Consider the following 72,089-nt stretch of genomic DNA (forward strand, 5'->3'; position numbering starts at 1 on the left):
GAAATTCAATATCTTGCCGCCACACAATTCATTCAACCACATGCTGTCATTCCTCTCAGATGTTCCACTTTTTTATATTTTTAGCTTAGACATTGTCACTTTAAAAATGAGCTTTAAGAAGCACTCTTTGTCCTGCCAATAATAATAACATATGCAACACATAATTTTATTTATGTCCTGTGCAGGTAATAGTTAATACAAAAATGAACTACCGTATTTTTCGCTCCATAAGACGCACTTTTTCCCCCCAAAAAAGTGGGGGAAAAAGTGTGTGCATCTTATGGAGCGAATACTACATTGCACACCACCTGAGTATTCTTCGTTTACCGGATCAGTGTGCAGCTGCGTGTCTTAGCCGTCTAAACCGGAAGTTCGGCTGTTGACACGCATGCCTGCGTTCCAAAATAGAGGAAGTGATAGAGTAGTGATAGAGGAGTCCATCATTTCCACACTTTGTACAATAAAGTTTATTGAAACTAATTACATCATTCAACTTCCTTTTCGGTTTCCCTGACGGCCGGAGGAAGTCTGTGGAGACTAACGTAGCACACAGTGTTACCTATTGGTAACATTACCACAAGGATCATTACAGTTCTTTTGGGGCCATATCCATCGTCTCAACTACCATTTGTACAATCTACATTTCCCAGATGCATCAGAAGTTAGGACGAAGGTGACGATAGCGGACATCGTGCATCGACCATCATCGGAAGTCACATCACGGTACTTTCTGTATCTTCCATCAGAGATCGGCAATTTAATATATTGAAGAGTAACATTGTTCTTTTACCCACTGACAGTTCATTTGGAGCGTCAATGATTTAAGCTCTCACACACGTAAACACTGTATTATACACTGCAATGATCAGCGTGTTTAGAGAGGTTGTAAGATTGCAGCTTATATATATTGGCTCCTATATGTTTTTATGAGAGTAATACTGCAATAGCATGTGGAGTACACGTTCGCTTGTTTGATTGTTCGTTTGGATTCTGGTTTAACCTGGTCTCTTAGCGCTGTGGGATTGTATATAACATTGTTTTTTTTATTTGGACTATATCCTTTTATATTAATCAACATCTCACTTTTCCTCTATTGTGTGGCCTATCTGTACATATCCGTTTTTACTTACATTACTAGACAGCACTGTATGAGATTTGGTTCAGAATATTTTTTTCCTGTTTTACTCCTCTAAAAACTAGGTGCGTCTTATGGTCAGGTGCGTCTTATGGAGCGAAAAATACGGTATGTTGTATGCAAGTTAAGACATTAAACTGTTAAGAGTGAATAAGGAATTCTATATAAATGATATATAAATATATATTTTGTTGCCCTACTTTAATATAAATAGACCACCATAGGAAAAAGACATAATCATTCCTACTATTATAGTTTCTGTAGTTTCATAACCTTGTACCTACATGTCTTTAAATAGGTGCCAAAATTTAACTAGAAGAAACAAATACCCATAAAATTAATAACTTACCATCCTTGAAATGACTGCTCGGAATTAATGTATTGCTTGCGTTGAAGTGAATATGTGTATCATTGTATTGTCCCTTGTTAGATATTGAAATAATAATGCAACAATCTGGATATTTGTTTTGCAGTTGCAGTTGGCAAGAGTAATATAGTTTGCTGCAAAACTAATTATTCATAAATTAAACTAATGAATGTCAAGTTGCATCGGAAATCATTTTAAAGTTAGATTATTAATTAATTGTGTAATTAAGCTCTTGACAGTGATAAATCATTTTCCTGACAGGGGTAGATGGCCTATGCAAGTTAGTGCCAGGCAGAAACTCTGATAATAGATAGCATCAATTTAATAAAGGCTTTAAATTATGATCCCACCTGTGTGGAAGTGCCACTAATGGCCATATTCAAACAGTATTTTCCATGTATATTTTGCACTGAGAGATCTTTGCACTTACATGCTTTAAATTATACCATTAGCTCCAATTGGATATTAAGACAGCATGTCAATTTGTGTTCTTATTTTTACACCTAGTTTTACATATTAAACCAAATAAAAAATAAAATTGACAATTATAGCAGCATATCTTTTGTTTAATTGCAAACTATTTGAGTTATGCTTCACTAAAATATTAATATGTTTCACAATATGTAGTTGCCCCAATCCATTTTAAGGGATTGTAATTTAATTTATTTGGCACCAAATAGTACTAGCAAGCATGTGCTGTCATTTTTTCCTAGCTTTTTTCATAAGCTGTGTTATTTTATTTTTATCCTTATTTTTATCCTTTGTTGGGAAGAATATAATTAAATATAATCAAGAGTAGAATTCAAAGTGTGAGCATAATTCTATCAATGATGGACCGCAGTATGTCAGCTGTAGAAAATAATGTTTTTGTTATAAACCTTTTAATAAAGATATTAGTAAATGAGGGTAGGTGGGAAGTGAGAATATGCTGTTAAAATATATATTAATTTTACTTACTTTTCATTTTTGTTTAATGGACAATGGTCTTTTTTTTTTTATCAGAGAACCCAGAATTACAGTATAGAGGTATACTATAATATAGAATAATGTAGTTAGAACTCCCATGTATTCTGATTTTCCCAGGATGGTTCCCTCTTTTCCACACAAAATATTTACTCCACAATGCTTATTTTCTTATCACTTAGAATTATTAATTGTGCATCCAATTTACTGTGATAATTGTTATTAGGTTCTTATAACTGTTTTACCTTATTTGAACTCTAAAAGGAAGTAGAGGATGATTCTATGACTTGAGCAATATTCCGGCATTTCATGACCGTCTTTTTTAAAAAAAAAAAAATATGGGAATACTAGCTATAATACAGGGTGTTCGGAAAGTCACTGGGTAGTTATGTATATTTATTAACACACATGTTTCAATATACAATGTATAATACATGATGTAAACACAAATGATAATTATAAGCATTGTTGAGAATGACCATCGTTAGCATCAAGAAAGGCTTGGATCCTTTTTATTTTGTTTCTAAACACCTCTATCAGTTGCTCGCTTGAAATAGACTTAATGAATGCTGTTATCGCTGCTTTCAAGTCATCCAGTGTGCGCGGATGATCTTGATACACTGCAGATTTTGCTACTCCCCATAGATAAAAGTCTGGTGGATCTAGATCTGGTGAGCGTGGTGGCAACCTGTCTTTTAAAATAACGTGATCTCCAAAAAATTCCTTTAATAACTGCATAGATCTGTAAGATGTGTGGGCAGTAGCCCCATCCTGTTGAAACCATGAGTAATTGATTTCATCACTTGTCATCTGACCGATGAAGGGGTAAAGAATCTCTAAACAATAGCGCTCACTATTTATTGTGTTCATAAAGAAAATAGGGCCCACAATTCGACTGGAAATCGCAACCCACACACCAACCGTGAGATCATGAATGAGCGTTTTGTGCAAAACGTGAGGATTATTGGATCACCACAATCTTGAATTTTGTGAATTAACATTACCTGAGAGATGGAACCACGCTTCGTCTGTGAAAAAGGTCACATCCAACACATTGTCTGTATTCTCTGTGATAAATTGGTTAAACCATCTGCAATAGTGTATTCTTTTCTCATGGTCAGTTGCTTTCAGTTCTTGTACTTGCATTATTTTGTATAGGAAGAGCCGTAAATTCTTTCTCACGGCCTTATGAGCAGTTCCAAGACCAATATCATGCTGCTGAGCTAACTTTCGTAATGATTTTGATGGACTCTGCAGCATACTGTCAGAAATATCAAACAGTTTCTTCTCCAATAGCTTTGCTGGCCTTCCACAGCGTTTGGCATAAACCACAGATCCTGTTTCATGAAACTTATCGATAATGTTACGTACTGCATTGCGATGTGGAGCAGGTGTGTCTGGGAATTTTTCAGCAAATAACTGTCACACCACATCTGTGTATTTATCCCCTTTTCAGAATATATGTTCGATTAGCCATACACGTTCTTCAGTTGTTAAAACCATATTGGGATCAAAATCTGAAAACAAAATATGGGTTTTTTTCATAAAGCAGTGAAAACAATGGAGAAGTGAAGCAGTGGAGAAGTTGCCCATGGCAACCAATCAGCTGCTCCGTATAATTTTATAATATGTAAAATAGAAATGTTACCTCAATGCTGATTGGTTGCCATTGGCAACTTCTCCACTGCTTCAATTCTCCACTCTTTTCACTGCTTTATAAAAAGTGCACAGTGACTTTCCGAACACCCTGTATAATATTATATTGTCAAGTTGGGGTTCCATAAGCTGTCAAATCCCCATTGTTCTAGAAGCTATATACAGTTAAGAAAAATCACATTTGAGCTTAGAGTATTTTGAGCAAACCATTTTAGATATCAACAATTGAATTATATTTGACAGGTCCAGCTTCTTCATATGGCACATAAAATTCAGTTGCCTGACTGGGTAGGTAGTGGGTCACATTAATAATATGTTCAACCTTAACAGTTCATTATGCTGCCTTTTAGCTTAACAAATTTCTGTGCTTTGAATTTTTTGTCTTACTGTAAGGTTCCTCAGGTTCAGATAAGCAAATCCTGAGACTACCTCTTGGAACCACAGTTGGAAACCTAACAGCCTATGAGCACTCATTGCTTAGCTGGCCCATTCTAAGTAGCATAACAAAAGTTAATATTTATACACAAACATTTTGGGGACACTATATAACATTAGAAGGGAATCAAACATAAGAGAATATGTTAAATATCTTCCTTTAAAAGCTGATTCTGAAAGCTTTGTTTATATAATCAAAGACACATGCAAGACAAAAGACTAATGATGGATATTTGCCTAAGTTTGGAGCAAATGTATATGGACGATACAGAAAATAGAAAAAAAAACAATATAAAAGAACTAAGCTGTCTGAGTAAAGTTATCTTGGGGTGTACAAATGTTATGTGGAGTACATTAATGTTTATGTGGGAGCTGGGGTGGGGTAATGAAGTAATGTTATGTAGAGGGCATATTAATGTGGCACTAGTGTGGAGATAGGTGAAGAAATATAATGTGGGGGCTGGTTTTGGAGGATTAGTAATGTTATTTGAGGATGATCTGTGAAGAAATGTATGTAGTAATAATTCCATGTGGGGGTTGATGTGGGAGGTGCATTAATGTTAAATTGGGGCTGATGTGTGGGGTGTATTAAAACCATGTGTAGACTGATGGGGCCAGTGTGTGGTGAAATAATGCCATACTTGCACCACAAGACATGGAGGAGGATAAGCTGTATAGGCATAAGCAGTAAGAGTCCTGAAAGGTGGGATTTGTCCTAGGAATGGCTTCCACAGGGACTGGATTATTGCCAAGATCCTACCTACTTATTTCACTCATTGATCAGCCAGGCTCTTACGGGTTGGGTTGGAGAGGATCCTTGTTCAACAGCATTAAACAGCAGTTCAAGTTAAGCGGGAGATTTTAAGCATCGCTGTTGAGTTTTTACATTGGAGCTTGAATAATTGGCAAGTACCCATATTAACACCTATTTATTAGAATTTATCTTTATAACACCGATCATATTACGCAGAGCCGAGCAGAGAATATTTAATCATTCACATGACACACACACACGCTCACACACTAGAGAACAATTTGTCAGAAGTCAATTTTTGGAATGTGGGAAGAAACTAGAGCACTCTGGGGAAATCCACACAAATACGAGGCCAATATCCAAACACCACACAGATAGAGTGAAGCAAACTCATGACCCCAGTGCTGTGAGGCGGCAATCAAAGTTTAATACCTCCATGAGGACTCAAACTCAGAGAACAAACTGTGCAGGAGGAGATTACTGGTTTGGAGGAGAGGAAAGCAGTGGTAAGCAGTTGAAGTAGTTGTAACAAATATATTCATTTTGCAGACTTTCATGTCTGTGTCTGCTAAAACATCGCCCTTCTAAAATGACAACTTACTGCAGATGCATTACTTATCTATATTAACAGTGGTCAAAGTGGACATTTAGAAGTGGTAGTATGAAAAATGTTAGTGAATTGAATTTGGTAGCTTTGCAATGAAAGCAGTAGGAGAAGTGACGGTATGGCATACCACCATATACCAGCTCACTTCAACCACTATACATAGGTGTTCTAACAGCAAGGGCATGTTTGTGCAATTGTGAGCCGATGCAGACTGGGGTAAAGATGCATATTCGCCCAAGGAAGCCTTATTATTTGTGGGTGGTCAAGGGTAGGTGCAAATAATGTATGATGATGATGATCACCACCGAACTGCTTGTAATTGGTTGTATTGAATACTTCACTTATGCTAATTGGTGATTTGTTTTTTATTCGGGCATATATTATGCTTTTGTGTGCATATTTGATCAAGACTTTTTTATTTTTTCCTACACAAGGTGGGGAATTGTTTCTGCTAAAAGCAAATTAATTTTCACCCAAAAAATAAATGGTTAAAATCAAGTGTATGTGACATATGCTACTGTTGCCCACCCAGCAACATGTATCTTAAGAATGTTGCTGCTTTACATATAGTCACAATGGCACCTCTTTTAATAAATGTAAATTGCGCTTGTGATTTGGGGCACAATTGCTGCCCACTCTGCATCAGCCCCATTGTTTTGCAATGAAATAGGGGTACACATTATATGTGACTTCTTTTATGCTTAGCATGTAAGTACATTTGAAACTATTCTTATGATTTTTGACAGAAAGAAAATATAGTCAACGTTACCAAAGCATAAATAATATTTGCTCTGTCAGAAAAATAAGAACAACACATTTTACTGGCTATACTTGCATAACATCAGAAGTTCAACAAAGTTAACAAATGGTTTTTTTTTATTCAGAATTACAGGCAGTGATTGTTAAAGCTTGTATTGTATTTTATGCAGTTTTCTTCAGAATAATATCTTGAAGGTCTTTTTGTATGGTCTACAAATATCAATTCAGTTTTAAAAGAACTCAGATCCTCAATATTCATATCATTTATTTTAATTTGCTAAGATGGACAAAAGCATGCAATTATAGTTACTTTTAACAGTAAGAAAAAAGTTTAAAAATTACTGGAATCCTTAAAAAAAAATCACAAAACTAAAGAAAAAAATCAAAAAAGATAAAATTGAAGCTATGCAAAATGTATATATAACTTGATTTCATATACAGTCATCATCAAGTAATATGTCCTCAATATAAAACACTGAAGTATGTCATCATTGGAAGACAACATCCAATCAGTGGTCGAAATGGAAATTTGGAACGGGTGGTATGGAAATTTAGAAGTAGCATAAAAAATGTAAGTGAATGGAATGTGATGGTTTTACAATTAAAGCAGTAGGAAAAGTGGGCAGCACGGTGGATAAGTGGTTAGCACTTCTGCCTTACAGCACTGGGGTCATGAGTTCAATTTCCAACCATGGCCTTATCTGTGAGGAGTTTGTATGTTCTCCCCGTGTTTGCGTGGGTTTCCTCTGGGTGCTCTGGTTTCCTCCCACACCCCAAAAACATACAGGAAGGTTACATAGTAACATAGTTGATGAGGTTGAAAAAAGACACCAGTCCATCAAGTTCTACCTATTTTGGATCTCCTGCGATCCTGCACTTATATTTGAAATTGATCCAGAGTAAGCAGCCGCCAATCTGTTTCAATTGTGAAAATCCCCCCAGACTCAATATTGCAGTCCTATTTTTACCCAATATCCACTACTATCCTTCATTTTAATTAACGGTCGTATCCCTGGATAAACCTTTCCGCTAAAAATTTGTATAACCCTTTCTTAAACATATCTATTGAATCTGCCATCACAACCTTCCCTGGCAATGAATTCCATATCTTGACTGCTCTTACTGTGAAGACCCCCTTCCTTTGCTGGTTGTGAAATTTCCTCTCCTCTAACCTTAGGGAGTGACCACGTGTCCTGTGTATGGTCCTTGGGTTAAAAAGTTCCCATGAAAGTTCTCTGTATTGACCCCTAATGTATTTGTACATAGTAATCATATCTCCCCTTAGACGCCTCTTTTCTAAAGTAAACATGCCTAAACTGGCTAACCTTTCCTCATAACTTAATGACTCCATACCCTTTATCAATTTTGTCGCCATTCTCTGAACCCTTTCTAGTTCCAAATTATCTTTTTTTTTTTTAAATCTCTTTATTTTTGCAAAAACATGAGATCCACACAGTAGGTTACATAAAAAAAATAAGTTGAGGTAGATGAATCAAGACATAAAAAATAAAAGTATAGAAAGTTATTACAAAACATGAAACAGATTATTACAGAAAATTTGTTTTAGTATTTTAACAATGAATTAATCTATATAAATAAAAGAGATGAGGAAATGTAAATTAGACTAGAAGGTTGATCCAGTCTACCTATGAATTATAAAGAACTCAACTACCACGGAACTCCATCAAGTTATTACTTAATTTTTAACCCTTTTTTTTTTTTTTTTTTATATAAAATAAGGGGGAAAAAAAGAAAAAGGGGGGGGAAAGAAGATAGAAAAAGTGTGTAAAGAAGGGAAGGACGAGGGTAAAGGGGAGAAGGGGTATATCTTAATAATATATCGGAGGAGAACATTTGCAGGTGGCGGGCATTGTTGCTTGATGGTAGGAGTACCAGAAGTCCCAGACCTTGTGGAAATTTAGAATTTTGTCATGGAGAAGACTGGTTATATATTCCATAGTGGCCAAGTACCACACACGGGAAACTACACTTTGAAGGCTAGGTGGGTGAGGGGATTTCCACTCTTTCGCTATCTGCAGGCGAGTAGCAGCACAGATGTGTTGGACAAGTCTGTCTCCCTGTTTATTTAGAGCCTTAACTCGGGAACATAGCAGCATGACCATTGGGTCAGGCACCACCTCGATATCTAAAATTCTTGTTATTAGATCAGCAACCAACGACCAAAGATTACAGATACTAGGACATGTCCACCAAATGTGGAAAAATGAGCCCACCTCTCCACAACCTCTCCAACATAGATCTGAGGTACCAGGATAAATTGTATGTAGTCTTGCAGGCACCAAATACCATCTAGTGTATACTTTAAATGGGTTCTCTTGTATTGAGGTATTGATGGAGATTTTAGAGATTCTCACTCTGAGCCGAGACCATCCCTCCTGATCCAGAACCTTGCCAGTGTCCTGAAGCCAAGCCTCCTCGAAGGATTCAGTTGAATCAGATTTTGGACTCAGGAAAATGTGATACACCAGTGATATCAATCCTTGAGAAACTGAGCTGTGCATACATCTCCTCTCGAAAGGTGTGAGTTTACGTAGTTTGGAGGACCTGCAGAGTGATTGTATGAAGCCTCTGATTTGTATGTAAGCAAAGTGTAAGGATGAGTGGAGACCATTTTTCTCTCTGATATCTGGAAAGGTCTGGGGAGCATATTCTCCCAGAATGTGGGTAAACTGAGTGATGCCTGCCTCTTGCCATGGGCATGAGAATGACTGATTGTTTCCCATCAGGAAATCTGGATGGTGCCACAGCGGGGTGAGTGGAGAAGGGAATGAAGTGAGTTCCCACTTTTTGTGAAGCTTATCCCACAGGTTAAGTGTAAACTGTATGGAGGGGTGCGAGTACACTGAGGCCGGCCTTTGATTCCTGGGGAGCCAGGGTAGTGAGTTCAAGTTGTGGTTTGGAGTATGGGCATTCTCCAGGTCGACCCATCTTTTAATCCCCGGAGCAGACTGCCAGGAAATTATATGGCTAAGGTTAACAGCATGATAATACCGCTCAAATAGCGGCAATCCGTATCCTCCTGACTGAGAGGATTTAGCTAAACAGGACCTTTTAAGTTTTGATTTTTTTCCCTTGCCAAATAAAATTGCCGCAGATAGTTTGTAAATTCGCTAGATAAGTGCCTAGGACTGGTATGGGTAATGTCTGAAAGAGGTAGAGGACTCTTGGCAAAACGTTCATCTTTATTGCATTAATTCTACCGAACCAGGATACAAAAAGCGAATCCCATTTTGACAGGTCCCTTTTTATTGAGTCTAAAAGGGGAGTATAATTAGCATGGAACAGTTGTTTATATTCTTTTGTGATCTGGATCCCCAAGTAACGCACCGCCTTGGGGCGCCATTGAAAATCGAACGAGGATTCGAGTATAGCTTTAGTAACATTGGAGACTTGAAGCGAAAGGACTTCCAATTTAGTGCTATTAATTTTATAGTCTGATAGGAGACCGTATTCCTTAAGTTCCTCGAGAAGATTTGGGAGTGAAATAAGGGGATTTGAGAGTGTCAATAAGACGTCATCTGCGAATAACGAGATTTTAAAATGACTGGGACCAATTCATATCCCTGAAATGTCCGGGTTTCGTCTGATAGCCGCAGCCAAAGGTTCTATGCTTAGGGCGTACAGCAAGAGAGATAAGGGGCACCCTTGTCTGGTACCATTGCCTAAAGAGAAGGCCTGGGACTGAAGTCCATTAGTCAAAACCGAAGAGGAGGGGCGATGGTATAGTGCCTGGATAGCCGTTAGGAAGGCCACGTTTAAGCCGAAGTGACTTAGCGTGCTAAACATGAAAGGCCAAGAGAGTCTGTCAAAAGCCTTTTCGGCATCTAATGCTAGGACAACGGATGGAATCTTGTTCTGATTAACATGGGCGATGTCTATTGTGCACCTAGTGTTATCTAGAGCCTGCCTAGTGGGAACAAAGCCCACTTGGTCTAGGAAAACCAAAGTTGGCATATAGACATTTAAACGATTCGCCAGTATTTTGGCAAAAAGCTTAATGTCTGCGTTGATTAATGATATTGGGTGGTAACTAGGGCAGCATGTAGGGTCTTTATTAGGCTTAGGTATCACCACTATATTGGAGCGGGTGGATTCAGCATGAAATTTACCCCCCGTGAGAATGTAGTTAAACAGCTGGGTCAGGTGGAGCACCAATTCTTTGGAGAAAGTTTTGTAATATAACATCATGAAGCCATCAGGACCAGGGGCCTTAGAGTTCTTTTGAGATTTTAATGCCAATACTATTTCTTCACTGGAAATAGCTTTGTTAAGGGAAGAGGCCTGAAGGGAGGTTAGCGAGGGTAATGAACATCTGTCCAAGTAGGTGTTGATAGTTTGAAGAGAAGCTCTAGGGGAGGTCTGGTCCTTGTGGAGGTTGTACAAGTTTTCATAGTAGCTATGGAAAGTTTTATTTATGATCCTAGGGTCGTAGGATAGATCCCCCTTTTTATTTCTTATTGAGTTGATCATTTGAGAGCCCCGCTTGGCTCTTAATCTCCTGGCCAGGAGCGAATCAGCCTTATTCCCTTTCTCGAAAAAAGTTTGATTAAGCCATCTTAATTGGCGTTCTGTTCTCTCTGCGAGAATAGACTGAATTTCACCTCTAGTTTTTTGTATTTCTTGCATAACTAAGTGGGTACTAGACTCCTTGTGCAATGCTTCCAGACGTTTAAGCTGGAGTGTAAGTTTATTGAGAGTCTCATTACGTTCTTTTTTTCTGCGAGAGGCAAATTGGATGACATCCCCCCGTATGACCGCTTTGTGAGCTTCCCAAATAGTGGGGATCTGAACTTCTGGATTTGAGTTGGTTTCAAAATATTTTGTGATGGAGTCAGATATTAGGTCTTTATACCCAGGGAGTTTAAGAAGAGTCTCGTTTAATTTCCAAGGAGTTCTGCCCCGAGTACTCCGAAACAGGTCAACCGTTAAAGATAAGATAAAATGATCTGACCACGTATTAGAAACTATATCGGCCTTTTTTATATTTTGGAAAATATTTGTACAACCCATAAACATATCAATCCATGAGTAAGTTTGATGGGGAAAAGAGTAAAACATATAATCCCTAGATGTAGGGTATAACGCTCTCCAGACATCAAATAGGCCAGCCTCAGTAACCTGTTTTTGTAAGTGTTTTGTATGTGAGGATGGGGGGGAGGAATGTCTAGGGGCAGATCTGTCTAAAAGGGGGGACATAACCGTATTAAAGTCCCCTCCAAGTGGAAGCAGACCCTTACGAAATTGATGTAATTCCGAGAAAAACTGTGTGAAGAAGGTTGTCTGACCTGTATTTGGAGCATAGATGTTAGCAAAGGTTATGTCGAGATGACCAATATTGCCAGATAAGAAGAGGAACCGGCCCTCAGGGTCATCCTTAACTGCTGACATGACAAACAGCACTGAATTGCGAAGGAGAATGGCAACTCCATTTTTCTTTGAAGAGTGAGAGGAATAATAGGCACTGGAGTATCTTCTTGAGGTCAAGGAGGGATGGCCGCCGGCCCTGAAATGAGTCTCCTGCAAAAAAATTATATCACCATTAAGTTTGTGTAGAGTATGGAATAGCATGGAACGCTTTTGGGGTGTGTTAATCCCTTTAACATTAAGGGAGAGTGACGTAAAAGCCATGATCAGTATTCTAGGGGGGGAATACCAAGAAATAGAGAAATAGTCTCCAAAGCTGCAATACAAGGGGGTTAGGGAGGAGGGAGGGAGGGGATGACTAGGGAGGGAAAAATAGAGTAAAGGAAAGAAAACAATGTATGAGGAAATAGAGAAGAAAGGTAAGGGAGTAGGTTCGAGCCTCAGAGGCCAAGGAGAAACCTACTAGGATAGTGCCTAATAGACCTATGTAAGCCAAAAAACTAGGCAGATTATGCCTATTCTAATATCTAAACTAAGGCACAGAGTTTGGGAATGCGTAAAGTATTTAAACTACAAAATGAACGTTTAAGGAAATCCCAGTATACACGGGTGCGCGGCCAAGAGGACAGAGAGTGTCCCCCGCCCAACTGTGAATAAAACATTAGAATGAAACATCAGCTAAACATGTAATCGGTTACAACTAAATGTAAAGCGTTCAAAGAACCAACATGAATATGTGAACATTTGTTGAGAAATTAAGACAAAATATAAACATTTGAAGGTCAAGAGAGGACGAAAAGAAAGGATAAATAAAAACAGTGTTACTTCAAGTATTCACAATCAAAGAAACAACTTTACAAATCACGGAGGTTGTTGCGAAGAGCTCTGGGAATTTCCTCCAACGGTCCTGTCTAGACGAAAGAGATGGAGCCTGTGAAGTAAGTCCTTTCCTTCGTTAGGGGTACGAATCGATTCCGGACGTCCCTCCACTTCGATTATCAGGCGAAAAGGGAACCCCCAGCGATATTTGTAGCCATTCTCTCTGAGGATGCGTGTTACCTCCCTGAGATCACGTCTCTTGGCTATCGTTGAGGAAGCAAGGTCTTGGAATATTTGGATACGAGTTCCTTCGAAGAGAGTGTAGGAGGAATTCCTGACTGCATTAGATATGAGCTCTTTGGTCTTGAAGGATAGTAATCGCAAAATTACGTCCCGAGGGGGATCAGCATCCTTCGGCCTGGGTCTCAGAGCCCTATGTATTCGCTCGATTTCCAATGGGTGATTGGATAATGTGGAGTTCAGAGAGAAGAAGAATCTGATCACGTATTCCTCCAGATCTTTAGGTTCGACTGATTCAGGGATATTGCGAAGTCTGAGATTATTGCGGTGCTCCCTGTTCTCAACATCCTCCAATTTATCTCTCAAGAAGTCGTTTTCCTTGAGTAGAAAATCCAGATCCTTTAAGGCCTCATTTTGAAAGGTGAGTGACGCCTCCATTTTGTTTTCCAAAACCGATGTTCTCTTGGAAATTACAACCATTTCTGCTTTAAGATCCCCTATAGCTTTCTGAAGATCCACAGAGAAAGCGTTGGTACGCTCAACAATTAGGTTCCGTAATTCAGCAAAGTCTGCCTTGGTTGAGGGGATGATTGTGGATGGAGGGTCCTGGTCGCCGGGGTTCCCCGAAGGTGAATGAGGAGGAGATGAAGAAGGAGCTTTGTCTTGGCGGGAGAAATGTTGGGTGATCTCTCCTGTCGTACCCTTGCGCCCTCTTCCTGCGGATTTATTCATGTTGGATGCAAACTCGCTGAGGAGCTGAACACTGACATTTGAGTATGAAGCAGACGGATGGGGGACAGATCCACGTGGTCTAGGTGGACATAACTCCGGTCTCTGCTATAGCAAAGTTACCCAGAACAATTGTGTCAGAACTGGATACTTGGGGAGACAATGATATATCAGGAAGACAATAGATGTAAATAGTTGCTACAGCTGTGTATAGTAGTTGTAATGAATTTCAGTGGCCACTAGGAGGCAATATGGCTCCACTGAGAAACAAAGTAGAACAGATTATGTAGTGCTGTATATTAGATGACCAGGCAGATGAGGCCAGTGACCAGGCAGATGAGGCCAGTGGCCATTTAGTGAGCGACTCCAGATGAGGGTAAGTGGGGCCACAGACACTACAGGGGTAGTGAGAGGGCAGTGGACACCTATGACCGACCCTCACAGCACAGCTGGATAGAGGAGATATAGTAGGTGGAACTACTCACTGCGCTGCGGAACAGGGAGCCGCCGGATTAGGCTGCAGATGTCCTGGCAGCGAGATCGCGCTGCCGCTAAGCTCCGCCCACCACCGTTAGTTAGGAGGCACCTGGTACTTTAGTCCGGGGATGTCGCCGGAAGTAGACCCCGCTATCGCTGGTCAGAGCGGGTCCCGGTGAAGAAGCCTCTGGAGTGGAGTGGTGACCCAGGGAGTATGCTGCACGGAGACAGCCAGCCAGGTAAAGGGGGAGGCGGCGGGATAAGTCAGCGCTGCCCCGGCCACGAGTAGGCGTACACGTAGGTCCGCAAGGACGACTCTCCCGGACCACCAACCTCTCCTCTAATTAATAAATTGACTTTAATCAGAGGGCACAGATGGTAGGGGATCTTTTTCCAGCAATTTAGGGGTTTGGAAGACGGAGCTCCGGAGAAACGTGACCATTCAGTATGGCCTCCAAACCACGCCCCCCCAAATTATCTTTTTTATAGAGTGGTGCCCAGAACTGTATTGCATATTCACGATGAGGTCTTACCAATGATTTATACAGTGGCAAAATTACACTGTCTTCCCTTGCATCTATGCCCCTTTTTATGCATGCCAATACTTTATTTGCCCTAGCAGTTGCTGCTTGACATTGAGCGCTATTGCTAAGTCTACTATCTACGAGCACTCACAAATCCTTTTCCATAATAAATTCTCCTAAATTAATTCCATTTAATTTATAGATTGCGTTCTTGTTCTTGATCCCTGAATGCATAACCTTACATTTATCTGTGTTAAACCTCAATTAACCTCAGGTTAATTGACTGCTAACAAATTGACCCTAGTCTCTGTGTGTGTGTGTGTGTGTGTGTGTGTGTGTGTGTGTTAGGGAATTTAGACTGTAAGCCACAATGGGGCATAGATGTAAATGAGTTCTCTGTTCAGCACTGCGGAATTAGTGGCGCTATATAAATAAATGGTGATAAATGGTGATGATGGTATACCAACAATTTCCAGTTCACTTTGCCCACTTATTTGCATGCTTAATGACTTGACCAGCACACTTTTACCACTGCATGTGTCTACAGTTAATTTTAGCATGCATTGGTTACATTGAACATATTTTGATATAGATTTTATTGTAATTAAGAACATTAATTAATCTAAACAATGACAAACACATTATCAAATTAACACACGAACAAAGCTACTGCAACTAAGCACATGAGAATAGCAGACTATATTGTTGTTTTAGAGCTGCCCAACATAGACACCTTATTTTTTGCAAGAATACTGCATAAATATAACCATCTAGCGGCCACATTCCACACTGTTTCAATGTTTGTTTTACTACGTAGACTTTAAAAAAAATGTAAATGTTCGTTTAACCTAACGCTTGAATTGTGTTTTTCTCTCAGGTTACTTTGGCATTTTCTGGTAAAGTAAATCCTGGATATCCTGTTCAAGGGTTTATGTGCATTCTGTTAACACAAATATCTAGCTTGCAACTCAAAATGTTATGCTACATGCTGACTATTTCAATAATTACAATTTGTCTAGTATCTCACACTGCCCCAAATATTCATACCTTTACAAAAGTGTCGAGATTGAATGCTTCTTTTGCTGTTGATCTATAGGTCATAGGAAAAAAAAATAGGTCTATATCAATTCTTATAACGTAACAAAACCAAGCTCTGCCAGATATTATTTCGTTTTAGCTTAGTTGCTCAATATAAATTGATTATTCCTTTGATGAACAATTCTGCTTTTTTGGATGCCGATATATGGATAGGAGAGGGTATAAAATAGGTTATCTTAATTATTTATCAACAAACTTGGTGCAATGTAGCACACCTCACTTCATAGGAACTATGGAGTCAGTTCAGTTTAAAACATGAGAAATAAAGAAGGTGAACATTTTACTGTACCTTGGGATGGTGTGATATTTGCTGGTTGATTAAGTAAGGTATGTGAACTGCCTCAATAATTGATTCATCTGTAATAAGAGATGATTATTATTATTATTTTTATTGATATTCTTATTCTTCTTCTTCTTATTATTATTATTATTATTATTGTATAATATTATTATTATTATTATTATTAATATATAATAATTATTATTATATAATGATGCACTGTTTGTTGGTGACTTCTATTGGTACTTCTAATTACTCCTGTATTTCCAAGAGTATAGGAGTAATAGGAGGCACAGATATGAACATTTTTCCTACACGATACAAATTATCCCCACATCTTCATCAAGGACATTTTGTCTTGGAGAAATGTTTTCTTATTATATCCATGAAAAGAGATAACAAGGATTTTGAAAGAACCGCTAGTGGTCATGGACAGGGCCACCTTAACTACTTTATGGGCCCCCCGGGCAATGCAGTGCACCGGGCCCCTAAAAAAAATAAATCATATATATATATATATATATATAAATGGTGTGTGTGTGTGTAAAAAAAATATATATGTATGTAAAAATTATTTATATATATATATAATCACTTTTTTTAAAGTATATATATATATATATATATATATATATATAGGGGCCCCCTTAACTTACCTTCAGTCCGATCACCTTCTCTTATTTTTTCCGCGCCGCTGAGTCTCTTCTGCGCTGTTCCGTGCTGTGCTCACAGTGAATGCTGGGCGTGACATGTCATGCCCAGCATTCACTGCGAGCACAGCACAGAATTGTGGACCAGGAGGGAGCCGGATTGCCGCTGACGTGACCGTAAGGTAAGTATTTTCGTTTTTGTTTTTTTTTTCAGGATTTTTTTTTTACAGCGCTGCCTGGGACGGGCCCCCTTGCCCGCAGGGCCCCCAGGCACCTGCCCATTGTGCCCAATGGAAGAGATGGCCCTGGTCACAGAAGCCCAATACTAATATTTAAATTCTACTAAGCATAGGTTTTGCAAGACTGAAATGTTTTTTTCATTCTCCTTACATAATGCCTGATGGGTACAATTGACACCATCCACAATGACATCATCCCTTGCATAAGTTAATAGTTGTGTCTCAAGTTACATTCCCCTTGTTAGAACCCACCGAAGTATAAATATATATTTTCCTAAATATCTCATTGCCTGAAGACTGTTAAATACAGAGACTGGGCATCCAACAAGTATCTTTTAAACCCCCAACATAGGTGCACAATTGCAAAAAGCCCAATTTGTTGCTATGGTTTACTGCACTTGTGACCTTTTAGCATCAATGTAAGTAAATAGCATCCATTGTGTATTAGTCTTATGTAATTAAGATGAATGCTTCACTTTAAAGTATTTGCAAAAGTAAATATTTCCACTTGAATCAATGACATGCATCTCAGAGTGTCTGCATTAGTTTTAAACACTTGTTATACTAAAAATGAAAGTGTATGGTTTTGGCAATTACCAATACACAGAAAGCAGTAATGAAAAAACAGGAGTCAGAGCACAAGGATTGTTTTTTTGGTATGAAATCAAGTCTGTCAAGAGTTGTAACAGTAAAAGCAGATTGCCATGCGGTAATAACATGTTTGTAAAGAAATGAGGTCAAGACCCCAGTTGAGTATTTAGACTGGAAAATATTGAAGTGCAGCACTTCAACTCTAGAAGGAAAGAGCTAGTTAACGGGAGAAGGAATTTTTAAATCAAGTTGGTATGTCTCACAAAAATGAGAAAAGCCATTCAAGGAAGTTGTCAATCATGGAATAAAGGCTCAAAGTAAACACAGGGATCTCTGTTTTAACATTAAATCCAAATAGATTGTCATTGATAATGGAACAAAACACATATAAATTAAAAGAAACAGTGTATATCAAAAAATAATAAATGTTTATGTTTTCTATATTGTTTTGTAAATGTTTTCCTAAGAATAGTATTAATAAATGAAATAATGATTGTTAAGGCAGCTCCTGCAGCATATTAATGCCGTTATACAAGACACCAACATACTAACATTTCAAACATACTTACTAAGGGCGAGCTAAGCTAAACTTTGTGCCTTCCAAAATGAAATATTGTTAACATGGAGACAGCCAATACTATACACACAGAATAATAATTAGAATAACAATTTATTTAAATGGTTTAACGAGTTTAGCTGGCTCTAGATTATGCTCCAAACCTGCTGTTGATATTTGGAAATGTTGAACGCTTAGAAGAAGATAAGCACTGATAACCTCCAATCATATTACACATCCACCAATCATATTACACCTATGAGATTAGAGTAGATGTTTCCAAACTGTATTTAGCTGTAGTTCTCCACCTCTGTCCGTGTTTAAGTACACTTTTTGTATCTGATTTTAAACTTGTAAAAACAAGAAATACAACATTTGACCTTACATTCATGCTTACACTTGTTACCCTGAACCATCCCTTTTTAGCACATATGCATTTACATGTCATTTCTGTACACATTTTTATTTGTATTTCATATACATCAATTCCTTTTGACACTGCATCGCCTCCTTTAATGTTACAAGTTCTCTTATTTGTTGTCTACTTTTCTAGACAGGACTATTTACAGAGGGCACCTTCTTTCCATTGTGATCAACATTTTATTTAATGCTTAAGCACTAGGGTTCTCTGTCTAGATCTATTTAATCTGAAGAGTTCTCATTCATTTATATTTAAAAGTTTTATATACGATGGTTCACACAAATATATGTATATATAGAAAGATATATAGATAGATAGATAGATAGATAGATAGATAGATAGATAGATTGGGGCAGCACGGTGGCTAAGTGGTTAGCACTTCTGCCTCACAGCGCTGGGGTCATGAGTTCAATTCCCAATCATGACCTTATCTGTGTGGAGTTTGTATGTTCTCCCCGTGTTTGCGTGGGTTTCCTCCAGGTGCTCCGGTTTCCTCCCACACTCCAAAAACATACTAGTAGGTTAATTGGCTGCTGTCAAAATTGACCCTAGTCTCTCTCTCTCTGTCTGTATGTGTGTATGTTAGGGAATTTAGACTGTAAGCTCCAATGGGGCAGGGACTGATATGAGTGAGTTCTCTGTACAGCGCTGCGGAATCAGTGGCGCTATATAAATAAATGGTGATGATGATGATAGATAGATAGATAGATAGATAGAACTAAATATCTATATATATTCCATAGACACAAAAGAGTTCACAGATTTAACATGTCCGATTAAGGTTTCTTACACTTACACATAATCTAAAATATAAGAACACAATTAAAACTCTAATCTCTAGGAACACATCATTTAAGCTTCTGCCTTAATGGTGGTAATTGCATTGCTTTTTGTAGCTTGAGTGAGAGCGTTTCAATCATTTTCCTAAATTTTAGTTTGTGTGCAAGTGTAAGAATCCTTAATCAGACATGTTAAACCATAAGGAATTTCATAGGAAAGTTTATGATATCAAATTTATCAACCTAGAATTTTGTAAAATAAGAGCTACTAGGCCCATCTAGTTTCTATTCTTTTAAATCCCTAATAAACAAGCATGTTTAATTTGTTCTATTATATTAGTCTCTACCACTTTTATTGGGTGCCGATTCCACCTACCCAGTACCATTTTTGTAAAGTAGTTTTACCTCAGATTTCATCTAAATCTAGTACCCTCTATTCGCAGATCATTTTATTTTCTCACACATTTCCCCCGTTCACCAAACTTTCTATGACATTCAACCCTCACCATCATTTATATTCCCCCTCACTGCCTACCAACTTGTATTTAGCTCACAGAGGACACTGGATACACTGGGGTATAGTGTGCATAGAGCTTGGGTACTTATAAATTTGCCTCCAAAAATTCAAGCGTCCCTCCCTCTATATACTAGAAGTGGCAACTTCAGGTTTTTCAAACTGCCCACCGAAGATTTGTGGTTTTTTACATGGCTGCTATAGGCACCTTCTGCTTCTTATGTTACTTTATTCTATTTGGATTGGCATCCCTCAACCCTCAACAGGCTTCCCAAAGGGTGAAGTCCTCTTTTTATTCTCTTCAATGTGGGGAGTCAAGAAGCTTTGCATTAGGTACGTGCTCCATTGGCTTGCCTCCCTAAGGCCACCTCCATTCTGATTGCTACCTTAATGGTCATGTTATAAATAAATACTCTACCCTTAAATCCATTTACATGGCAGCAGGGACCTGTATTAGACCCTTATTAGCATTGACTTTGGTCAATTAGTCAGTGGAAACAGGAAGAGAGGAGGTAGTCATTGCTATTGACAGAATGTTTGCTCTCTAACCAGTCCTGAGTGCATTTTTTCTTTCTGATTAAGCATATTCAGGAGTTATCTGGATATCTGGGAGAAGACGCACTCAATGCATGGCTCTTTGATTAGCCTCAGCAGTCTTGGCATGCCATGGATTCTTGCATGAGCTTCAGAGGGAGACAGAGAATTTGAAAGGACGATGGAGTATTTTTCCTTCTCTGGAGAGTTTTTGTTTTGTGATGACTGAAGATGGTTATGTGTCCAAGTCTCAACCCTGCTGACATTCAGGCATCACATGATGGGCATGTTATTCATTCAGGATCTTCTATGGTAGAAGACATCTGATATGATTCTCTTACAGGACTGGTGGTTTGTTTCCCACCACATGGGATTGAAGAACAGGAGTAGAGTTTCCAGTCCTAGTGGAGTAAAGAGATTTGTTTTTTCCTCCAATCACTTTGCATTTTAAACCTGCTTACCTTGAGTGGACACGTTCAGGTTGGAGTTTTTAAGGACTGTCATCTTTAACAGGGAGCAAAGAGATTCCATGTTGTCCTTGCTTCTTGCATGTTTCAATCTGAAATGGAAACCTGGACTATCTGCAGATCATGACATGGTCATATTCAGGAGTTGTCCAGTACTTTGTATATCAGAAAAAGGGTCTTCCTGGGGCTGATCTTCAATATCACCAGAAGAGGGAGGTATTGGCTGAGGACATATTCATCTCCTTAAAGGGGCTGGCAAGCACCCTGTTTGATCTCAGTCTGGTGTCGGTTCACTTTTGCTTAAAAGTTCTATGCACAGGTGGTCTCCTCATTTAAAGTTATGCCTTTTGCACCATTCTGCTAGAGGGAGTTTTGAAATCGAGCCTATGAAAAAATTTCACCATCTGTCCAGTCAGATCATCAGACCTTCTCCATCTCCAAGGGTACACCAGTCATACATGTGGTGGCCAAGGGATAACTACCTCAATAGTGGGCACATATTGTCATTGGGATATGGAAACTGATGTCTATAGATGCCAGGCTGGGAGGCTGCCACCCTTTGGGTGCAGCTTAAGGGCCTTGGGAATCCAGTGTATTGAGTGCCAACAACCTGTACCGCAATAATTTTGAGGGGAGCTGGATTAAAACCATTTGTCTGTTTCCTCACTTTCTTCTTCATAAATTTGTAAATTTGTTGCCTTATAAATAAGATGGATATGACAGCCTGTAATGTCTAGAAGATGGGAGGGAAGAGACAGCCTCTGTTACAAGAGAGATACAAAAGGCTAACTAAATGACTTAAAACTCCAAATTGCTGTCCAAATACAACTATATTCAACAGAATTGCGAACATCACAGATTTTTTGAGTTCCTGTTATCAGCTATATTAACAGAATTGTGACATTTCCACCACCACTGTAGCAATGTTACCTGAATGATAGGATTTAAATCTTTTAATAAAAAGTCTTCAATGAGAAAACTATTAAAACTGCACACTCAGCATTGAAATAAAAACTAAATAAAAACAATCTTTAATGGGGGAATGTGTCTATGGTTCTTTTTTTGTATTGTGTGTTTTACATACCACTATTCCAATAGATGAAGCTCACTGTTCCACATGTAGACCCCTCAAATTTTTCCCAGGTATTTGATTGACTACTCTTCAGGATGTTTCAGGCCATGATGTGACAGATATGGAAGTCAGAAAAGGAAATAATTCACAGAGGTCCCAGTGTTGTAAAAATAGTGTCATTATTCCACATCTTCTGCAGGAACTTTCTATTATAATTCTGAGAACAACAATACAATGTATGAAATGCCACACATAGCATCTGTCCAGGATCCCCAGAAAATCTATGTTTCCCTTTCAACTTATAGATCTTCCTGCACCTTTTAATTTAATTATTTAAACCCTCACCCGTCAAAGAGTAGTAATCTCTACCCAGGGGATCAATACCCTGGACTATTAAACTGGTCTTTGCTTTGTCAGCCCAAATGTTCCTCCCAGTCAGCATCATTTTCAAAGCAGTTGGAAGGATTAAAACAAAATCAAACCACAAACAGCTTACATACATGTACATACAGACACATTCTTATGACTATACCAGCTTTACACAACATCATAGGGAGTACTGTGTTAGTGACTGTGGGTCACTGACTACTATGAACTGTCACTCACTATCTTAGGAAGTCTATGAGTCCCTCCTTCAACAGAAAGCAGCCTAAGCAGAACCTCAGGAGTCCCTAGATTAGTCTTTTTTCTACAGGTAGAAAATGGCCACCAGGGGAGGCCAGCAAAACCATTAACTGATGGTACAGTTCATGACAGCTCAATTTATAAATATACTTCAAACATTACTGCTCACAAAAGGTGCAAATAAAGAAGCACACCTTGAGTCTGATTCATTAAGTAACGTAAATGCCAATACAGATAAGAACTGGACCAGATGACAAAGAATGCAAGAGCATGCAATTCATCTTCGAGTACAAAGGATCCTTACAACAGCCTATGAACCTGCATACATCTTACAACATGTGTTTGAAATAAGGAGAAACAGTAAAAATGCATTATATGTACAGTAGACATTAATTACATCCTAATAAATGTATTTTATAGTGGGAGAAAGAAAAAGACAATTTTGTTTTAATGTTTTGTCATTAATGACTACCGTATATACTCGAGTATAAGTCGACCCGAATATAAGCCGAGGCACTTAATTTTACCACAAAAAACTGGGAAAACTTATTGACTCGAGTATAAGCCTAGGGTGGGAAATGCAGCAGCTACTGTTAAGTTTCAAAAATAAAAACAGTGCTGGATATCGTTAACACTGGGCTCCCAATAATACAAACGTGAGGTTGTAAATGAATATATCAAAATTTATTGTTATTAAACATCAATAAAATTATATAAGTACATAATATATACCCATATCCTAATAAATTGTACACAAATGGTTAAACTAAATCCTCTGCACTTGGTATCAAGCCTAATAGGTGAACACAGATATAAATAACATTCACTAAAGACAACTCAGATCATTAATATATAAATCAATGAGACAGTCTGTGGATACTAAATACATGTGCCAGTTAAGTTTATTCGCCTTTAGAAGGTGATGAGCAGTTACTCCTAAGTGTTCAGAACAGTACAGTAATTTAGGCTTTAGTAATGCAAAAAATGCTGCACATACACTAAATAGAATTTGATATAATAGCTCAGATAAAGATAAGTTTGATTTTGTTTGCTGGAAGAAACATTTTAACAGAACAATACAATTTGCTTTGTGTTATTTAACCCTTATTATACTTGAAGTTTGGGATGTTTTTAGACTTTTCAATGATTTCACTGTTATGCAAAAGAATCTTCAGACACTTATTAATAGGTGACAAAAATGAAAATATTGGACTTTATAAAACTGCTGCAAATAATTGCAGTGGACAAGTCAGGGTACTCACATGTGTCTCTGACCAGCGGGGCTAGATGGAAATGTCCCGGTCTTTAGCTTTGACTGACAGGCTCCTTTTCATTTAACTTTATTGTTCCATGTGCAATGAACACACAAAAACGGGCTACAATAAAATGGTGGCTGACAGTGATCCACAGAGGCTGCAGATGCCTGCAGATGAGCGGGGGAGACTGGAAAACGGAGACCAGGTAAGTGGGACTCGAGTATAAGCCGATGGGGGCTTTTTTCAGCACAAAAAATGTGCTGAAAAACTCGGCTTATACACGAGTATATACGGTACATTATTAACAGATGACATTAATAAGAGTGATACATAAGAGTGATCTCACTGAACACCACCAATTAGGGATGGATTGTATCCCTTTGCCAAACAACGAGGGGCACATGTGTAGGGCCACAGGAAGATGGCTGGAGTTATGGAGTTATGTCATGTTCCTAGGCAATGGGACGCACCCATCCATCAGGCAGAGGCTTCAGTCCCTGCACAGGAGAGAAGACATAGGGACGGTGCCTGAACTACTAATGGAAGGCAGAAGCATTTAGAACAATGCTACAGGAACCAGTAAGCTAACGTGTCAAATGATATCAATGCCAATGAGTGCAGGTGAGGGTTTATAAAGTGGAGTCTTCTAATCAGCTCTCAGAGGAAGAAACACCTGAAGTGCATAAAATATCTAAGTAACCAGCAGAATGCAAGACAGATGTAAACCTAACACATAGCCTTGTTTTATTGAGTTCAGGCCTACTTCACATTGGACATTACCATCACTCTCACTCACTGTCCCGTAAATAATTTGATCTGCATTACCCTGATAACTGTGTATTTTTTGTTTAGTCAGTATGTTTGGTCTGTGTATTATTTTCTTTCCACGTGTTATGGATCATTGTTGTCTGTTTATTGTGTACTACTGTATTAATATGATGGACTACTCCTCGCTGTCCAGTGAAACCCTAAGGTCGAGTTGCCACGGTTCTTTGTGAGGCACAATTGTTTGGACGGGTGGAGCAGTAAGCATGCGTTACAAAATTGATATGTTGCCTCTGCGGCCAGATGAGTATATGCATTTATGTTCAAAAGATGAGAATATACGGAGTCATTTATATCAGGATTGGGACTGTATGAAATTTCTAATTTGTATGTATTGCAATTGAGTGGAGGGAAGTGGGTGGCATTTATTTCTAATTTCTTCGTATGATGCAGGGGCACTTTCCCCCTTACTGTGTAGGAAACAACCAATCTTGTGCAATCTCCACCAACACGAGACTGCGTCTGATTGACCCAGTGGAAACAGTGGATTAGTCCAGATAGGCATCAGGGGGATGGGTAGGGGGCCAAATTGTGGCATCTGTTAGCCAGGTCCCATATTATTAATGTGAAAGAGATAGAGGGGCATTTATATGCTGAGGCAGGTCTGCAAGTTTTGGGAGGCATGGCAGGTGGTGCACAGTTCTATCTGGGATCAGTGCATTTTCTATATCCACCCAAGACTTGAGTCCCGGGTTGAGGTGCCATGAGATGATATGGCTAAGTTGTGTAGCAAGGTAGTAACTGTGTAACAACGGGAGTCCCAGGCCTCCTGCTTTTTTAGGTTTAGAAAGTAGTATCTTACTCAGTCTGGGTTTCCTGCCTGCCCAAATAAAACGGTTATAAGCCAATTGAATTGATGTCAGTACCCTATGAGGTATTGGTACCGGTAGTGTCTGAAATAAGTATAGAAGTTGGGGAGTATGTTCATTTTGATGGCCTGAATTCTTCCCACCCAGGAAATGTGCATGGGTTCCCATTTGGATAGATCTTGTTGAATACTTGTTAATGGGGCCTGATAGTTTGATTGGTACGGTCCTGAGTAATGTTTGGTGATATTCACCCCCAGAGTGAGGGCACCACTGGAAAGTGTAAGACACTTGAATAGCTTCTCAGGTAGAATGGGTGATATGAAGTGATATGGCTTCAGCATTAGATTAAAGAGGGAAATGACTGGGTTTGTTAATGCTAGTAGGACAACGTCTGCAAATAGTGATATTTTGTAGTGTTTAGCGCCCAAGGAAATACCAGTAATATCAGGGTTAAGAAGTATTCTGGCTGCTAGAGGTTGAATGAACAGGGCAAACAAAAGTTGTGATAAAGGACAGCCCTGTCTCTTGCTGTTGTGCAATTAAGACTGGAGACCTGGCTGTTGGTCATAACCCGTGAGGTGGGAATTGTGTAATGGACAGTTATGGCCTGCAGAAAGTGGCATTGAAAACCAAAAGCCTTCAACGCGGAGAACATGAAATGCTTTCTCCGTGTCCAAGGCTAGTAAAAGTGAGGGGAGTTTATTTGCATTAATGTAGTGTACTAAGTCAATTAATCTACGAGTATTGTCTGGTGCCTGCCTATTATTAATAAATTCCAACTGGCCAGGATCAATAAGCTCAGGAAGGACTCCATTCATTCTGATAGCTAGGAATTTGGTAAAAAGTTTGATGCCAGTGTTAAGGAGGGAAATTGGACAAAATTGGTGCAAGCGATCCTTGCCTGGTATGACTATAATTGTGGAGACGATGGTATCAGGATGGAAGGTGTCGCCATGTAGTATCAAATTAAATAGGTGAGTGAGTTTCGGGAGCAGTTGGGAGCGAATGTTTTATAGCAGGAAATGGAGAGTCCGTCTGGGCCCAGTGCTTTAGAGGGCTTCTGAAAGCTGAGAGCAAATTTAACCTCTTCAGAAATGTCCTCAGAAAGACTTTCAGCCTTAGTCTGGCTTAGAGTTGGTAGGTGGCAGGAGTTCAAGTAATTGGTAGTGTCATAGTTGTGTGGGTCGATATGCCCCTGGTTTGGGCAGATTATAAAGAGCCTCGTAAAAAGAAACGGAAAGTCTTGCTAATTTCTCAGGAGTCACAGGACAAGGAGCCCCTAAAGTCATGTATGGCAGTAATTGTTTGGGAGGCACTTTGGCTTTAAGACTCTGTGCTAAAAGAGAGTCAGCCTTTTTGCTTTTTTCTCAAAACTTCTGTCCCAACCAATAGAGGCTCTTTTAAGTGTTTTCAGCTATAAGGTGTTATGAATCCCAGTGCATTCACGGAGAGCAACGGATGTGTAAAGCAAAGTGTTGTTATTCAGGTAAATACACAAGCAAAGATAACTCAGATCCACTGATAAGAACAGGTTCCTAAGGAGACTGTATAGTAAAAATGGCAGGAACAGGTATTAAATGTATTACCCCAGTCCAGAAGGTACAAGGCTGTCCAGGAAAGCAGAGACCAGGGATCAAGCAGAGATCAGACACACAAATCCAAATAGCCAGGCAGAGATCAAGCAAATAGGTGAGGTCCAGAAGCCAGGCCAAAAGATCAGGCCAACAGGCAAAACAGCGTGGTTCAAGGTACAGGCAAACGAATCAAGGTCACAGGCAAGCAGGCAAGTTCCAAGGTACAGGCAGGGGTCATACACAGAAGTTCAATCCAGAAGGTATATACCAAACAGCACAGGAGCAGGTTAGCAGCAGCCAGGAACAAACGGGATGAACTGCTCAGAGCACAGCTTGAGGCAGGTATTTGAAGCAGTGCGACAGGTGCAGTTCTAATTAGCATCAGACAAGGAGATTAACTCCTTCAGGCATGTTGCAGAGTTCAGGAGCAGAACAGCAGCACCTCTGATGGATTATAGGTACTGCTGCTAGATACAAAACAAAGGCAGTCATAACATAAGGTGGCTAAGTCCGAACGCAGTTTGGGGAGTTGAGTAAGGATCTGTGTGGAGTGAGTGCGCTTGTGTTGTTTTTCGAGTGTGAGTAACGTGAGGAGAGTGAATTAATCTGCTCTGTCTGCTGTTTTTTACAGGTAGAAGTGAATTTAATGGCCTCCCTGGGGAGTACTGCTTTATGTAACTCACAGATAATGGGGAAGCGTACATCCTTGGTAGTATTAATCTCAAAATATTCCTCCATTTTGTCATTCAGTGGGCTCTGGAAGCAGGGGCGCCTGAGGAGTGCTTCATTCAGTTTCCATGTAGTTCCCATGCCACCAGTGATAGCGAGATCAAAAGTAGCCTTGAACGCCAAATGGTCAGACCAAGGGATGTAGTGAATATCAGCCGACACTAAGGAGGACATTAGATGTGGGCAGCAGAGGAGCATATAGATTCTAGGGTACAAGTCATGTGGGTGCGAGTAGAAGGTATAATCCCGCGCTGAGGGATATGTTGCATGCCATATGTCAAATAGTACCTCTTCTACAATGTGTTTTTTAAGGGGTTTGGTGCTCGGGTGTGTGCCTGCATTGAGGTCCCGCTCGACGGTACAGGGACTGGGAGAGTACTGTATTAAAATTGCCTCCCAATAGGACTCTGTTGGACTGGTGAGTTTTAAGTTTTCTGAAATAGAGTGTGAAAAAGGAGGAGTGGCCTGTGTTGTGGGGCATATGTCGTCATTAGTGTTATGGGTAGTGAGCTGATCTTACCTATTAAGATAAGGAAGCGACCTTCAGCGTCATTAGGGGGACCGAGTGGCGTATCATGATAGCGATCCCATGACATTTAGAAGCGTGATTGGAGAAGTAAACTGTAGGCTATCTTCTGGAGGACAGCGAGGAGTGATGATCCTTTTTTAAATGAGTCTCCTGCAGGTATGCAATACCGGCATGGAATTTGTTGACATAGGAATGTAAAAGTGAGCGCTTTTGAGTGGTGTCCAGCCCTTTAACATTCAATGATTGGATAGTGAGAGGCATAGACAGTATGACAGTGGTCCAGAGAGGGTAAGGAAGGTAAGGCTGGTGGGCTGTCTGAACGTATTAAGGATTGGGTGCTGTGTAAGTTGGGGCGATGGACTATAGGGGGAATGGTCAGGGATTTGGGTGAAGGGATTAGTCATAGACTCCCTAGTACGTGAAGTCCAGTACCAGGTGGGAGCCCAAGGTGGGGGGGGGGGGACTTGAGGTCAGGACTGTAAATCGCTCTCAAGGCAGATGAAAAAGTGATATACAATAAGTGGAAGTGACTATGGTTGTCCCTTTGTAGTGGGGGTGTGGGTGGCAAAAGCCTTGGACAGCTACCGCCGTTCAGAGCATTCAGGTGTGTAAAGATAACAATATAGACTAAGGGATCAATAATATATAAGAATAAATATCCAAAAATAATGTGCAATTACAACAATATAGCAAGAAAGAACCAAAATTGAAAGGAGTTCCCATTCTAGCGGAAGGGCTAGGAAATAACATAGCTATAGGTTTCTTATGGGGTTATCTTCAAACATTTGGGAGCACATATAGAATTTTTGCGTGCGTGTCATCTGTGTCCTGGCTCTGCATCTCAAGTGTCAGATTAGACTGTGGAGCCGGGAGACGCATACTTTAGCGAGCATACAACAGAAGTATTATAAACTTTGCATTAAAGTCTGTCAATTAAGCAGAAAGAAAAAACATGTTAGAACCTATCATAGTGTCATAGGTTCTACAGGAGGCAAGCTGAAAACTGTTTAGATCAAATACAGGACTATAGCATGTGCGTCAACTGTGTCCTGGGCCCATGACTCAGGTACCAAGGTAGAGTGGGAGACTAGAGGACGTACACAGCGATAAACATAAACGAGTACATGTCAGGAAGTGGTAAAAACTTTGCATGAAAGTCTATCAATTAGACGAGGGAAAAATGGCATGTTAGAAGATAGCGATTACTGTTATCATGCAGGTTGTGAGCTTGAAGCCTCATCCTCCGAAACCAGTCTTAAGGAGGGGTGTAGCTGGATTTGGCATAGGAAGTGGCGGTCCTCCTCCAAGGTTTTAATCACCACCTGACATCCCCCTACCTCCACCACCAAGTGAAAGGGGAAGACCCAGCGGTACTTGTATCCTTGGTCCAGTAGTGCTGTAATTTCTTTTAGGTCTTGTCGCTTAGCAATAGTGGATGGTGCTAAGTCCTGAAATATTTGTAGTTTGGAACCCTCAAAGAAAATAAAGTTAGAATTCCTCAAACTCAATGTGCTCCTCTCCTTAATTTTGAATGAGAGGAATTTCAGGATGACATCTCTCGGGTGAGCGGAGTTCCTTGGTTTAGGGCAAACGGCTCTTTGGGCCCTTGTAATGTGGATCTGGGAATTAGAGAGGGAGGGCACAGGTGAATAAAGAGATGCAGCAGGTACAGCTCCAGGCAGGGACGGGCTGGGCCAGGGGGCAGGGAGCATCGGGCCCCCGGGCTGCTCAGTCTGAAAGCTGTTTGGGCCAGCCACCCACCCCCCCCGTTTAATACAATATTTCATAAATATTACAAGCGGCCGCATCACAAGACATACGATGTGGCCGCGTCAGCGCACAGGCGGCCGCATTACATAACACGCAATGCGGCCGCGTCGTTAATGACATGGCCGCATCGCGTGTCATGCGATGTGGCCGTCTGTGCGCCCCCCGGGATGTGTGCTCCAGGGATGATGCGCCAATATTCCGGATGTGGAGGTTATTTGTTCTCTCGTGTTTTCAAGGTCTTTGTTTTCATCCTGGAGAAAGTCAAGTTCTCTACTAAGATATTCCAGGTCTCTGCTTGTTTTGGTTTGAAACCTTCGGCATTGTGCATGAGACTGCGCCAGGTTGGTGGTGCATTGGCCTAAGTCAGCAATATCTTTTTTTTAGTAACCCTACTGTTTTCTGGAGTTTGGTAGTCAGGGTTTGTTTATGGTCCACAAGGAGGGTGCGAAGGTCAGAAAAGTATTTCTTCATTCCTGGGATATCTTCTATTTTCATGTCCTCTTCCTGAGAGGGTTGGTTTTGAGGGAATAAGGAGCCAGCAGAGTGTGATTTATCTTGTCTGGGGAAGTGGTGTGTGAATTTGGTAATATAGCACCTTTTTTTTTCTGGACACATGCTTGATTAATTAGGAGGTAGGTACAAACTGTTGTAGGTAAAGAGGTTATACTTGCCCAGCAGTTAATGCTCCGGACGGGCGTGTCCCTGGTCTCACATTATCCAAATAATGAGATTACAGAGGGAAGTAAGGTAAGATTGCAATTAACTCTAAAAACAACCAATTATTTGGGGCAAATTATGGAGAAGGACTGAGTGGCTACTGCACGAGGTCTGCGTCCCCATAGATAAACAATACATAAACAACCAGAATGCAGTAGTCCTACAGAACCTCCCAAAAAACTGGTAATGCAATGTGGATCGTTAAAATACAGATTTATTAAAACAATTAACAGATATAAACATGGAAACTACTCAATATGCATGTATATAAATAAATATACATTCACATCTCTAGAGGAGAAAGAAAATTGCTGATTATAGGTGCACCTATGGTAAGTTTTAAGTCTGATCAGACCAGCTCCTCCGAAAATAGTGAAATGTATTAAATGGATAACATACTTGAGCAAACCTCTTGTTTGCTAATTACTGGATCAGCCGTAAATATATCACCTTTTAATGGACAATGAAGTACAAGGCAATCCATTACAGGCTCAATAATTTGGCATTCCCGTACCTTAAGCTAGGTAGCATAATTTCTCATGATTATATATCGAAGTCCACAATAAATAGTTGGTGAATCTCCTGCTTGATTTCAGTATAGGTGTCAAATATAAAGGTACGGCCATCCACAATATATAGCGTTTGCTTACCCGATGCAGGGCTCTACGACATGTCACCCAGTAAGTGTCGGTCTGTCCATAGAAAACATGCTGAGGATAGGTGTGTCCGCTAGAGATTTCCTCCTGCAATGTGGATCGGGTTCTTAGTTCCTACCTCAACGGGTATGCCACAGACTTCGTCAAGTCCTCTTGACGGCTAGCATGATAATTAAACGATCTGTTGGAAGGAGCTTCTGCAATATTACTGGTATTGCTCATGTATCTTAGTCTCTGGTAAGAGGTTGAGTCAAAAAAACTCATGCAGGTACTTCCAACTCCAGCGATTGAGTATGCTCCAAGTATAGAATCAGCATGCAGATATTGATAACCATGTAGCGGAGACAATTTAACTTACGCGTTTCGTTGTAATCTACAACTTCCTCAGAGATAGTGTCCTCATTTACTCTCAGGTATTTTATACAGACTTAATACCATTAGTTAAAACATATTCACCTGGCCTTAATCGGCCATCAATCCACATTGCAGAAACCAATTACTACATAGGAAAAAACTACCACGGACTCAGTGGGATTCCCTATGTAGTCATAAACCAGAAGCCATATATAATATTATATTCATTTAGAATGTATATATAACATCAAAAATAAGTGTCACATCATAATGTACTTAAAGCATCTCATATTGTATTCATATATCTCACTTATTTATAATTTCTAATGACAATAAAGTCCTTGACCTTTTTTCCTTCTTGGTATCTTTGTCGGTCAGACTAATCATCTGGTTTTTTGTTTTTTTTATAACCCTGTGTGGGCTAGACGAAGGATTTTAGATGACACATTCTTAGGATTGACCAAAAGTTACAACTTGGAAACCTATAATCATTGGTACGAAAATCGATAAAGGCAGAGTTCATAAAAACAATAAAACCAAAAACACTGTTAATATTAAAATTTATCCACTGGCAGTTTTATACAGTACCAGATATTCCAGCTATTTCATATAGAATTAATTGCATCTTCTCCTAACATTACCAAAAGGTAATTAAATGGGCGTAGCATTCAAAAAGACATCAAAATATAGCATTAGATCCTTTGCAATATGTTGTCTCATTTCACCTCTTGTAGATGTTATTTAGAATTAGTGCCTCCCAGGACAAATAAATGATAAAAGGGAACCTATTTTTAATCGGAGCCATTACCTATTTATCATATTCATAACCATACAGAAGACTCAAACATCATTTCATAGTTTGTTAGTATATCGCCCCAAATACATAGATAATTATCCACCTAAATTATTTATTCTTATATGTATTCTTTATGGATTTTTTATGAATTTTTTTGGGATAGATAGAACTAGAGGTTGTCCAACGGAAGTGAATCTCAAGCATTAACATACCCTTAATTATCTACAGAAACGATCTCATCTGCAGACTATTTTAAAACAAAGGTCTAGAAACCATACCATATTTGACTAGTAGAGCCTAAAATGGAAAGATATATACATATAGATACATACACAAATTCTCAAAAGCCAGTTTGGAACGATCATAATGAAACCATCTAACGAACCACATAAGGATTAGTAGTTGTTAAAGGGTCTACACTATTTGATTTAGTTCAATTGATTCATTTAGACCCGTTGGAGATAATGTATTAAGAAGGTATATCCAATAGGCTTTTTGTTTACACAAGGCTCTAAACCTGTCTCCACCTCTAGGAGTTGGTTTAATAAATTCTAAACCCATGATGGACAAATGTTCGGGGTTACAATCATGTTTTTCATAGAAATGTCTTGACACACTATGGGTCCTCAGACCTTTCAGGACATTCCTTCTATGTTCATTGAATCTTACTTTAAGTTTCCTCATAGTCCATCCTACATAGTACAAATTGCGACTACATCTTAACACATAGATGACAAAAACTGAGTTGCAATTAATAAATCCCCGCACATTCAGTTTCTTCCCGTCCTCCTTAGATTCCACAGTAACAACCCTATTACAAATATGTTTACATGTAATACATCTCTGACCTCCGCATCTAAATGTACCGTCCGGAGTGGAAGGAATCCAATCCGGATCAGAATCACCAGATTGCAGAGTATTACCGTTCTTCCTTTTATTTTGCAGTGTGTTAGTCTGTTGTTTTAAAAAAACTAGGGGCCAATAGATTTTTAAGATTGTTAGCTTTTTTAAAAACCACCATTGGTTCCCTAGGTAATAGTGACTTAAGTAATGGGTTCTGTTTTAAGATAGAGTAAATTGAACGAATAATTTCTTGAATTTTTGAAGATGCTTTATTATATTTAGAAATAAATGCCCTTTCTGACTTTGCATTATAGTTCTTTCTTTTTATTATTATTGGGTTACAACGATCTTGCTCAGTTTGGATTTTGGGGGGTTTGGTATCTATACCATAGGATCTGGCATTCATTTGATTACAAATTAATAGAGATGATCGGTCTATTTTAGTTGACCTCATCAAGTGCTTGATCGATTAACAGATGGGGATAGCCGCGGTCGAGAAAATTCTTCGATATGATCTTTGATTGTTGGAGAAACACTGCCTCATTTGAACAGTTACGTCGCAACCGTATAAACTGTCCTTTTGGAATATTGTTCCTCCATTTCGAATGGTGAGCACTTGAATAATGTAGGTAGTTATTACAATCCACTTGTTTAAAATATGTGGAAGTAGATATCCTACCATTGACCACTTCCAAAGACAAATCAAGAAAAACCATCTTGGTTGTATGGTATTTATATGTAAACTTCAAATGATATTCATAGGTTTCCAAGTTGTAACCTTTGGTCAATCCTAAGAATGTGTCGTCTAAAATCCTTCGTCTAGCCCACACAGGGTTATAAAAAACCCCCCCAAAAAAAAAAAACCCAGATGATTAGTCTGACCGACAAAGATACCAAGAAGGAAAAAAGGTCAAGGACTTTATTGTCATTAGAAATTATAAATAAGTGAGATATATGAATACAATATGAGATGCTTTAAGTACATTATGATGTGACACTTATTTTTGATGTTATATATACATTCTAAATGAATATAATATTATATATGGCTTCTGGTTTATGACTACATAGGGAATCCCACTGAGTCCGTGGTAGTTTTTTCCTATGTAATAATTGGTTTCTGCAATGTGGATTGATGGCCGATTAAGGCCAGGTGAATATGTTTTAACTAATGGTATTAAGTCTGTATAAAATACCTGAGAGTAAATGAGGACACTATCTCTGAGGAAGTTGTAGATTACAACGAAACGCGTAAGTTAAATTGTCTCCGCTACATGGTTATCAATATCTGCATGCTGATTCTATACTTGGAGCATACTCAATCGCTGGAGTTGGAAGTACCTGCATGAGTTTTTTTGACTCAACCTCTTACCAGAGACTAAGATACATGAGCAATACCAGTAATATTGCAGAAGCTCCTTCCAACAGATCGTTTAATTATCATGCTAGCCGTCAAGAGGACTTGAAGAAGTCCGTGGCATACCCGTTGAGGTAGGAACTAAGAACCCGATCCACATTGCAGGAGGAAATCTCTAGCGGACACACCTATACTCAGCATGTTTTCTATGGACAGACCGACACTTACTGGGTGACATGTCGTAGAGCCCTGCATCGGGTAAGCAAACGCTATATATTGTGGACGGCCGTACCTTTATATTTGACACCTATACTGAAATCAAGCAGGAGATTCACCAACTATTTATTGTGGACTCCGATATATAATCATGAGACATTATGCTACCTAGCTCAAGGTAAGGGAATGCCAAATTATTGAGCCTGTAATGGATTGCCTTGTAGTTCATTGTCCATTAAAAGGTGATATATTTACGGCTGATCCAGTAATTAGCAAACAAGAGGTTTGCTCAAGTATGTTATCCATTTAATACATTTCACTATTTTCGGAGGAGCTGGTCTGATCAAACTTAAAACTTACCATAGGTGCACCTATAATCAGCAATTTTCTTTCTCCTCTAGAGATGTGAATGTATTTTTATTTATATGCATGCATATTGAGTAGTTTCCATGTTTATATCTGTTAATTGTTTTAATAAATCTGTATTTTAACGATCCACATTACATTACCAGTTTTTTGGGAGGTTCTGTAGGACTACTGCATTCTGGTTGTTTAAGATTGCAATTAAGACAAAAGTCCCGTAGAAGGTTGTGATGGGCAAAGTTATTTAAGGTGTTTTTCCGAGATTCAGATTGGAGGGAACACAGTGGAAGACAGAGAAATAGTAATGCTGGCCTTGCTTTGAGAAGTTTCACCACGAGGTGCCGTTGTTGTCCCCTGTAATACACAAGAAGAGGAGAAGAATTGCCTCCAATACTGTTTAATATAGGTATGTGTCTGGTTTACAGGGGTTTGAATATGACAGCATGCCACCCCTGTGGCTTAATAGGAGCAGGTAGATGGAGTACAAAGTTGAGGCTCCTATAATTTGCTAACAGTGCTGGGTAGAGGTGGTTTATACCTGCAATTACCCAGTAATGTCTCTTAATGAGTGTGCATGTGTCCAGGACATCGTTGCCATAGCCTTTTTTGTCCCCCCACAGTGTTTCACGCCACATTGTCTCTTAGACTAAGATGTAATGCCTGCTGGCAAGTGATCCCAGGGAGTGGGTTCACACCTTATTTTATTGGCATCCCCTCATTCAGTAGCAGCCTTGTGTGTGATGCTAAGGGCTGGTCAGTGTGCAGGGCATCTAGAGGACAGCTAAGATGGCGCCAGCAGACAGGGTTCCCCAGAGGGAGATCTGTGGTTCTGGTCCCTATTACCCCTCAGGTAGGTGGACAGCTTCTGTATTGTTGGTGGGTAGAATCAGCTAGGTTGGCTTGTAGCAGGTCTGGTTGGGGTCTCCAAGTAGTTTCCGTGCCGCGCCCTGCCGACAACATGCAGTGGGTATACAACCCGGATCAGTGTGAGGTGCGGTGGGTGCAAAATGAATGTCTACTAATGTCACTGTCCGCAGTTGTGGTCTTGCATCCACTCTCATCTTAATGAAGGATTATGTAACTCTATCATCTTGCATTTTCTTCTCCCATTCAATTCCACAAATAATCAACCAGTCTATATGGTTCTCTAACTCCATCACACAGCATAAATCATCAGCCATCATATCTCCATCTGTACATGTATTCTTTGCCAGTGCCAAATTCTGACTTCCTTAATTTCTCACAATGTGAATCACAATGCAGACATTAAAAGGCCAATGCCGTCGGGTGCGGGGTCTAGCTGTCGGTATTGCTTGTTTAATGTCGGCATTGTCATTTGCGACATTGTGCATGTCACCAATAACACTGTAGACATTGTCAGCATAATAGAAGTGTCGGAATTTAAGTGCTGACATTTCCTCTGTCGCAATTATGTACCCTATCCTTATTGGCCTATCTGAAGTGTCTGTTTTACATATTTCTTACACTTCATTAATATAAAAAAAATATATATTATTTATACATTCCTTATTTGTATACATTCCACATATATATACATTGATCTTCGCAACAGCCTCCACCGCAAGTCTCAGGCAGACCTCTTTACTACAATCAGACCCACTCATTCATAGCGTCCTGAACCAACTGTACTAGGTCAGATGCTATACTTGACCAAAAGAATGAATCGAGACTGACATTTTAATCTCAAAATGGACATTAGTATGTAGATATACATACCAACTTGATGTAGATATACATGGTAACTGAAAAATATATCAGAGTCCACTTGTTTGATTCAAAATGGCAGCATTACAGCATAGATCTACCTTGCTCCAAGGACAATGCCATCTTGACTTGCACCATTTAATACTGTGCCCTCTCATCATCTTTTAAATGTCTTCTAATCCCACTGTCTGTAGTAGAATTCTTGTATCTACTCTCACCTTAATGAAGGATTTTGTAACTCTACATCGTTGCATTTGCTTTCTAGGATTCAATTAAAAAAATAATTTATCAGTCTATATAGTTATCTAACTCCATTACACAGCGTAATTCATCAACTATCGTATCTCCATCTATACATGTATTCTTTGCCAGAATGATTGCAGAGTCAACACCTAGAATATTTATATTCTCTCACATTCTTCAATGTTCTGGTAGATTCCCATATGCATGTGTAATGGATAAGTTGCCTATTAATTGAGGGTATCCATTATCTTAAGAACTAGAACCAAATAGCTAATAGTCATACAGCAAAAGCAAATTGTTTACTCCACTAAATATACTAGTTAGTTCAGTATGATATCTAACCCAGTCTATATACTAGTATTATATATATGCATTAATAACAACCAGTAGCCACTACTCTGTCTAAACTCTCTGACAGATTAAAATTAAAACTTATAGATCTGCAAACTATTCTTGCTGACTGATCCCTATATTGAGAACTCTATATCTTGGATCTGTTGGATTTAACTGAAAGTACCGCCAATCGCTAATTTAAAATGAACATTTTATTTATAATTATGTTAAGTTGTTGAATTATATTTGAGCCCCTAAAATAGGGGACTGCGTATGGTTGCAATTCCTAAACTTTTTATATGTTATATGATATTTTTGCTATGAAGCTTGTGTCACTATCCAAATATTTACGGACCTATCCGTATACATATAAAGCTTGTATATAATACAATTAAATATAAAAACAAGCACTAGAAAAAAACCCTCTCCAAATATAATATATGAGATTGTGTTTGTTCACTAATTAGCTGTGCTGTGAAAATGGGGTAAATGCCAAACCCCAAAAAAATGAAAAACACTAAATACAAAAAGATAGCATTGTTAAAAAAAACTATATTTTAATGTATATATAATACAACAATACAGACACATAAAAAACGTATGCATGTAGCAATGAAAAATGTTAGGATAAAACAATTGCAGAACTGCAAGCTTAATCAGTAAATGATTATATTTCTCGTTGCCTTAGTTGCATTGTTTGTAAATCAATGAAATATAATCTTTGCAATTCAATTTGAACTTGCAACCACTCTTCGACCTGAGGAATATATTTTTATATACTTTGTTTGTGGAAATTGTGTGTTTGTGTTTTATAAATAAAGTTCTTAAAAGTACAAGTCTCACAGTGTATTACTGTTTTTAGGAACTACTTGTCCCACATTTGGTATCTTGCTTTCTACTTGAAATCAATTAGTCTCAGCCTCTGTAAAATTTTTACTTTAGAATTCATTTGATCTTTGTACTTAGGAACACCGGGTCCAACAGGTTTTCAGAGAGCTTTCATTAATAGATGCATACATCTCATGAAGGCGATCAATAGAAAGTAACACATTCATTCAGATATGTAGAAGAGAAAAAGTTTGGATCACTGAATAAAATGTATCAACTGTTATACATAGAGGAAAAATTAATTACAACGGCAGTGAGCAAACATACAAAACTACAATAGATGCTTGTAAGTTAACGTTGGAATCGAACACACAAAAGCGGATGGCCACTGAAGGATAACATGATGATGATAATGATATCCATTTTTCACAGTACACAAGCAACTATAACAATTTCAAAATCTAGAGGCTATCCAGACAGTGTAACACAAAGGCCACATTAGACTGCAAATATGACTAGTATCAGTTTTTTGAATGCTTCATAGATGTGTATGCAGGTGTGTAACAGCAGAGCTCACAAACTTTTCACCAAAATCAAAGATAGTGATAGAGGTGCTCAATGTCACACCTGTAATTATCAATAATCTTGCTTACTCAATTCATCCATGTTTTATTAATACACTTCCGATGAGCATTTCGACAGCACACTCTCACAAAGTAGGCAGGTAGTCAAGTGGACATTTGGAAGGCTTAAAACAAGATTGCAGAGCATTGGTAGCACTGTTTTAGTAATGAAGCAAAATGATGCTCTCCTACTGTTTATTACAAAATGTTTATGAGACTATTGATGAAATGCTTGATTTGGCATTAACCTGTAACTACTTATACATATGATGTTGACTAGACCCTTAGGGGGATTGCTTTATCTAGACAGAACTATCACAATTCTGGGTAGCACTGAGGCACAATCCCTAGAGCAGTTCTTACTGGGGTGAAAGTAATATCTAAAAATAGATTACATACTATTGTTAATTACACTATATGGGCAAAAGTATTTGGACGCTTGAACATTACACCAACAGAGACTGTAATGACATTGTATTCAAATACATATACTTTAATATGAAGGTGCTTCCCCCTTTGCAGCAATAACAGCTTCCACTCTTCTTGGAAGGCTTTTCACAATATGTTGGAGTGTTTCTGAAGAATTTGTGCCCATTCATTCTGTAGAGGATTTATGAAGTCATCACTGATGTTGGACAAGAAGGCCTGGCCGCAATCTCAGTTCCAGTTCATCCCATCACCTGTAACACACTGACATGTCCCCCACTGCCTACCAAGTTTTCTGACATATGTCCACTAGCTATTCTCGCATATGCCACCCTTTGCCCATCAGCTTTTGTCAAACATGTTACCTGCATAACACCAGCGTTACTCACATACACCCCTGTCCTAGGCATCCTAGCCAGCCATTTTTCACACATGCCCCTCTGCCTACAGCTTAATGTTTAAGCAACCACTTATTTTTTTAGTATTTGCCCACTACTTGGCTCTCCTCTGTTGCTGTCAATTAGTATAACTAATTTTACATCTACAGAATACATTAACACAAGCAAATAAATACAGAAAGTTAGACTAAATGACATAGATAATCTAGACCTTTCTCAATTTATTTGCATGTGTTAATGTGTTCTGTAGAAGTATGCGCAAAGCCATTTTGCTATAGTAAGCCGAGGGGAGAATAGGAAGGCTGCAGTGCAGGATCCAATGATCCCTCTACCACAATGCTCTCGCCATAGGGTAGAGCGACGAACGCCACTGGGTCAAGATCTAAAAAGCTAGGCTTTTAGGAGCTCATAAAACTGCCCCAGACTGCAGTCTCCATTGATAATTATGGGCATTGAGGTTTAAATAGAAACTTGACCTAATGCAGGAGATACCTATGAAATCTCCTGTTAGTCTTTTTTTAGGTAGCTAGGTTACTTAAAAATGCCTAAACAATGTGGAAAAATACATTTTCGCATGGTTTATGGCCATATAAATATGGTTGTAACACATGGAGAATTCTGAGCATACCCCTCCCCCTCCTATTTTATCCTGTCACATCTCCAGCCTCCCCTCACTCTTCTTTTCTGTAGCCTCCTCTCCCACCCACCCTCTTATTTTTCTGTAGCCCTCTCTTTCTGCCCCCCTCTTTTTTCTGTATCCCTCTATTTCTGTACCCCTTGATTTTTCTCTAGCCATCTCTTTCTGCCTCCCCTTGTTTTTCTGTAGCCTTCTTTCTGCCTGCCCTCATTTTTCTATAGCACTCTCTGTCTGCCCCCATTATTTTTTGTAACCTTCTCTTTATGCCCCTCCTTGTTTTTCTGTAGCCTTCTTTCTGCCCCCCCCCCCTTGTTTTTCTGTAGCCTTCTTTCTGCCCCCTTGTTTTTCTGTAGCCTCATCTTTCTGCCCCACCCCCCTCGTTTTTCTGTAGCCTCCTCTTTCTGCCCCCCTCATTTTTTTTGTAGCCCTCTCTTTTTGCCCCCCTCATTTTTCTGTTGCCTTCTTTTTGCACCCCTAATTTTTGTGTATCCCTCTCTTTCTGCCCCCCTCGTTTTTCTGTAGTTATTATAGTAATTATACTGAAAACTTTGAACCACAGAAATAAGTCACAGTGGGACTGCTGCTTGTGCTATAGTGGAAGCACTGTCCCCCCTGAACTTCCTGACATTCATTCACTTAAGAGCAATAAAAACATTGCTCAAGTTATTTCCATCTTGAATTCAGGTGATCAATGGTGAACTTAGATCATGGAGAACTCATGATTTGTTCAGGTAGCTGCTGGAAACAGAAAAGAGAAGGTCTATAGACGAAGATCCCTAAATGATTTATTGTAGGCATCTCTATGAGTAATACATTTAACCTGGCTTAGATTGATTCAGGATGGGAGAATGTTATGCATCCAGTGTCATATAGTTTAGTATCAACATTCACAGAAAGATAGGATGATAGAATAAAATGAAGCACACAGTGGAAACTTGGTTAAAATATATTAAAACGTTATATAAACTATTACAATATTACATGTAAAGTACAGATTACACTACTGACCTTTATTAAAAAGTAGAATGTTTTTTTAGCAGATCATCAAATATAACTCCAGACTAAGATGTAAGGATGTAGCTATCACACAGTGCTAGGCTATTACTCTCTTCTGCTATTACTGTATTGTGTGCCTTCAAAACTGATAGTTGTAATCAGTTCCTTTTCAAACTCCTCACCACCACTTACAAGGCTCTGTCCAACTCTACTGCCCCTTATATCTCTAACCTCCTCTCCATTCACACTCCTGCCCGCTCCCTGCGCTTGGCCAATGACCGCTGCCTCTCCTCCACTCTTATCACCTCTTCCCACTCCAGAATCCAAGCCCCCCTTCTCTGGAACGACCTCCCTCGTTCCATCCTTCTCTCTCCTGCTCTGTGCTCCTTCAAACGTGCACTCAAAACTCACCTCTTCCTCAAAGCCTACCAACCATCTACTTAACCCCCATCTCCTCCCTTTAGCTTGTCCTCCCTTCTCTCCTCTTGGCTCAACTGGCTCCTCTTGTGCCTGGTCTGTTTACCCTCCCTTAGGATGTAAGCTCGTATGAGCAGGGCCCCCCCCCCCTCCTGTCTCCATAACTGTTCTTCCACTCCGTGTTTACTGCATTTGACTAGCCGGAGTTTCTGAAGTATTGGTACTTTTTGTTTATTGTTCTGTATGGTTTCACCCTGTATAGTCTACTGTTAGTACCGCGTGCGGCGCTGCGGATACCTTGTGGCGCCTAACAAATAAATTATGATAATAATAATAATAATCAAAAGCCCTCAGAGAGAAAATTTATTGCTTGAAGCATGTGAGGTGAGCATATCTGCATCACTGCGGTTTGCAGCGATGCCTATTTAGCTGTACCGCATCCTATCGATGCATAGACCCCATACTGTGAGATTGTTTAAATCTATGTAAGTGTATGTATATGTATGTTACACATGCACTGAAATCAAAATCTGTTTGATATTAGACATATGGATTAATAAGGATTTGAGATGGTCATAAAAATGTATTAATTATATAATTTATAAGTAATTATATAATATATTATTAGGATTTTAATCATAAGGGGAATATAATGTAAGGCTACACTACTGTGAATTTTATATTCTGTAATTTTATATTATCTATAAATAAATAAATACTTATTTGTATAATATTACATGCAGTAAATGCAGCATACAATAAACCTATTTGAACATCATTTAATGTTATTGATGTTATATATTTCTCATAACAAGATATTCAAAAATCCTTATGGCATCAGCATTATAAATCATATAACTATAAATCAAGTAAAAATAGCTTTTAGAACATAGATTTTCAGAACATATAGAGGCGCTTGGATCTCTAAATGTTCATTGGCATTGTGGGGATTAAGATTAACTTAAACCCAATAATACATTGATGGAATCCTTTCTAGTACATAAATTTGTAATTTACAGAATACGATCAAAAGAAATAGGTTTATATAGCTTTCAACTGGATTCCTCCCAGAAGATGGAGTATTCCTCCTAGAAGATAAGAGTGCCAAAATTGGTCATATTTCCAAACATAAGGAGCCATCATCAGGTGTTGATGAGGAAGCTAGCCCAGACTAATTGCGTGGGTTACATTTTCTTTGCTTTTTTGGTAAGTCAATTCGATATTTTGCAATCTTTTTACAACTGTTTTATATGCATAAGACTCAATTTGACAATGTCTGCCTTTTCCCTACTCATGTACCTTGTTTTGTACTGTTTTCTTTCTTACTTTTAAACACTAATTATGCTAAACTAAATCTGATGCTGTCTTATAATGTAGACAGCTCCTCTTCTGTTATACATAAGAAACACAGGTGGTGTGAAGGAGAGGACTGGCTACTTTTATAAATATTTATTGTTTACAAATAACTGTTAATGTATGTGCTGTTGTTGAAGTTGGAGAAGGGCATAATAAGCCTATCCCAGGACTTTGGATTTCCCTTTTCTTTCTGTATGTCCCAGAGGTCTGGCAGAAAGGATCAAAGAATAATAATGATTTGAAAACACTCCCATTTGTTACTGCCGACATAACCTACCACATGTCCCCAAGTACCGTTATTGAAAAGCCAGCTCTCTTGTCATTGGCACTGTTTTTTATGTCTGAATAGGTAAACTAGGCAGCAACCTAATATGTGTATTGTAATAACTAATCAAAGTTATGTCTGTTTCAACTAAAGAGAATATAGAGAAGGAGAGTATACAATAATGTATTATAGCGACCTTTGGAGGTTCCCTGGAAAGTACATTGGAACATAGTACTACTAAAGCAATTCAAGCACAGTGATTTCGCTAATCTGAAATTTTAGACATCTGGTAACAGTTTCTTTCATCTTATTGTTAAAGTATCTATATTAGCAACACTATATGTATCCTTTGTCAGAAAATGGAAATCCCTCTAGGTGTTTTTATAGCACTATAAACACAAAACTGTATGTAGACTTTTTACAAAAAAAGAAAGCACTAAACGCAGACCAATGTAATTAGCCCTGCAGCATAGTCTCTTGAGGAGAGGTTACATTCACCCATGCATTATTTATACATTTTGGGAAATTACCTTTTAGCAATATAGTTAGACTCTATTTGAACTTGAAATGCATAGCAATTCCAGTGGCTCCAACAGAGTTTAATTCATTTTCATCTATCTAACTTACTTGAAGAGTTAGAAGGTCTTGATATAGCCACATACTGCCATTAACCTGTCAAATTGTGATATCGACAGATGTTCTAAATAATAAAACAGCATGTAATCAGTTCTCAATATAAACTGCCAATAAACTAAATATACAGTAATGACAATGAGGGTGAAATGACAGAGTTTTACTTGTTTCTTCTAAACCATCCTTTGCCTTTAATCCAAAGGGCCAATGCATTACGTAAATTCATCAAAAATGACCAGTAAAATAATTTGCAAAATTTAACACCAAAGTAATTTACAAATAAAAACAAATTTTAGTTTGTAGTAAGTCAGGTCATTTACAGATGTATTAAACATGAGAGCATGTAGAGCTTTCCTTTGCACAAATGTGGCTAGCATATCACTATATACACTGATGCTTCCATCAGAGAAGAGTTTCATGTTACAGAAAAAGTCTGGGCATGTATTTTAAAAGCTGCCTGTTTATGTGTAACTATTGTCTTTCCTTTACATCAGCAATGTCTGTGTATAAGTGACTTTGAAATGGGCAGAGCTAGAACCCATCTGTAGCTAAACTGTGCACTATAAGCCTAAAATGGATAGATAGGCAAATGTCTACTGTAATAGAAATGGCAAGGATTTCTGACAAGCATCTTAATAGCCAATATGTTATTACTTTTATTAGAAACACTTTTTCTAGTTAATATTTGTAGAATTTAACAAGTACATAGCGCTACTAACAAATGCAAAATGGCGTTTTTGCATTAAGAGAAAGAAAGGATCATTTAGGCTCAGAGAATATGATTTGGTAAAGTAATTATAATTCAATTGTAGCAATGTAAATCTGTGTCAGAATTAATTAACATCTATTTGTAAAATAATTACCTGCAAGTAAATTAAATAAAGTGTCTGTTACAAAAAATTGAATTGGATTTAATAGATCAGAACATCATACAAGAACAAACAATTCTAGTTAATTTCCACTAATTTAATATAAATTTCCTGGCTTTACTCCCACAGTTCCTGTCTTACGACTGTAAGTTGATAGAAAACATACGTTACAGTTTACTTGGTTGATTGTAAAGTAGAAATGCCCTCTGGGAATACTTTAACGCAATTTTCCCTTAACAACTTCAAAAGAATATTTTATTTTAATTTATACAATCTAATATACCTATTTCAGCCAAACAATACTTTGCTAAAATGATTTATAGTATATGTAGATGACTTATTTTTTATTTTGTCAACATTTGCTACAAATATGGAGATGTGGGAACCAACCTGTGTTTTTGGTTTTGAGTTTCTTTTCAAAACCATTGTCATGTTTTAGTCTTGGTCTTGGGTTTACCAAAATCATGCTAGTTTTCATAACACGCAAAAAAAAAATAATTGGTAGGAAATAGCAAAAATACCTTCTAAAACCATGTCATTTTTAACTATTTTTGTTCCAACATTAGCACTTTTATCATTTTCATTTATTTACACTCATTTACAGTCAATTTTATAATGGACAACTCACAATTCTCAATATTGTGACTTTGAGCAACATTGACCAAAGGCTGCAGTGAGCTGGTTGGCTGAAAATGCTACCAACACACAATAAGTAACTGTAATTGAGTTGTCCTTGGATCTTCACTTGCCCTTATATTGAAGTTCATTTTTTGGCACAGTTTAAAAAACAGGGACTTCAACATAAGTGAAACAAACTAAAAACACAACCAGGCGCTATATGACCTACAGCACCCAACACAATAATATGCTTATTCAATAACTATCTGCAGCTTCCTTTGGCAATCTGCTGAAATCGCCACACAAAAAAAGGCATGTAAACAATAATGATGATGAAGTGCTGATAGAATTGACAAATAATAAAACAATCGTCTACACCAGTGGTTCCCAAACTTTTTCATGTCGCGGCACCCATAGAGTCTCCATAATTTTTCAAGGCACCCCTTCAAAATAATTACCAAGTAGTTTAGTTTTATAAGTAGTTGGGTCAAAATAGCGTAATAAGTATTTAGGTCAGGACAGAAATACTTAGTAAGTTGTTTGCAAAAATAATACACATAAATCCAAGGGAAAAGAATATTTTTATATTTTTTTTTAATTATATTTCTGTCAAAGAAAAATGTACAGCTAATACTAATAGGAATAAGATCAAACACAATAAAAAAACAACATGCACAAAGACCATCACACTGTGCCCCTTCTCGATCACACTGTGCCCCTTCATCCTCACACTCTGTGCCCCCTTCAACCACACACTCTATGCCCGCCTTCATCCACACACTCTGTGACCTCATTCATCCACACACTCTGTGCCCTCCTTCATCCACACACTCTGTGCCCTCCTTCATCGACACACTCTGTGCCCCCTTCATCCACACGATCTGTGCCCCCTTCATCCGCACACTCTGTGCCCTCCTTCATCCTCACAATCTGTGCCCTCCTTCATCCACACACTCTGTGCCCCCTTCATACACACACTCTGTGCCCCATTCATCCACACACTCTGTGCCCTCCTTCATCCACTGTGCCCCCTTCATCCACATATTCTGTGCCCTCCTTTATCCACACTCTGCCCCTCTTCATCCTCACTCTGCCCCTCTTCATCCTCACTCTGCCCCTCTTCTTCTTTACTCTGCCCCTCTTCATCCACACTCTGCTCCCTCCTTCATTTGTTTGCCCCTCGATTGCTGTTTCCTATCACCATTTACCCTCCCTTTTCTTTACTTACTATACTTGGCCTTCTTTCTTCTATTTCTTCTGTCTTCTCTTTTGTCTTCTTGCCAATCCAGCGGTGCCCGGGACCCAGCATCCTCTTCTCTCCGGCCGCTTTCACTGAATATGACGGACGTCACGCCCGACATTCAGTGAGAAGCGATTAGGGAGGAGGATGCTGGGTCCCGAGCGCTGCAGGATTGGTAATTTTTTTTTTCTTCCTGGCCACGGCACCCCTGCGGTGCACACTTTGGGAACCGCTGGTCTACACAAATATCTAAAATTGCTTAATCGATCATATACCGGTATAATCTTACCTCTGATGAAACCGTCACTGAAGGACAGAGAAACGCATTAGTTACGTAATTTCCGGGATTTCACTATGCCTGTGATTGACAACTGCATACTGCTATACAATAATCACCAGCATACTATTACTCGCAATGAATGTCCATTCTTAAAAGCGATGATACGACTGATGTTCCAAACAGATAAGTGCTATATATTGTTTATTTTTTCTGTGGAGACTACTGGATATATGTTATGAAAAGAATTTTGGAGAGTTACTTGGTTTAGAGGAGACGCTTGTCTCTGGGACAATTCCACTACAAGGCAAGAATCTGGTGCATATGCACATAAGGTGGAGTGCCATTAATCTCTCATAAAGTGGATTATCAATATTATCCTTCTAACAGGACTATTTTTCACTTCAATAAAGTGACACTAATTAATATTTATTTGGATACAGAATGATTATTGGAAATTCTGGAGGATATCAATGCAGATTGTATTTTGATCATTGTTATATAAGGAGATGTATATGCATATATGATTTTTTTATTGTTTTTAATTTTTGCATGTTGATGCACAGCATATATATTTATAACAGAGTTCTCTTAGGCTTGTTATATACCGTATATGATCGATAAGAAATTTGAGATATTTGTGTAGACAATTGTTTTTATTATTTTATTTATATTTAGGAATAAAATACAATTTTGTCAATTCTATCAGCACTTCCTCATCGTTATTGTTTACTTCAACATAAGGGCAAGTGGGGGCCCAAAGACTTCATCATCTGAAAATGTTAGTTTTGGCAGAAGTGCTTACTTTGTTTGGGAACCTACCAAAATAAAAGTTTATGGATTCTTCAGTATGGATTAGGATTCAGGCTAAGAGTACCCTAAGCATGATATCTAATCATGAAGTTTATGACTATCAGTACTGAAACACTGTTTGTCAGCCACATGTGTATTACACTACTAGGAATGAGAAGAAATAAAAAAACAGACAAAAAGAGCTGTCCCAGCTAGATAACAGGATAGCCACATGTTGGGCAAATATTTAAAATAATAAATATACTTTAGTTCAAGAAGATGGCATTGAAGGTGCAAATTAAAATAAATAATTTAAACAAATGTTACAAAAAGTAGCCCCAGATATAGTATGGGAATATAATAAAAAGAAACATATGGGCCAATCCCACCATTTCTTGTACTAGAGTACGGCATTAGAAGATTGTAATAGGGTTGGATAGGGTGATTAAACAGGGCTCAGTGCAGTAGGGGTTGTGGGGGCACAATTCAGGCTCCATTTGCTCTGCACAGAGTTTGGCAAATAAGATGGGCAGATGAGCCTACCCCACAAAAAGACAATTGTCAGTGCTTATCCTAAACAATGCATATCTGTGTATTTCTAGCAAAATGAAAACATAAGGTATTAGTTCATATTTTGATCAAAACATTTAAGCCTGCATCCCAGTGTCAAGGGCACCTCATTATATGCAGGTCCTAAACTGACCTATATGCTTCAAACACTATTAAAATGCATTCAAAATCAAATGCGCTCACCTTCCAGGTATAGGGGTTTTCATCTAGTAAGGTCTGGCTTGTGAGCCATACCTAAATGTGCCTTAAATAGGCTTGAACAGCTGCTATGACAACATAAGGCAATATTTTGAGACACAAATTGAGAGAAAAAAAAGAGGAGCCTACCCAGTTTCTATATGTGCATAGATTGAGTGTTATTTTTGTTATATGTAATATCTCTGTGTGTAATGACATCTGTACAATGCCACTTCTTTTGTTCCAAATGCTAGGTGAAATTCAGAATTATTCCATCAATCATAAAGTTGATGTATTAATTATTTCTATAAACACATTGGTAGGTGTGAGAACGTAATAGGGCCCTATGTTTTGGCTTACAGCCCAGGGCCAATGGAAAATTTAACTCACCCTGGAATTGGATGCTCATGACACAGATACAGAATAATCAGCCTCATATAGATTTAAGTAGTATAGCAAGATATACAGGAGGGCAAAGTCCAGCATTACAGTGAATGTCACTTTTATGGCTTAAGTGCTTGTTTTCTTGGGAATATAAAATATAATGGATTTTGGACTATAGATTAGGGTTCAGATTCATCTTCCTCAATTTACTCATCCTCATTCTTATTATCATGTTTTCCCTTAACGTCAGAAAGAGTGTTTTGGATGGCTCTGTCTGGGGCTTTTTTTCATTCATGACCTTTACTAGTAGAAGTAGTAATTTTGACAGTTCTAGTATTGTGATGTGCCTGATCAAAAGATTGATCCATGACAATAGCACTATAGCAAATGATATTCTATTTCAACTGTAATTACACCAGGCGAATGCACAATGAAGTAAGGAAAGGAGAGACTACAAAATTGTTTCCCTTTGGAAATAAGTAATTGCATTATTTTTGTCTCTCTGATTACTTCTCAAAGTACCACAACATAAATTTATTTTACATAGTGTTTTGCACGTGCCTGTTTTGTGTATCTGTTTCGCTGAGTGCCTTCTCTATATGTAGTTTTGTTTTCCAATCCATTTTTACTGCTTGCTCTGCCATGCTTGAACTCAATATTGCCTTGATCAATTTCACACATCAATGAGAAAATTAATTGGAATTAACAATAACTGTCTTCAATAATGGTGTTTTGCGCTTCCACTGACATATAGCTAGTAGATTATCAACTTAATAATCATCAAAAATATTCAATAATAGTCCAACTATCAGTTATCATCTTCTTTGGCTCTATGATTATTACTTTATTTCCCATTAAATGAGTGAAGTAATTATATTTTTGATTATTATTTTAAGCTTACCTTAACCCTGATGATACTATTCACACTCATGCACTCTCACAGCTGTCTCAATCTTCACTCGCTCCTTTTGTTTCAGCTATGCCCTCTTCCACTTATAACATAAGCCTCCATACCCTTCATGCATTTATTTTGTCTGCCTTGTATGTCACTGCTTTATGTATGTCCTGTGTTCCCTACTGTATGGTGCTGCAGAGTACTGTGGCACCTTACAAATCTACGATAATAATAATAATAATAATAATTATTATTATTATTATATTATTATTATTATTTATATATTTTAAAAAAATGCTTGCTTTGTATGCACTGCAGAGCACTGTAAGCTTTGTACCATTTCCTACCTGTGACCATCATTTGGAGGGAGTGGTTTATATACACATTGCAGAAATCAAAGCTTGTGAGTTCTGACATCACAGGAAAGTGATATTTTGCCTTGCTTTCAGATCAGAGGTGAGTGGGAAATTCAGTGTCAGTGGAAGTTCTGACTGATTCCTACCTCTCTGAGCTGTCATATTCAATTGAATCAGAACCTCTCATCTCTAAAGAAAATATCATATAGTCTATATGGGTTTTTATTTTACTCAGTAATGCTCATTTGCTAATATTGTATTTTGGTGTAAAATTTACCATGAAACACAACAATTTGGTTATGAGGAAATATGATTATTCAGCCATCTCTATTTGCTTACAGTAAACTGTTATGAAACGTTCATGAACCGAGTATTAGAAAAATCCATATAGGTCTTTCTTAAAAATGTACGTACACAGCTTTATTTGTAAAGCATTGACAGTCCCTTTCAACTTTAACCATCATGCATGCTTACCTTGCCCTTGAAATTTAATCATGCAAATGTAAGATTCTATTGGTTTTATTAGATGAAGCCATTATGAATAATGTAAAATATTAACAATAGAAGAGGAAACAAGTTCTAACCACAGACTGTTCACTTGGATCCTCCTCATGTCCAGATCATCACATAATTAACAATGATCACTGGCAGGAAAAATTGGCATACATTGTCACTGTAATCACTATAAGGCCAATTAGGTAAGCTAAGGAAATACACTAGGGATTTTCAGGGAAGAAAGACTGAGGGGAAAACAGGGGGTGAGGGGTTCCTCTTACCCTAGAGACCTCATAACAGAAACTGCTGCTCCATCTGTAATATTGAAAAATACACCAAAAAAGACGCCATTGAACCAGTGGAAGAGGAGCATTCAATTTAATTATAAAATTCTAACTATTTATTACAAAAAGACACATTGCCCAACAATAACAGGAAAATGACTGTTTAGGATTTTAAATTTTGATTTATCATATAATGGATGTTTTGCAGAATCATCAGTGAGCATGACACTAAACCATAGAATTTAGGAGAAAAATGGAAAAGGTTCTAAAATGGTAGAGGTTGGGCTCACATGTGACATTTACAATTTTGTGCAAATCTTCTTATTTTACCCTTGTAATTAAAAATGAGGCCTTGACTCACACCTATCCTTTGTTCCCCACATTGACTCTATATCTAAATCATGGTACATACATCTAAAAGACTTTTATAGAATTCGCACATATCTCACGCAAGACACTGCAAAAACCTTAATTCATGCAGTTATCATCTCCCGAATTGACTATTGCAATTCCCTCCTTACTGGTCTTCCCCAAAACAGACTCAAACCCCTACAATCTATTTTGCACGCTGCGGCAAGACTGATTTTCCTTGCAAATCGTTATTCCTCTGTTGAATCACTCTGTATGTCTCTACACTGGTTGCCTGTTTTCTACCGAATCCAATATAAAATACTTTTACTAACCTACAAGGCCATCAACAAAGCTGCACCAACATACATCTGCTCTCTTGTCTCAAAATATCTCCCAACTCGGCAACTCCGTTCTGCACAAGATCTGCGTCTCTCATCCACACTCATTAAATCCTCCCATTCCCGGTTACAAAACTTTTTTCGGGCGGCACCCACTCTATGGAATTCTCTCCCTCGCACAATAAGACTCTCCTCTGGTCTACAAACTTTCAAGCGTTCTCTGAAAGCCCACTTCTTCAGACAAGCTTATAATATTCCTCAACCCTCTTAACCGCACCACATTACCCTATTACTACCCGTTACACAATTTCGCACAAGACAACTACCCCTTGACCAACATTGTTGTGGGACAGGATCATTTAGCTTATGAGTCACTTTTACCTTTGGAGTCTGGCTGGGCCGAAATGCAAAATGTAGACTTAACCTCATGTGTCAAACTCCCATTGTCGAATAGATTGTAAGCTTGCGAGCAGGGCCTTCTCACCTCTTTGTCTGTGTTACCCAGTTTGTTTATTAGTTTACTATGTTTGTCCCCAATTGTAAAGCGCTACGGAATACGTTGGCGCTATATAAATAAATGATGATGATGATGATGATGATGATGAGGCCCTTAAGCTGAATGCAGATAAACGCAGCTGCCTGTCACGAAGCATGCACTTACCTTACAGGTTTAAGTTTTATGACGTGATCTTCCCATGGATGCAGGGGGGTGGAGTTAGGATGTGTGTTTATATATATTAATGCTGCAGCAGACAAACTTCCTCTAGTCTTCAGGAATTCATGGTGTTCGGAGCACTGTCAGGCTAAGTGCAGAAAGTTTAATTAGTATCTGAATTTACAGTCTTTTCTTTCAGCAGCTATTTGCTTTCTATTATTCTTTACTTATTTTCTCCGTTTTCCTCCCTGCTTTCATCTGTCATCCTATTCTGTGTATTTTCCCTGGTAATTTCTTAAGTGTTTTTTGTCTAATGTCTTTTGTTTTCCCTGTTGCTGTCCCATCCCTTCCCTCTTCCCCTAGTAGTAGTATGTCTCGCCCCAGGCGCTTCATCACCCCCTGATCATTTCAGCGATGTCGCTGATGTCTCCGCCACGAGGGATCTCCCGGCGCTATCAACTATAATGGCTGCCCACAATGCCCCTACTGAGTCTGGCGGTCGGATTGCCGCTTCCGCGGCTGCTGCTTGCCGGGCGGGTAGTCTGGAGAAGGAGCCGGACACAGGCGGGGTCGCTTGGGGGATGCAGGGGTGTTGTCCCAGCCGTCTGCACATGCTGTGCGCATGCGCAGTAGCGAGGGGGCAGACTGCGCTATGGGCTAAAAAAATAATAAACAAGACAAAGCTAGGAAGCGGGGGGCCAGGAGAGAATCACCTTCCCCCACTAGGTCACGTACCCCTCCCAGTCATCTCATGGGTCCTAGGTCCCGGTCTTTGTCCCCTAGAGCATTTGGTCATGAAGGAGGGGCTGTGTCTGGGGGTAATGGCGGTGGTGGTAGAGGGGGGAGGAAACAAGCAGAGTTTTTAAGTTTGGATTTTCATGCTGGTTTTTCCCTCCCCATCGTTAGCGTAGTTAAGGCTTGTGCAAAAAAGAATTTGCGCTCAGGCTATGTTTTTCTAGAGGTGTTAGCAAAAAAAGGTACGGAAAGAGATGGACTTGGGTCACATGGCGGGACCTTTCTCATCTTCTCCAATACCGGGATTAGTTATTTCCCCAGTAGGGGTAGTACCTAAGAAAGCAGAGGGGAAATTTAGGCTGATTCAGCCTCTGTCACATCCCCCCCGGGCAATCGATTAACGATGCCATAGCACTAGAAGACAATTCCGTTAACTATCAATCGTTTGAGGAAGCCTTAGACCTAGTCAGATCATTTGGAGCAGGGGCCTTGTTGGCAAAGCTAGATATAGAATCTGCTTTTCCCTTACTTCCTCTGCATCCGGAGTCATTTAGGTTCATGGGTTTCCGTCTGCCAGATGGTTACTATGTGGAGAAGTGCTTACTGATGGGTTGTGCGGTGTACTGTGCGTATTTTGAGGCGTTCAGCTCCTTCCTGCACTGGTGTATACAGGCAGGAATGGGTCATGTGGGTATTGCCCACTATTTGGACGATTTCTTGATCATAGGACCGGCAGATTCGGCAGAGTGCGCAGATATTTTGTTTTCTGCTAAGGCGTTATTTTCTGTTTTGGGAGTGCTAGTTGCACATGACAAAATGGAGGGTTCACTTGCTTTGTTTGTCATTCCTAGGAATAGAGATTGGAAGGGTGTTGTAGGTTGCCCCAGGAGAAGGTGAGGAAGCTGGTAAGATTAATTGAACTTACCTTGTCGTCACGTTCTATTTCCCTGCGTCAGGTTCAATCATTGTTAGACTCCTTTAATTCTGCGTGCCGAATTATTTCCTCAGGGAAAGTATTCTGCAGAAAGATGCAGTTGGCAACAGTGGGGATGTCATGCCCCTATGCACGGATCACGCTATCTAAAGAGGTGAAAGGTGATTTGCGAATGTGGTTGAGTTTCCTGGAGAACTTTAATGGCATTCGCATTTGGCCGGCTCCACAGGTGTCTAGTAGCCACCTCGAGTTAGTAACAGACGCTGCAGGGTCTGTGGGTTTTGGAGCCTTTTTTAGGGGCAAGTGGTGTGTGGAACGATGGCCAGAATCATGGCGTTCCAATGGGATAGTAGGTAACCTGCTGGTGCTAGAGTTGTTCCCCATTGTAGTGGCGGTAGAACTCTGGGCGTTGCTTTTACAAAGGTAGCAGGTGATATTCTGGTGTGACAACCTGGGTGTAGTGCAGTGCATTAAAACACAGAGTGCATCTTTCATTCCAGCTACTGAATAGTTGCGACATCTAGTGTTGCGCTGTTTGGAGCATGATTATACATTCAGGGCGAGACATGTTCCTGGTGTGGAAAACAAAGTGGCTGATCCTTTATCACGAGGGCAGTGGTTACGTTTTAGGGAGTTGGCTCTGCAGGCTGAACTTATGGGTACGCCATGTCCCCCTTTTGTTTGGCAGGTAGTCGAGCGGGTATTGTAAGCCTCGCTGAAACATCGCTGGCTCCTTCCACCAGAAGATCATATCGGGCTGCCTGGCCAATGGCGACAATATATACAGTCACGCGGTCAGTGCGATTCAGGTCAGAGCGCTGACATGTTAGATTAAATCTAGTCTAAATTCCAAGAGGGAGTCTCTAAGACATCCATGGTTGCTATGCGTTAGAGCATTTCCTTTATGGCCAGATTGCACGGGTGTGCCGATTTTAGGAAGGGGTTTTTAATATCTAAAGCTCTAAAGGATTGGTCATGAATGCAACCAGGAAGGGAGGATGTGAGAAGGCCGGTTGATAGAAACATACTGAGTAAACTTATGACAGTGCTAGCGCATCTCACTGTTACGAACCGCGGCTCCCCGACGGGCCGCCGCTTCCGGTCTTCTCAGATGCCCCGGCCGTCTCCATGACGACCGGGGTGTCACTTCCGCCTCTGACGTCCCGGTTGCCTAGGCAACAACCGGGACGCTGTAATCCAGAGGCCCAGGGCCCGGCCAGCGGGCTGACACCCGGGCACAGATCAGCAAGGAAAGGTAGGGTTGTTATATATATCTATAGACTCTTGTGGGAGTCTTTATATATTTACTGTATTGGTACTGGCTTGATTTTTGTCAGCATTGTGTTTGTGCAGAGTCTATGCAGTGGGAGGGGTTTCTGTTACCATGATTCCTATTGGCCCTTCTTGCTATTTAAGGCAGTGAGGACTGAGCCTCATTGCCAGTTATAGCTTCCTGTTTAGCTAGGCTCCTGTTCCTGTTTCCCTGCTCCTGTGCTTTATTCTATTTTTGGATTTCCCGTGTATGACCCCTGGCTTGTTTTTGGACTTTGTTGTATTGCCTGTGACCCCTGACTTCGGCTTGTTTTCTGATATCCCTGCCTGCTGCCGGCCCTTGACCTTTTGCCTGGATCTCACATCGCTGTGTTCTAATACGCTGCCTCAGTGCACACTACACGACCCTCCGTTCGTCTGCAGCCAAGTCTGTCCCCACCACTAGGGGCTCCAGCGAACACCAGACATCGGAGCAGATTCCGGGTTCTGTCGTGCTGACTGAAGGAGTTCCTAACATTATAACTGGCCCAAAATAAAGATGATCCTATTTTCCACCGATGGAACCCAGTCCGGCTCAAGTCCTAGCAGGGCAGATCCAAGTTGTGTCGCAGATGGTTCAGGGTCTTTCACACAGGCTTTCTGCTCAGGAAGAAGCCGCTAAGGCCTCACAAGCAACTCCGGCACCTGAGCCAAAGTTAAATCTTCCGGACCGGTTCTCTGGAGATAGAGCCTTATTCTGAAATTTTAAGGAGGGCTGCAAGCTGTATTTTCGTCTCAGGCCCCGCTCCTCGGGCTCGGAGCAACAGAGGGTCGGCATTGTCATCTCCTTACTCCAAGGCGATCCCCAATCCTGGGCGTTCAGTCTGACTCCTGTTAATCCAGCTTTGCAGTCCGTAGACGCCTTCTTTAACGCACTTGGTCTCTTATATGATGACCCAGATAGGGTGGCCTCGGCCGAGTCCCACCTAAGAGCGCTGAAACGGGGACGGCGGACAGCGGAAGAGTATTGTGCCGATTCCGACGTTGGTCGGTCGACAGCCAGTGGAATGACCCCGCACTACGGAGTCAGTTCCGGCTTGGGCTCTCGGAGCAGATAAAGGACTCCTTAGTCCAGTATCCTTCATCATCTTCCTTGGAGGCATTAATGCAATTGGTTATTTAAATTGACCGCAGGATCAAGGAAAGAAGGTCCGAGAAGGAGGCCGCCTCACCATCCTGGTCCTCTCCAGCCGTCTACCCAGTTCCTCAGGATTTACCAGAGCCCATGCAGTTAGGGGCTTATCGCCTGTCCCCTGAGGAGAAATCCAGGCGGCGGTCATTGGGGCTATGTCTCTATTGCGGCAATAAAGGCAATCTCCTGCGTAGCTGCCCGAACAAGGCGGGAAAAGACCAGGCTTAGGAGTAAAGGAGGAGGTACGCCTAGGTCTCCAGATGGTCTCTTCCAAGAACTCTGTCTTAATCCCTGCTCGGATCATGTATGGTAATCGATCCGTTTCTATCCCTGCCTTTCTTGACAGTGGGGCAGCCGGAAATTTTTTGGATATAAACTTTGCCAAGACTCTGGGCTTTCCGTCCGTAAACTTGGACTCGGAAATCACGGTCTGCGGACTGGATGGCAGACCGTTAACTGACGGAAGGGTCTCATATCAAACGCCTCCTCTGCAGTTTACGGTGGGAGCTCTCCATTCTGAAGTCCTCTCGTTCTTTCTGATTCCCTGTTCCTCCGTACCATTGATCCTCGGGCATCCCTGGCTTCAACTTCACAACCCTCACATAGATTGGAGCACGGGAGAGATCATACGATGGAGTAAGGCTTGTTCCTCAACCTGTCTTGCTCTTCCTCTCCGGATTGTTCAGCCTTGTCCTGAATCTCTTCCATTGCCTTATCGTGAATTCCACTACGTGTTCTCGAAAAAAGAAGCAGACTCTCTACCCCCACACCGTAGCTACGATTGCTCCATTGATTTGTTTCCGGATGCCAAGCTTCCTAAGGGAAGATTATATGCCTTGTCTATTCCTGAGACTAAGTCTATGGATGATTATGTGGAGGAAAACCTACGTAAGGGATTCATTCAACCATCCAAATCACCCGTAGGAGCGGGTTTCTTCTTTGTGGCAAAAAAAGATGGGAGCCTCCGGCCGTGCATAGACTATAGGGGTCTAAATGGGATTACCGTGAAAAATACCTATCCGTTGCCACTCATCTCCGTGCTTTTTGATCAGCTCAAATTAGCCACGATATTCTCCAAGATCGATATGCGGGGGGCATATAATCTGGTTCGAATCAAAAAAGGCGATGAGTGGAAGACGGCCTTCAACACTCACTCAGGCCATTATGAATATCGGGTCATGCCCTTCGGCCTATGTAACGCCCCCGCAGTGTTTCAAGATTTTATTAATGATGTCCTACGAGAATTCCTGGGGAGATTCGTTGTAGTGTATCTTGACGACATTTTGATTTATTCCCAGTCACTGGAGCAACACCATACTCATGTCAGACAGGTACTTCGGAAACTCCGCCAGCACTGCCTCTTCGCTAAACTCGAGAAATGCGAGTTTGAAGTCACTCAGGTCACGTTCCTCGGATATGTCATCTCTCCTCGTGGCTTCTCCATGGATCCCAGTAAGGTACAGGCAGTTCTCGATTGGATCCGGCCAAGCAATCTTAAAGCCATTCAGAGGTTTTTAGGATTCGCTAATTACTATAAGCGATTCATCCGGTCATTCTCTGTATTAGTGGCTCCAATTACAGCCCTTACCCGAAAAGGGGCCGATACCGTTAATTGGTCCTCTACTGCTTTAACGTCTTTTCAGGAGTTAAAAGAGGCGTTCATCTCTGCACCTGTCCTCCGACACCCCAATCCAGAGTTACCCTTTATTATCGAAGTGGACACTTCTGACGTCGGGGCAGGTGCCATCCTTTCTCAGAAAGATCTCAATGATCACTGCCTGCACCCCTGTGCATTTTTCTCCAGGAAATTTTCCTCCACTGAGACCCACTACGACGTTGGAAATAGGGAGTTGCTGGCAATCAAGTGGGCATTTGAAGAGTGGCGCCACTGGCTAGAGGGAGCTAATCATGTTACAGTATATACTGACCACAAAAATCTACAGTATATTCAATCTGCCAAGATTGTGAACTCCAGCCCGGTGGGTCCTCTTCTTCTCCCGCTTCAACTTTACCATTACCTTCCGGCCCGGATCCAAGAACATTAAGGCGGACGCCTTGTTTCGCAGTTTTATCGCCTCTCATCCTTCCCTCGCAGAAACCACTTTCATTATTCCGGCATCCAAAGTAATCCTTGGCCTAACTCAGGATCTTGGCACAACTCTCCGTGGTCTCCAACAGTTGGCACCATCAGCTACTCCCAGGGGTAAATTATGCGTACCGGATTATCTGAGGAGGACGGTCCTCACCGAATTTCATGATAATAAAACCTCAGGTCACCCTGGAGTATCCAAGACATTGGAACTTCTGTCTCGTTCCGTCTGGTGGCCTTCCTTGGCAGCAGATACCAAAGAGTTTGTGTTATCCTGTGAAACCTGTGCCAGGAACAAGTCTTCTCGCAAACGTCCTGCCGGGCCTCTTATGCCACTGAGCATTCCAGCGAGACCTTGGACCCACATATCGATGGATTTCATTGTGGAATTACCGCTCTCATCCAGCTTTAACACCATCTGGGTGATAGTGGACAGATTTAGTAAGATGGCACATTTCATCCCTCTTGTAGGATTGCCATGTGCTAAAACCTTGGCATCTTTATTCATTCAGCACGTTTTCAAGCTCCATGGACTTCCTGTTAACATTGTCTCTGACCGCGGCTCCCAATTTGTAGCCACATTCTGGAGAGCATTCTGTGCCCAATTAGGAATCAAACTATGTCTATCTTCAGGGTATCACGCACAGTCCAACAGACAAACGGAGAGGGTTAATCAATCCCTTGAGCAATTTCTCCGTTTATATGTAACTAAATGCCATAGTGATTGGGCTGCTCTGCTTCCATGGGCAGAATTCGCCTACAACAACTCGTGCCATTCGTCTACTCTGGTATCGCCATTCTTCTGTAACCTCGGATTCCATCCTCGGTCCAACTCGCTGGAAGTCTGGAATCAAGCTAAATATAGTTCTTCGATTTCTTATCTGTGCCGGATATGGAGAAAGGTTCACCTTGCCCTCAAACAAGCTTCGTTTAAGTCTAAGCATTATGCTGATCAGCATCGTGGACCATGTCCTTTCAAGGTCGGGGACAAGGTGTGGCTGTCTACCCGCAACATTAAACTTAAGCAACCTTGTAGGAAGTTAGGTCCTAGGTTTATTGGACCCTTCTCCATTATTAAACAGATTAATCCTGTGGCTTTCAAGTTGAAACTTCCTCCTTCACTCAAGATTCCTAACACATTCCATTGTTCCTTGTTGAAAACAGTCACATGGTCACATAAATTCAGACCACGTCAATTGCACAGACCTCGTCCTGTCTCAGTCAGAGGACACCAAGAGTTTATTGTTGAAAAGATCCTAGACTCCAAAAGGGTGCAAAGTCAAATCCACTTTTTGGTCCACTGGAAGGGCTACGGCCCGGAGGAGCGATCTTGGGTGCCGCAAAAGCATCTTCATGCTAACCAACTCATTAAGGACTTCTTAAAAAAATATCCTGGGAAACCTGGAAGTTAGGGTGCATTGACCCCTCCTCAAGGGGGGGGTACTGTTACAAACCGCGGCTCCCTGACGGGCCGCCGCGGCTCGCTTCCGGTCTTCTCAGACGCCCCGGCCGTCTCCATGACGACCGGGGTGTCACTTCCGCCTCTGATGTCCTGGTTGCCTAGGCAACAACCGGGACGCTGTAATCCAGAGGCCGCAGCGCCCGGGCACAGATCAGCAAGGAAAGGTAGGGTTGTTATATATATCTATAGACTCTTGTGGGAGTCTTTATATATTTACTGTATTGGTACTGGCTTGATTTTTGTCAGCATTGTGTTTGTGCAGAGTCTATGCAGTGGGAGGGGTTTCTGTTACCATGATTCCTATTGGCCCTTCTTGCTATTTAAGGCAGTGAGGACTGAGCCTCATTGCCAGTTATAGCTTTCTGTTTAGCTAGGCTCCTGTTCCTGTTTCCCTGCTCCTGTGCTTTATTCTATTTTTGGATTTCCCATGTATGACCCCTGGCTTATTTTTGGACTTTGTTGTATTGCCTGTGACCCCTGACTTCGGCTTGTTTTCTTATATCCCTGCCTACTGCCAGCCCTTGACCTTTTGCCTGGATCTCACATCGCTGTGTTCTGCTACGCTGCCTCAGGGTTCTCCCCAGTCAGTGCACACTACACGACCCTCCGTTCGTCTGCAGTCAAGTCTGTCCCCACCACTAGGGGCTCCAGCGAACACCAGACATCGGAGCAGATTCCGGGTTCTGTCGTGCTGACTGAAGGAGTTCCTAACACTCACTGATAATGCTTTTTCGCTCAGCTTTTTCGCTAGCTTTCTTTGGCGCGTTCAGGGTGAGTGAGTTGGCGGCTCTGTCTAAGCATGATCTGGGGAACGCTTTGTCGGCTAGACATATGTTTTTGGATGGTAATAAATTGTCTTGTCATATCCTTAGATCCAAAACAGATCAATTGGCTCGTGGTCATTGGATTTCCATATCGGCACAAGAAGATAGAGACATTTGTCCTGTAGCATTGTGCAATAAATTTCAAGGTGTCAGACCATGAGAGGCTGAACCCTGGTTAATTCATGCTGACAGGTCTCCTCTGTCAAAATTTCAGTTTACAGCTATATTCAAGCATGCGCTAGTGCACGTGGGTTTAGACCCGTCACTTTTTGGCACTCACTCCATTAGGATTGGGGCGGCTACAGCCGCTGCAGAGGGTGCCTCTTCCATCAACGCCATTAAAGCTTTAGGCAGATGGAAATCGGATGCATAAAAAACGTATATAAGACCAAACAGGTAATTTCGGTACGCAGTAGGTCACTCCCCCTCCCGTGTTAACCCTGGGCTTCTCCGCTCGCCGTTTTTTCATACAGGGGCATGAAGGGATTTTCTGCCATTTTTTCCTCTGATAAAGGCTTGATTAGTGGTGTGCCTCCGGGGGTTATTGGTTTTTACCTTCATTTGGGTTAACTCTCCCACTTAACATCCCTTAAACATCACTTACCCTTCCCACATTGCTTTAGTTCTTGTGCTACGTACATCATCCGATGGAGTATGGATGATCTGTGATATTGGATAATTCCAGCCTGGCAGTGATGGATCCTATTATGTGTGTTACAGGTTGCTCAACTCACAAGATTAACATATGGATTGTTGGCCATTCCTTTGTGTTCTGGGCGTCCAGATATAATTTTGCCAATAATAGAGAATCCTTTTCAAGGCCAGTGGTGGTTCTGTGGATTGGTAAAATAGGTTTGAAATGACAGTGCCTGATGCCACTTTTGGCTACTGAAGTTGGTAAAGCTGGCTCACCAGTGTGTTGGTCATACCCTTGGGGTGTAATTATGTAGGCAAGGGTAAATATTTGGACTTGATTATTGCCATTAGAGAAGATCTAAGGAGCATTAAGTTGCAATGGCCTTCAGTAACTATTTGCTGGTGTAATATAATTCCCCGAATTAAATGGCATACGGATATAGCAATTTGTATAGTGAAGAATATTGTATCTGAATTAAATAGGGTGACAAGGAGACCAATTTTTGAGCTTGGGGGTATAGTGATAGATCACCCCCTGATTAGATCTGAGTTGGGTTACCTGTATCGAAGTGATGGGGTTCCCATATCGGAGGAGGGTAACTGGATTTTTGTGGAGCAGCTTTTTTGGAGATTAGGTAGGCTAGTGAGGTCAATGGGTGTCGGGCTGGATGTCCGTTAAAGGACTTCAGCGGGGCAGGAGAGCTTTTACAATCAGCGACTAATTCATACAGTGCTACCGCTGATTGGCCGCACGTCACCACTCCTTTTGAAGCACCCTGGCTCTTGGTTCCTCTGTGCGAAGACCCCTCGACCTGCACTGTGCGCGTACGTCTTGGGGAGCCCAGAGGGGAATGGTCACGATGATGCCAGATTTACAACCGGCTGATCGTAAATTACTGGGTCCTGGGATCAGTGGTTAGTGCCTGTGGGCCATACACTGTTCAGTTTTGCTATTAGTCGTTAGCTGATTGGATCGCTCTCGCCGCCACTCTTTATAGCGTTAATAATATTTAAAAAGAGTTAATAAATAAAAAGTTTACCTTTATTTGCCACTACAAAGTTGTCGGTGTCTTTATTTGTAGATAAGAATTTTAGAGTGTTAAGTTAACAGTTATTAAGGTATGGTGTAATGAAGAGGGAATCAGCAGTATACAGTTTAAAAAACTAAGACACACCTATGCAATCAAGTTTGCATAGGTGATTCCAAGTACAGGAAATGTGTGCAACAAAATTGTGATGGTACATATAGGTACATTAGCACATTCTGTGCACGTTGTAAAGTGTGCAGAGAGAAATGCAAATATAGGTGTCATGGCAATACAGACGTGGACTCAATCAGCCTAAATTGGCATTACCTGTTGCAAAGGTGGGGAATCTAACTAGGTGTAGGTCTTTAGCAGGTGCTATATAAAGAAAATAATGACTTTGCTGCTAGCACCAGGAAGGTTGAGGTCCTCTAAATGGGTTCTAGGTGTGAATGGCAGGTCAAGAAGTTCAGTGGTGGAGGAACAATTACAAGAGATAGTAACCATGGAAGGGAATACTGGTAGATGGTGATATTACCAGAAATACTTTGACAAATACCAGGAATACACTTTAGATGACTTATGCCAGGAATGCACTGGAGATGACAGATACAAGCAATGTTCTGAAGATGACAGATACAAGGTATGCATTGGACATGGCAGATACCAGGAATGCATTGGAGATGGCAGATACCCAGTGCAGCCAAGAGTAATTTTAAGTCCCAGTATAATTACATCTTGGGGCCCCTTATATATCTACAGAAGGGTGGCGGGACCACACTAGGTTGACGTTTCCCCCCACTACATGGGCAGGCAAGAGCACCCAGGCCGGTCATGGCCCCAGTACCATCAAACTCCCCCCCCGCCTCTCGGTGTCCCTGCTGAAACCAGGAATACTCTGGAAATGACAGATCCCAGGATTGTGTTGGAGTTAACAGATAGTAAAAACACACTGGAGATGGCAGACACCAGGAATATGAACACTAATATAAACACTAAAAATACTGTGCTTCCTAATCCTTGAGAAAGTCCTTTCACAAGAGGAAATGAGTTAGAGGAGTATTCAAACTTGAACAGTACCTTCTAGGTAGCAACTACCATAGCTGAGGCATTACCTCGGATACATCAGAACACAAATGGCATTGGGGACCTGAGAAACAACAAGGGGCTCAAGAAACGTGATAGGGAAAGCTTATGTAGGGTAAGATTGCAGCTCTGTAGCTGCTATGTTCCTTATTTCTTGCAGACTGTATGCACAACTTTTAACTCTACCCATCTTGTCCCTTAACAGAGCTATATAGCATTAAGAAAAGTAAAAAGTCTAACATTTTTACTTTTAAGTACTCAGACAAGGGTAGGATGCTACCACAGGTAAACAGACATCCTATATGATAAGTAATTATGGATGACATAATACCAAAACCTCTATTGATTAGCACATACTAACTCTAAAGGGAAATTTTTACATATGACATGCACATGCACTTTAATTTATTATTCTAGATACCAGGAATATGCTGGAGATGATGGATATGAGGAATATGCTGGCAATGACGTATATATCAGGAATATGCTGGAGATGACTGATATCAGGGATACGCTGCAGATGACAAGTACCAGGACTGCGCTAAAGATGACAGATACCGGGAATACTCTGAATATGATTGCATGCAAAGGGAGCCAAATATGGGCAAACAATCAATAGCTAGGCTGAAAATAAGGTCTGGAACCTTTTCCTGGACACAAGTAGCTTAAAAAGTGCAAGTGGAAGACGAGGAGGCTCACTGCAAGAAATGAATGAGAGACCAAGCTTTTAAGTAATGGACATGCACATGCACACACGCGTTTGCTGTCTGACAGCAAGAGAGGCCAGGATAACTCTATAGGAAGCTGCCTGAGCCGGCACCACCCCGCAGTTGGAGAGAGCACTGGAACCAAGTAAGAGCATTCTGTGGCTGAAGAGGGAAAGGAATTAAAGCTGACCCGTGACTATAAAGCTACCAACTGATATTTTTTCTGACACCTCTTGAGAACTTTGATTCTTATTTAGTTGCACATAATCATTATCATCACTATGTAACTTTTATTCTATTGTTGTTTAATTCTGCTGTGTTTTAATAATGTTAACCGGTATTATTCTAAGCTTTTGAAATTGGATTGTTTTTAATAATTTTTAATAATTGTAAACCTATACACAACAAAACCAGTAGCTATTAACTAACATCTAAAAGTTAAAAATTAAACAATGCTGAGACAAAACTAGTTTTGAAAACATAGTGAGAAAAAACCTTCATATATTTGTGACAGGTGACAAGTTTGAAATTACTTACTGACTTTTGCTGGTGACATTGAATCTGTAAGTGCATTCTAGTTCCTCTATTTAATTTCTATCATCATCTTTCCTATGGGAAAACAGCTATTTCAAAAACCTGATCTACACAGTAACTTAAATCAGCAGTCATGGTAAAGGTTAAGGATAGGTCAATTGAATTTCTGTAGCACTGTCTCAAGGACATATGCTTTAACAATAGCACATTTCAGGTATTTTGTAATCAATACTTTTTTGCACCAAGAATTAACAATGTGACGCCTTATGGTTTATTTTTTTTCATCTTTATCTTTATATTTTTAGCTTTAAATATTTTATATTCATACATGTAGAAATAAGAAAAATATGTTTTAGAGGGTAATCTACATATGTGTGTGTAAAGTAACAAGACTTGTAGCACTAGTGACCAAAATTTGCATTGTAAAAGTGACACATAATTTTAAAAAAGCCTGGTAGAAGACAAATTACAGAGATGTGTGCTACTTAAAACTTTAAAACATTATTTTAACATTGTTTTGCTAAATATTTCACAATTACCCATTGCAATCTAATGTAACTATTATTGCAGTCATTCTTTTCTATCAAGACAGCATTTTTAAAAATATTTTGTATTCTTGACACAGAATTGTCAACTAATAAAGAAAAGAAAAAAAATATACCAATTCATCACACTTTTGTGACCACAGTGACATCATTATATAATAAGTATAACATTTTATGAAAGTTTATGCACTACATTAAAACTCTAAATGTATGAATTATAATTACAAACATTAACATATTGAGTATATATCACACATGGATTAGACTTCTAATAAATTAGGTGGTCTATCTGAAATACTGTTTTATTATTTTTCCATGGGATACATTTATATTATTTTGTAGTAGTTGGCTTATACTTCAGACATAGAGCTCCGGCCAAAATAGTCAAATTAAGTTCCAATGTGCACTCAGAGAGGGATTGGGTCTGGCAAACTAGCAAAAATGTGGCTGGGTCTATCAGGATTTGAACTTGAATACAGTAGGCAGGGCCGGACTGGGACTAAAAATCAGCCCTGGCATTTAAAGCACACAGGCCCACCTCTGTTGATGAGCAGGAAAAAAAATGCGTGCAGCCAAGGGCGTAGCTACAATATGTTGGGGGCGTGTTCAAAATGGTGCGTTGATACATACATTATAATAAAACATTACATTTATCAGACCCTCCCCATCCACATTACGCCACCCCTCTAGATACATTATGACACCCCCAGCCCACTGTACTTATCTATGCTTCTGATGCTGCTGACATTCCTGTAGAGTGAGCAGTGAAGCTCTTAGTGTGACGAGATTAATAAATCTCATGAGACTTAGAGCTCCTCTACTTGCTCTGCAGGCTGTGCCCTGTCCGGGACTGGGAGCACAGATTCCTCCTGCTAACCAGAACTGGATTAAGGCTCGGGGGGCCCGGGCACTTAAGTCAGTGGGGCTCCTGTGATGTAATTTGGCTATAAGACAAATTTTTGACGAATATTATTATTATTATTATTAATTTTTATTTATAAGGCGCCACTAGGTATCCGTAGCGCCGTACAGGGACATACAGAAACACGATACAGGGTGAGACAGCACGGTAAAGTTAACAAAAAGCACAGTAACTCAGAAGCTCAAAGTACAGCTAGATGAAAGGTGAGAGCCCCCAGCGGTGAAGCTAGAGGGGCAGAAGGGCAGGAGGACCTCACGGAGGAGACAAGGAACTGGAGAGCAGAGTTAAGGTGGTGGAGAACAGGAGGAGAGGAGGCCCTGCTCAAAGGAGCGTACAATCTAAGGGGAGGGTAGGACGGACAGAGACACAGGGGTGGGAGGAGGAAAGGGGGAGAACGCAGAGAGGGAGAGGGGGGAGAGGAGAATAACGAGGAGGGAGGCAGGAGGAGGGCAGGATAGGGAGGGCGGTAGGTGGGAGGCTGGAAGGAGGTCGGTTAGGTGGGTGACTGGAAGGCTTTGAGGAAGAGGTATACACAGGCAATACTGTGTGCACTACTGTTAGGTGCACGCAGTTCTGCCTTAACAAGCAGTACAGTGTGAAGCAGGACATATCTCCCAACTGTCCTTGTAGTCAGACCAAATCCTGACTAAGGGGGTCATTCACTGACCAAATTCAGAACAGTTGGCAGACTGTCCTACCTGTCTTGTCATGGTCACCACTTGTGGCTGCTTGTGTCTTTAGATCTGTTGCTGCTTTTTGGATCCTGGAATGTTGGATGCCCTATTTGGAGAAAAAAATGAGCACATGAAATTTAGCCCCGGTGTCAAATCAATATAGCATAAAATTAGGCCTCACTGCAGCCACAACATTAAAATACTAGTATTCACACTTGATAAATACATCTATTTCCCTCTAACTAGCCCTGACATTAAATAGTATTCCCATTTAACAAATAAAACTATTTCCCTCTCTCCAAACAACCCCAGCAAGAAATTAAATAGCACTTACGTTTAATAAATATATCCATTTCCTACAACCACCCCAGGCATTAAATAACTCATAATCACATTTAATAAATAGACCTCATTTTCCCCAAACAGCCCCAGATTCAATTAATAGCTCCCACACCACCCCAGCATTAAATTAAAAAATCCAATCACCCCATCTTAAATTGATAGGCCCCACTATTAAATTGCCCCACCATCACCCTACAAATAGAATAGCACCCAATAATTAGCCCCCACCTGCAATTCACCATTAGATCAACAGCCTACCTCCCACATTATATTAAGGCCCCCCCATCCACACATTATAGTCATACACCGACACACACTAGTCATACACTGGCCCACACACACACTATAGTCATACACTGGCCCACACATACAATATAGTCATACATTGGACCACACATACACACACACACACACACACACACACACATTATAGTCATACACTGGTCCACACACACGCACACTATAGTTATACACTGGCCCATACACATGCACACTATAGTCATACACTGGCCCACACACACGCACACTATAGTCATACACTGGCCCACCCACACACACACTATAGTCATACACTGGCCCTCACACACACTATAATCATACACTGGCCCACACACACACACTATAGTCATACACTGGCCCACACACACACTATAGTCATACACTGGCCCACACACACACTATAGTCATACACTGGCCCCCACACACACTATAGTCATACACTGGCCCACACACACTATAGTCATACACTGGCCCACACTCACACTATATTCATAGCAAGTACACCCCATACCCATTAATTGATCCGTGAGGTATATAAACAATTTATTTATAAGATGTAGCGATACATACAACAATCACTGGCCAGTGAAACAGTATAAAACGGCAGTATAACAAATACTGATCTATGCGCTGTAACTACATACTCAACATGCAGAGTCTAAGACCATAAACGATGTAGTATTATATTATCCTACCTATATTCCTATTAATATTCATACCCTATCACACTCACACAAACTACACACACCCCCCCTCCTTACCTTGTGCGCTCAGCGGCGCGCTGTGTAGTCTCTCCTATCACATGGGACGGCACCTATCACATGGTGCGCATCCCATGTGACACCGCCAAATCCATTCATAGAAGAGGAGGGGAGGAGGAGACACACGGCCACCGGGAAGTAAGTGTAGGGCCGGCCCCATTTCTCAGCGCACAGACTGTCATGCAAGAATTCGGCATGACAGTCTGTGCGCTGAGTGATGGGCCGGCCAGCTAGTAACCGGCCCATCTGGCCATCGGCCCTTCTGGCATTTACCGGAAGTGCCAGATGGCCAGTCCGGCCCTGACAGTAGGTCTGGGCTACCAGACAAAACCACCAGGTAATCGACTTACCATATATATCCATTTGAGAATATCCTTTTTAAACATGTTATCAAATACCAACAATACAGTAATATATATGTGGAGCCCATAATGGTTTTACAAAAGGTATTGGAAACTGCACTCTGCAAAATGGTGCCAATTCCAACTCGCTTATAATTCTACACACATCTCTTTTCAGTTGGGATAGATAATGCTGTTTAATACGTGAATTGGAATCATTGAATTCCTCACACACATAGTTACTGATACTTTGAAAGAAATACACTTAATGTGTTAGTGCTCAAAAAAGTGTAATCCTGAAAAGAGTTCAACAAAGAATAAGGCAGTAAAATGCTAAAGGTGAGAATAAGGGTTTATATAAGCATCAGTTAAAGAGTGGTGGTAAATAGGGTTAACTTTCCCTGGTGTAAGACATGACCAAAAAGAAAGTGATATTCTTCTTTTTATATATATATATATATACATATATATATATATATATATATATATATATATATATAATAAAAAAGGATGGTGGATACAAGCTAGAACCAATGTAATGATCTAGGGCCGTGATGGCGAACCTATGACACGCGTGTCACTGGTGACACGCTGAGGCATTTTGACTGACACGCAGGGCCGGCGCTAGATGGTCCGCTCCCGACTTCCACCTGCCCCCAATGTGCTTCTGGCTCCCGGCTCTCAGCTGTCACTGGTGCTTCCCCTCCCTCCCAGAGCTCCCGATGTGACGTGATGACGTCACGCGCAGCTGCGTAGTAGGCTGCGCGGCCTTTCTTCCCGAGGTGGCGAGTGAATGCCGGCAGCTTAAATAGCAGGTAAGAAAATACCTGCGCGGGTGGCGGGGCGGGGGTTAATGACTAAAAAATACTGGGCAACAGCTGTAGGAGAGACAAGGAAAGAAAAGAAAATACCTGTGGGGGGGATAAGTAAAAATATCTGCAGGGGGAGCAACTAAAACTGGCTGTGTGGGGGGTTAAGAAATACCTGCAGTGGGGACAATGACTGTAGGAGGGGGTAATGAAAATATCTGCACGGTGAAGTAAGAAAAAATGGCTACAGGGGGGGGTGTCAATGACTGCAGAGGGGGTAATGAAAATATCTGCAGGGTGAAGTAAGGAAAAATGGCTACAGGGAAGGGTGTCAATGGCTGCAGAAGGGGTAATGAAAATGGCCAAAGGTGGGTAATGAAATGAATTTTACTATTATTAGTTAAGAATTATTTTTATATATACAATGGGGCAGGGACTGATGTGAATGAGTTCTCTGTACAGCGCTGCGGAATCAAATAAATGGTGATGATGATGATGATATACATATATTTTTATAGATATTATCAATTATATACATTTTTATACACTTTACTCCCCACAGTGCTGTTTTTATTATGTTTAGATGTGTGATTTAGTTAGAGGGAGTGCAATAGTCCCTTTTAACAGCCATCAACCTGACTTTTATCTTTCTCCTGCCAGGGTTCTTCTTCTTTAGGGGCTGTGTTTTCCTGTCCTGTATCTGGAGCCTCTTCTACTGTTCCAAGCCCTGCCTAGTTCCTGCTCCACAGACTTGCTGAGTTCTGCCAAAAGTGCTGCAGGTACGAGCCTGCCTACTGCTAGTTACAGAAGGGAGTAAGTAGTGTAGTGCTTTAAATTATTTTGTACAGGAGTCTGTCCAACAACAAACTAATAAACAGTACAAATATATTAAAAATATAACTCTTTCTTTATTAGGGCTGTAAATATCACCAAATTATGGATATTTCTTGAAGTGACACACGACCCAAGGACGGCAACACTTTTTTCCGATTTTCGACACATCAAGCTGAAAAGGTTAGCTATCACTGATCTAGGGCCTGAGTCATTAAGGAAAATAAAGCAAAAAAAAAATTAGTACATTTGCACCTTGGCAAAACCATGTTGCATTGGAGGGGGGGGCAAATTTAAATTTATAGTTGGGGTAAGGCATGTCTAGATCAACTTTAAATTTTAGTGTACAAATAAAGCTATCAAGTATCTGTGTGCTACATGAAAAAACAGCCAATATTTATCTTATGTGCAAAATAATAAACTAATTTGCACCCTTTGCATTGTTATATGGTTTTGTTCAGGAGAAAATATACTAAATTTTTTGCCTTACTTTCCTTAATGAATCAGGCCCCGAATTTATTAGCTAAATTAAAGTATTCTTATTGCATACTAAAAGCTTGGAAAATTGAGGAAACATATATAGTTTTTCCAGATATTGGGTACTGCTAAGCTTCCAATTTTCTTAAAAGTGTTAGAGAATATTCTTAACTCTGACCAAACCATGTCTCCAAAAAAGTTTATGTGATTCTGTTTAGCCTGTACCTCAATACTTTGAAATTGAATTGGAGAAGTGAAAAATAGATATGTCAGTTTCAGAAAAAGACTCATTTTAATCACAGAAATCCACACACACCATGCAATACAATGTGTGTTTCCATTTTCTAAGTCCCTATAGAGCTTTCAAAGTAAGGATGTATAGGTATACCTATATAGATCACCCCAATGTTTCAATACATTTATTTTCAGGAATTTTAACTTATGTTTCTGCATTCAATTGAAATTAAAGTATGATTCCAAAGATTAATCTAATCCTGTAATCAATTTACTCTTTAAAGTTATTTTAAATTAGAAATAGATTTGAATTGTTTGGTTTGTGAAGTATGAGAGAGAAAATAATTTGAAATATAATTTGGGTTTAAGGATTAGGTTCTTGAAACAGAAATCTGCTATTCATGATTTCTTTTTGAATTATTGTTTAAGATAATTCTAAAATTTATTAGCTGGATTATGCAAATTGAAGGATGTGGACATAGCCACATACTGTAAGTAAACTCAATGGTGTAAAGATTTCCTGTGCGTGCCATGTTCTATTGACATGTGGCCTGTTGTGTTTATAGGTAATCTGAGTTCCTTATGTCATTTGTCACACCCTGATGGAAAGGTTAAACTAGTTGAGTGACATTGCTTGCTGTTCTAATCCAGCACTGTGTGAGTACATAATAAAGATTTTGCATAAGTTTTAAGTAATGGTATCACACTATAGTGCTTATGCTTCACCAGCTATATTAAGGATTTAATTT

Source organism: Mixophyes fleayi, chromosome 2 (assembly GCF_038048845.1).
Source record: "Mixophyes fleayi isolate aMixFle1 chromosome 2, aMixFle1.hap1, whole genome shotgun sequence".
In the NCBI taxonomy this organism is placed as follows: domain Eukaryota; kingdom Metazoa; phylum Chordata; class Amphibia; order Anura; family Limnodynastidae; genus Mixophyes; species Mixophyes fleayi.